The 71800-nt window shown below is 46.1% G+C and overlaps 1 protein-coding gene across 5 annotated transcripts; it reads right to left on the bottom strand.

Moving 5' to 3' along the window:
• Positions 1-40834: 40834 nt before the first annotated feature.
• LOC117005063 (E3 SUMO-protein ligase PIAS2-like) lies at positions 40835-58332 on the bottom strand. 5 transcript variants are annotated; one of them, XM_033076295.1, is made up of 9 exons: positions 57956-58332; positions 57201-57306; positions 56545-56618; positions 55559-55719; positions 54004-54137; positions 51534-51705; positions 46324-46463; positions 44490-44527; positions 40835-42701 (listed from the first exon to the last, which is right to left on the bottom strand). In XM_033076295.1, exons 1-9 carry the CDS (start codon positions 57962-57964, stop codon positions 42597-42599), a joined length of 939 nt encoding a protein of 312 aa, XP_032932186.1. In that variant the 5' UTR covers positions 57965-58332; the 3' UTR covers positions 40835-42596. The 5 variants fall into 5 exon arrangements, with proteins under 5 accessions (XP_032932186.1, XP_032932187.1, XP_032932190.1 ...); XM_033076296.1 differs by having other exon boundaries at positions 58181-58332; XM_033076299.1 differs by lacking the exon at positions 57956-58332 and adding an exon at positions 57724-57794.
• Between the last annotated feature and the right edge of the window lie 13468 nt (positions 58333-71800).

The raw sequence follows: 71800 nt of genomic DNA, 5'->3' as shown, positions 1-71800 counted from the left end.
CTTTTTTTGTTTAAAAGAAGAGAGAAGGGTATTAGGTTGTTAAAAGGAAAACAAACATTTTAAAACATGTTAAAAGTCTCTGAGTCTGCCGGAAGGTTGTCTTCTATGTCAGTTCTCTCTCCTCTCCGGCGGCGTCTTCTTTTCGAAGCAACTGCGACTTGCTTCTCTTCCTCTTCAGCTGGAGCTGGTTGTTTGGGGACAAAAGGCTTCACCCATTTCTGGGGAATCCACCGAGGGCCTGAGGGAGTGGATACGCACGCATAACCACGTCCCCAGGTAACAAGCTCATAGGGACCTTTGGTTTCCCAGGTTTCTGGATCCCTAATCAAAACAGGTGGATGCTCAGACAGCTTAAACTGTTTGCCACTGTTAAAATGACGAACCACAGGAGGATTCATGTTTTCAAATGAACAGTTCAAGAAATTGATAGTGAACAGGGCTTTACACAGCTTCTGCTGTGGAGACATCCACACAGTTGAATTGCTCTGTCTAGCCAGAACATGCTTGAGTGTCTGATGTGCACGCTCAATCACAGCTTGGCCTGTGGGGGAGTGGGGGATGCCGGTCTTATGTTCCACTCCCCACTGCTGGACAAATTCCAGGAACTCCCTGGACACATACGCTGGGCCATTATCTGTTTTGATTTCCTTAGGGATCCCCAATACTGAAAAAGCTTGCACTAGGTGTTTGTTGGCATGCACAGCTCTTTCTCCTGCGTGGGCAGAGGCATAAACCGCACCTGAATATGTGTCAATGCTTACATGAACATATTTGAGGCGACCAAAACTGGGAATGTGTGTGATGTCTGTCTGCCACACCTCACAGCTGCCAAGGCCTCGGGGGTTAACCCCTGCACCGAGCGATGGCATGGCCTGGAGCTGGCAGCTGGGACAGGTGGCCACAATGGTTCGAGCCTGACTCCGTGTTAGCTTGAACTGACGGATCAGACCTGGCACATTCTGATGGTATTGCTGGTGGCTCAGCTTTGCCTGTTGGAAGATGTCTGGGAGGCGTGCTTGTTCTGCTGGGGTGGCAAGGGAGTCTGCCTGACGATTCCCTTCTGCGATCTCACCTGGCAAATCGGTGTGTGACCTCACATGCATCACATAGAACAGATGTTCTCTATGAGAAATTAGATAGATTAGTTTTGACAACAACCTGAAAAGCTGCTCATTGTCAACCTCTTTGAGCACTGCCTGCTCCGCCCTGGACACTACTCCCGCTACATAAGCTGAGTCTGTTACCAAGTTGATTGGCTCTGAGAACTTCTCAAAAGCTCTTACCACTGCAGCCAGTTCAGTTACCTGAGGCGAACCCTCCACAAACTCAACATCAGCTTCCCAATGCTGAGTCTGAGGATTTCTCCAAGTCATCACCGACTTGTGGGAAGCCCCAGAAGCGTCTGTGAACACTGTGAGAGCTTTGAGTGGTCTCCGACTCCTCTTCTCTCGAGGAATGAGGTGGAATTCCTCATTGAACAGCTTGTGAGACGGGGCATGGACTGATATTTGTCCACTGTAGCTGTCCAGAGACAACTGGAGACTGGCATTGCTCTGGAGCAAGTGCTCGAACATCTCCTTTGTCAGCCTCTCAGGAGAGTTCCTTCCCTCCTCAGTGAGTTTGACTGGAAGGTGGATACATGTAAAGTCACAACCTGACAGCTCATACAGTCTCATCCTTGCCTTACGAATCAGCTGAGCTATGAGTTCTTGTGGCTTTGTGATGGTTTTGGATCTTTGGTGGGAGAGGAAGACCCACTCTATGATTAAGAGTGAATCTCTCTGCCCCTCGATCCACTGGAATATCAAACCGTGTAAGTGTGGTATTTTTCCCAGAATTATGAATTTGAAAGGCAGTTCATGCTTGTAGCGATGAGCCTGCCTCTCTGCTAGAGCTTTCTGTACCTTTTCAATTGCAGTTTTTGCCTCTGGGGTCAGTTCCCTGGGAGAAATCAGCTCTCTCTCCCCCTTCAATAAATTGAAAAGGGGCTCTAGGTCTTCATTAGTGAGGCCTAGCCAGGGCCTAACCCAATTCAAAGACCCACACAAGGAATGGAGATCTGCTAAGGTCTTTGGGTTACAATTAATGTCCAATTTCTGAGGAACAATGGTCCTTGCAGTGATTTCCAGGCCCAGGTACTTCCAAGGTGGCATCCTTTGGACTTTCTCCTCCTGCAATTGAAATCCAGCAGAGGTTAAAACCTTAACCACTAGGTCAAGCGTGTGTTGGAGTATAGAGTCATCGGGGGCACACACAAGCAAGTCATCTACATAATGTAGGATGATAGCTTCCTTTCTCTGAGCACGCACTGGAGACAGCAATGAGGCCACATACCACTGGCATATGAAAGGACTACACTTCATCCCTTGAGGGAGCACTTTCCAGTGGTAGCGCTTCATTGGGGCTTCTCTGTTGATGGTAGGAACAGAGAAGGCAAACCGTGGAGCATCTGCTGGGTGTAAAGGGATTTGAAAGAAACAGTCCTTAATATCTAAAACTGCCAATTTCCAGTTTTGAGGGAGCATCGTTGGAGAGGGCATCCCTGGTTGAAGTGATCCCATGTCTGCTATAATTTTGTTTATTTCCCGGAGATCATGTAACAATCTCCATTTGTCCTTCCCTGGTTTCTTAATTACAAATACCGGGGAATTCCAAGGACTTGTAGTTTCTTCTATGTGTCCTTTTGCCAATTGCTCTGCTACAAGCTCCTCCAGCGCCTGAAGTTTTTCTTTACTCATCCACCACTGAGCTGTCCAGATTGGAGAATCATCTAACCATGTCAATTTGTGGGCAGGGCGCTCCTCAGTGGCCGCCTTTAAAAATCCTGAGGACTTTTGGGGATTAACATTTTCATTCCCCACTGAGACATGGTATCTCTTCCCCACAGGGAGCACTTATTGTCTGTAACAAACGGACGGACACTAGCTATTTTTCCATCCGGCCCCTCAATTTGCACGATGCTTTTTGATATTTTTGCCAATTTGATTCCTCCTATACCTTGGATTTTTCCTGCCACGGGTTGTAATTCCCATTGTGACGGTCACATCCTTTCGGGTATGATCGTCACATCTGCCCCTGTGTCCAGCACCCCCTCTATATGGAGATGGTCTGAACCATGGGTCAGATTGCATGCCAGAGAGGGTTTTTCCTCACCCACCACCTCTGCCCAATAGACTTCAGGTGATTTTCCTTCTGCTGTGATTTCCTTTGGAACAGGGATGGCCTGGGCGAGGATTTGCCCCTCGTTCAGGTAATAAGGTGGTTGTGAGCAGCGTGCTAAGAGAACGAAACCTGAGACATTTTCCTTCTTGGATAATGGAAGTAACTCCATCTCCAAGGGTGTGTGTGCTGTGTCCCCCATAATTAAATACTCACAGCGCAGTTCGAAATGCAACAATGTCAGGTCCAGTGAAGTGCTAGACAGCTCCACTGTAATTGCTGTCCACTCTGTTGACATAAAACAAACACCTTAATGGTCTTAAGATTGAGACGACCAAAAGGCGTCCAACCCTTGCTAATTGAATTTTTAACATTACTGTTATCGTGAATCCCCACACCATTTGTCCCGTCTTCCCCCTTAGCTTTAAAGAGAGAGGTTTTTTCCCATGTGGAACCCGCAGTATTTATATCTTTGCGCGTGATGATATTTATGGCGGGTACGCGCTGTACACCTAGTTTTTTTGTTTGTTGGTCTTCTTCTGTTTCTGGCTGTGTGGGCAGTCCCTTGCATAGTGTCCTGTTTTCTTGCACTGGAAGCAGGTGATGTGCTGCAGCTGCTGTGGTGGTACCGGTTGCTTCCTTGGTCCTGGTGTCATAGCTGCTGCAGATCTTGATTGTGCTGGTCCTGGATTTCTCTCTGGTGCACTGAACAGTTCTGCTTTTCTGGTGCAGGCTTCTATCATCTGTGCTAAGCTAGGTGGTGGGTCGAGGGGAAGACTAAGTATGACCCTGCGACATGATTCATTAGCGTTTTTCTGAGCCATCTCCTTTAATAGCTCTGCCTGCACCTTTGGGTCCGAGACTTGTCTCTCCACCTGTGTACGGAGGCGATCAAGAAACTGCAAGAAACTTTCTGAAGGAAACTGTTTAATATTAACATAACTACCTGTAACTTCAGCAGTAGGTAATTGATGGAAAGCTTTTTCTGCTGCTAGAGAGATCTTATCCAAAACAAACCTAGTTAATAAGCGTGCCTGTTTCTCAGGGCATTAAAATTCTCCTTCACCTATAAGATGTTCCTGTGTAATATCATTATTATCCTCATCTTTTGCACTTTCTGGGCTTTGTTGTAGTTCTTGCAAAAGCCCTCTTAAAGATCTTTTCCAAATACTTTCCCATAAATCAAATTCAGAAGGGGATAAAAAACATCTGAATAAATCCTTAATATCATTTGGTACCATCTCATTAGAACTAAATGTTGCTCTTAAAAATCCTTTAAACATTTCACTGTGTCTACCAAATTCTCTTTGAACCTTACAAATTTCCTTTTTATCTTGGTATGTCAGTGGTTGATATGTTCTCCTGCCATTTCTCCTACCCATATAAATGACAGGAGCCACAGATGGAATCTGAGTTTCCAGATCGAGGGTTTTAGGGATAGGCACTACCCCTTCCTCTTCTCTGGGCTGTGTTATCTGTTGGTTATGTGCCTCTACAGAGACAGTGTCCTGAGGAATGGGTGGAGCCGAGGGCCTTATCTCAGAGGGAGGTCTTGTAAAACCTGTAAAACCAGTATTCCCACACCCACCCCCACCCCCATCTGTGCTAGCCTGATAGCTTGGGGGAAATAATTGCAAAACCTGAATAGAGTGAGAATTGCCCTGAAAACCCAGGGGCCAGGATGGATTTGGGGAGGGGTTTGAGGGTGTTAGCAGGGGAGAAGGAGTATTATGGGAAGCAGAAGAGTTGAATGCCATGTGGCTGGAGCCATGTTGGGGTCTGCTTTCAGCCTCAGTAGTAAAAGACACGTGGCTTTCAGTCTGAGTTAAAGAGACAGAGGAGTCAGATTTCTTAGGTGAAGAGGAAATAACACATGTAGAGCGACAGATACAAGAACTGGTTGCCTCTGAAGCAGTTTGCTGTGACTGGCTGTTATTTTCTGTTTGAAGTAAAAGTTTTCTAATTTGCAAAAATATTGGGATGAACATTAAGGCTTTTTTATCTCCATTTTCGACTTTTAAAGTTAATAAATCTCCAATTTCATTCCAAAATAAAACCGAATTAATATCTTCCAAATTAAGATCAGATCTTTCTACAGACAACCACTTAACAAAGCGTTCTAGTTTTCTGTTAGTAATATGCACATTTGCAATCTTTAAAAGTTCTCTAATTTGTGAAGCCACGCTCTTTTTCAAATTAGAATGCTGGGAGCCCATATTTCCACAGCAAGTTACTCTAATATCTCACTACAATGCACAGTTAAAACACAGTAAGAGAAGGCTGCTAGCTGCTGGCAAAGCTGGCACCTCCCCCACAAAGACTGTCTGGCTGCAGCAAAAACGGCGCCTCTCTTTGAAATCAGCTGTCTGGCATGATACTGTACACACGGCAGAAACTGTTTCAAGGCGGCCTTGCTACCCCCACCAGTGTCTCCGGCTGCATACAGCTCCAAAACCCCCAGGGCAGATGCTGTGCAGCCCAGCTCCCGGTACCTCGATGTTACAGAGAGAGCACCTCAAAATCCCCCTCCCCACGGAGGAAAATTTATACTTACCAATCTCTGCGAAGCGCCAAGGAGCTGAAAAACTGTACTTTGTAATCTGTTCCGAAATCTGCTCACCCTTGGGCTGGATGAGTTGTAGATTCCCCCCCTGTAAACTAGACCTGCTAGAAAGCAAGTTTCGCCCACAGGGCAGTTGACTTCCCGTCGGCTTCCTAACCCTTCAAGGGTCACAGACACTCACGTGGGTTTTAGTTTAAAAAGCACCACGGACCGGGCGCCACCTGAAACAGCACTCTGGGGGCCTGGTCCTGTACCTCAAATATCCTGCAGAGCTGGCCTGGGATGCTGTTTCATGTAGAACAGATGAGATATTAGAGACTCTTATCCCAGGGTTGATATCCTGTTTTATTCTTAGGCTTCCATGTGGTCAGAGCGGGAGATGAGGATAAAGAGGAAGTTTCAAACGTGGGCACAGGTTTTTCTATGGGTCAGGAAAGGGGAGGGGTCAGCCTTGACTTCAGGCCAATCCCATCGCAGGGGTCAGTCCATTGGTCTTGCAGGGGTTATAGGGTTAAAGGGATGTACCATTCTTAAAACAGTAGGGTATTGGGTTACAACAAGTATTTTGCCTTTGAGTGGGAACAGGAGAAAGGAGGGAAAATGATAAAACAACAATTAAGATGGACAGTACGCCCACAGGGATATACTGAGTCACCGGTTTTGTTTGGGCAAGTTTTGCAGAAAATATTAAGAAAGTTTACTCCACCCTCAGGAGTTAAGTTGTTGCGGTATGTGGATGATTTGCTCTTATCAGGGTGTTATAGATAATAAATGAATCAAGTCGAATTAAAAAGATTTAAGAAGTACAGTAATTTCACGACTATATGGCGCACCCTTTTGACTAAAATTTTCCCTTGAACCTGGAAGTGCGCCTTATAGTCCGGTGCGCCTTATCTGATGTACAAAGTTGCGAAATTTGCCAAACCAGAAGTGTGAGCTGTGAGCCGTGGGAGGAGCCGGCAGTGCCACGGCAGCCGGCTGGAGGTGGGCCCAGGGGCCCACGGCACCGCCCCTGCCGGGTGAAGGCAGACCAGGGGGCCCACGGCACCGCCCCTCCCAGGTCCAGGCAGTCCCGGGGGCCCATGGTTGCCGGGTGAAGGTGGGTCCGGGGGCCCGCGGCACCCCCCTTCCCGGGTCCAGGCAGTCCCGGGGGCCCATGGCCTCCGGGTGAAGGCGGGCCCGGTGGCTCACAGTACCGCCCCTGCCGGGTGGAGGCGGGCCCGGGGGCCAATGGCTGCCGGGTTGAGGCAGGGCCTCGGCCAGCAACCGCGCAGGGGGAGTTGGGGGCGGAGCCTCGCTGCAAAAAAAAAGTGCACCTTATAGTCCGGTGCACCTTATCTGATCTACAAAGTTGCGAATTTTGCCGACTCCCAGGGGGTGTACCTTATAGTCCGGTGCGCCTTATGGTTGTGAAATTACTGTAATTTTTATTTTTGTGACCAAAAATACGGTCCTCAGAAGCCACAATCAAAAAGGACAGCGCCTAGCCCGGGATTGGTGCTGGGTGAACACACACGCTGATCCGACCTCTATCGCATCGGATCCCCCTGTGGTCACAAATGCCGTCCTGGGAAGTCCGTTTTTATACAGTTTTTCTGACCTGGGGCTAAAGTCCTCTTTTCCTGTTGTGGATTCCCATATTCATGTAGTGTCCTTTCTCTGAAGTGAACTGGACAAAACAGTTTCTGGGCAGCGATGAATTTTGATGTGTGCAGATTTTGGTTTAAGGGAAATGGGTATTGAAATGTACAGTAGTTTCACAAATACAAGTCGCACGGATTATAAGCCGCACTTCCGGTGCCTCGACAACGTTGCTGTCTTTGTCAATTGATAAGCCGCACCCCGAATATTAGCCGCACTTTCGTTCGTCGCGAGAATCCGTGCGCAGCTTTCACAAATTGGCCAATTAGTAACAGGATCGCGGCATAGCGGGCTTTACTGGCTCGGGGCGGGGCCAGGAAGGCTCGGCCCGCTCATGGTTGCCGACGGGGCCGGGTAGCCCAGCTCAGCGCCACGGCTCGGCGGGGCTGGCCGGGTGGTGCTGCCGCCGCCGCCGGGCTCGCTGGCCCCCCTCTCCCGTCAGCACCGCCCCGCTGCTGCGTTCCCTAGCCCTGCCGGCGGGCTGCCGCCGCCGCCGCCCGGCTCGCCGGCCGCGCCGCGCCGCGTTCCCTAGCCCTGCCGGCGGGCTGCCGCCGCCCGGCTCGCCGGTCGCGCCGCGCCGCGTTCCCTAGCCCTGCCCGCCGCCGCCCGGCTCGCCGGCCGCGCCGCGTTCCCTAGCCCTGCCGACGGGCTGCCGCCGCCCGGCTCGCCGGCCGCGCCGCGCCGCGTTCCCTAGCCCTGCCGGCGGGCTGCCGCCGCCCGGCTCGCCGGTCGCGCCGCGCCGCGTTCCCTAGCCCTGCCCGCCGCCGCCCGGCTCGCCGGCCGCGCCGCGTTCCCTAGCCCTGCCGACGGGCTGCCGCCGCCCGGCTCGCCGGCCGCGCCGCGCCGCGTTCCCTAGCCCTGCCCGCCGCCGCCCGGCTCGCCGGCCACGCCGCGCCGCGTTCCCTAGCCCTGCCGGCGGGCTGCCGCCGCCCGGCTCGCCGGCCGCGCCGCGCCGCGTTCCCTAGCCCTGCCCGCCGCCGCCCGGCTCGCCGGCCGCGCCGTGCCGCGTTCCCTAGCCCTGCCGGCGGGCTGCCGCCGTCGCCGCCCGGCTCGCCGGCCGCGCCGCGCCGCGTTCCCTAGCCCTGCCCGCCGCCGCCCGGCTCGCCGACCGCACCGCGCCGCGTTCCCTAGCCCTGCCGGCGGGCTGCCGCCGCCCGGCTCGCCGGCCGCGCCGCGCCGCGTTCCCTAACCCTGCCGGCGGGCTGCCGCCGCCCGACTCGCCGACCGCGCCGCGCCGCATTCCCTAGCCCTGCCGGCGGGCTGCCACCGCCGCCGCCCGGCTCGCCGGCCGCGCCCTCCCGTCTGCACCGCCGCCGCGTTTCCTCGCCCTGGCCGGCACTGCAGGCCCCCGCACCGCCGGGCTCCCCCATGCTGCTGGCCCCGATTCTGCTGGGCTTCCCCCGCTGCCAGGCAGCCCCACCCGCCGGCCTTCCTGCTTCTACCATGCTCCCCTGCACTGCTAGCCCCAGTTCTCCCAGGCTCCCCCGCCCTACTGACCCGGCTCTGCCGCCCCCCTGCCCCGCCCTGCTGGCTCAGGCTCTGCCGCCCGCCCCCCACACTGCTGGCCCCGCCTCTGCCAGGCTTTCCCACCTCTGCCGGGGCCGGCCGGGCTCCAGCTTGGCTTGGGGCTGCCGCGGGCTCTCACTTCCGTGTTGGCAGCTTTTAGAATTTTGTTAATAGATTAGCCGCCCCGGAATATTAGCCGCACTTCCGGGTTTCCACCAAAATTTTGGTCAAATTGGTGCGGCTTGTATTCGTGAAATTACTGTAGGTTTTCCTGAGGACCCTGGTTTTCTTGATTGATGGTGATTATCGACTACTCATGACCAGGGAGTTTCCTGGACTGCCTCATAAGAGTCACCTCCCTTGGGGCTGATTCTATTAACTTGCTAATTGCGGCTTTTGTCAGTGGCTGCAGCGCTGGAATTCTATGAAGCAACCTTTCCTCCTCGCTGCGGCTCAGTGTTCTTAAAGTTACTTTATTAGTTTATTTCTGCAAACATGATTTGTCTTTCATAAAACACGAATTACATTATAACATATATCACAAGGGGAACAGAAGAAGGTAGTTGAAGATGCTACTGTAAAGCTGCTTAATTTTCTTGCAAAAAAGGGACCCAAAGTGTCCAAAAAGAAAGCGCAGTTAGTAGAAAGGAAGGTCAAATATTTGGGACACATTCTGACTGAAGGGTTACGGTGTATTGATCCAGAAAGAATACAAGGGATTTTAGAAGTACCATTACCCCAGACTAAAAAGGAGTTACGGCAGTTTTTAGGGTTGGTGGGTGTTAAAGTTTAACATCAGATGAAAGCTTTCTTAACTGAGAGAACCTCTGAGTGGATGACAAGTGCTCGATTATTACAGTATGAATCTTGTTTAATGAAGCAGGAGGATTTAGAATTTAAAAGTGGGGAAAATTTTAATTCGGCCTCCTGTTTGAATGACCCTGAAGAAAAGGGGGGGCAGGAAGAAACCCATAACTGTGTTCAGGTTATAGATCTACAAAGCGGGCTAGGAAAGATTTACGAGATACTCCCTGGGCTGAGGGAGAGAATGTGTTCATTGATGGGTCTTCAAGAGTGGTAGAAGGGAAACAATTTACAGGATACTCTATCGTGAATCGAAGGCAATTAAAGGAAGGGGCGAGGTTACCGCCCACCTGGTCAGCTCAGACAGCAGAGCTGTATGCCCTTGTGAGGGCCTGTGAATTATATCGGGACAAGATAGTGAATGCTTTTACTGATTCTAAATACAGTAAATTCATGAATACAAGCCGCACTGAGTATAAGCCGCATCTCTGGGTGTTGGCAAATATTTCGTTCTTTGTCCATAAATAAGCCGCACCTGAATATAAGCCGCTCTGTGGTTCGCAGCGAGGACCCGTGTGCAACAAAGTTACCAAATACTAACAGAACCGCGACATGACGGGGGGTTTACTGGCTCAACTAAGGTTGTGCAGGCTCGGCCCGCTAGGGGCTGCTGACGGGGTCAGGTGGCCCAGCTCAGTGGTGCCGCTCAGGGCTGGCCGCTGCCTCTGGGTTCGCTCGCCTCGGCCCCGTTCGCACCGCGGCGCCGGTCGGGCACGGAGAGTGCGCCCCGCTCACGCCGCGGTGCCGGCTGGGCACGGAGCAACCCCTGCTCCCGCCACGGCAGCGGAGGGCGGGGGCAGAGCCTCCCCTTCCCCAAGCTGCGGCAATGGCGACGCGGGCCCCCCCCCTCCTCCCCGAGTCGCGGCAATGGCGGCGCGGGCCCCCCCCACTCCTCCCCGAGCCGCGGCAATGATGGTGCGAGGCCCCCGCCGGGTCCCCGAGCTGCGGCAATGGCGGCGCAGACTCTCCCCCTCCTCCCCGAGCCGCGGCAATGGCGGCACGGGGTCCCCCCATCTCTCCCCTGGGCTGCGGCAGAGGAGGGAAGAAGAGAGCTCTCCCGCCTCTCTCCCCGCCCCCCGTGCTGCCTGCAGGGAGCCAGGGCAACAGAGTAACACTTTGTAACAATCACGAAATGCTGGCTTTTACTGGCAGGTGCTTGACTCGGCACCCTGGCTGGCACGTCTGGGGTTGTAAATGTCAGAAAATTATTCACATATTAGCTGCCCCCGAGTATTAGCCGCACTTCCGAGTTTCCACCAAAATTTTTTTTCAAATTGCTGCGGCTTGTATTCGTGAAATTACTGTACGCATATGGGGTGATATATGCATTTGGGAAACTATGGGAAGAAAGAGGTTTATTAACCTGCAGGGGAAAGATGTTAGCTCATGAGAACTTAATTTCTCGCCTATTGGAGGTGGTGAATTTACCAAGAAGGGTGGCAATAATCCACATTAAGGGGCACCAGGCAGGGTGCTCGGAGGAGGCAATAGGAAACTGACTGACTGATGAAGAAGCTCGGAAAACTGCATTGTTGCCAGAAATCTCTAAGATCCTTCCCTTGCTCCCAGTAACTGCAGCTCTGCCAGAGAAGCTGTCTTTTTCACCAGAGGAACTTGAGATAATTAAAAATAGTGGGGCAGACGAAAGAGGAAATAATTAGTTTACATGGGATCCTAAGCAATGGATACCAAAAGCTCTGGCCTTATAACTGATAAAACAATTTCATTAAGGGAGTCATTGGGGCTCCCAAGGAATAGCAGAAACCTTCCTCAAAATGTATGCTGCTGCGGGTCCTTTTAGTCTGGCAAAGTAAGCTATTGAGGGTTGTTTGATTTGTGCTAAAACCAATAACAAGGTTACAAAGAAACTTGCCAGGGTAGGGAGGCCTTAGGCTGTATGTCCCTTCCAAATGTTATAGATAATAAACAAATTAAGCTGAATTAAAATAGTAAAACAACAATTTTTATTTTTGTGACCGAAAATACGGTCCTGGGAAACCACAATCAAAAAGGACAGCGCCTAGCCCGGGATCGGTGCTGGGTGAACACAGACGCTGATCCGACCTCTATCGCATCAGATCCCCCTGCGTTCACAAATGCCATCCTGGGAAGTCCGTTTTTATACAGTTTTTCTGGCCTGGGGCAAAAGTCCCTTTGTTTCTGCCATGGATTGTCATATTCATGTAGTTTCCTTTTTCCACCATGAACTGGAAAAAAACAGTTTCAGCGCAGCGGATGAATTTTGAAGTGTGCAGATTTTGGTTTAGTGGGTATTGAAATGTAGGTTTTCCTGAGGACCCTGGTTATATTGATCGGTGGCAATTATCAAGTCCTCACGGCCAGGGAGTTTCCTGGACTGTTCCATAACGAGTTACCTCCGTTGGGGCTGGTTCTATTAACTTGCTAATTGCTGCTTTGTTAGCATCAGCAGCGCTGGAATTTGGTGAAGCAAACTTTCTTCTCTCTGGGGCTCAACGTATCTAAAGTTTCTTTATTAAATTTCTTTATTTCTGCAAACATTATTTATCTTTCACAAAACACGAATTATTTTATAACATATCACACAGAGATGCCAAGTGGATTTTTACTGAAATGCCCCAAGTGACAAGATTTAAATATCTTCTGGTAATAATATGTCAGTTAAGAGGTTGGCCGGAAGCATTTCCAACTGTTTCAGCAACTACAGTATCAGTTATTAAAGTATTTTTGGAACAAATAATTCCAAGATATGGGATTGTGGAAGAAATAGACTCAGATAGGAGAACTCATTTTGCAGGAAAAATTCTTCAAGGAGTTATGACTGCTTTAGGAATACAGTGGAACCTCCATATCCCTGGAACCACCAGAGTTCAGGTCAGGTTGAAAAGATGAATGGAAAAATAAAGAAACACCTTCTAAAGCTGATGATAGAAACTAAGATGCCATGGGTACGGCTCCTGCCCCTGGCTTTGGCAAGAATAAGGGCCAGACCCAGGGGAGATATTCAGTTATCTCCCTTTGAATTGATGTTTGGAATTCCTTACCCTTGTAATTCTCAGCCTAGTGGGGGGATAGAAATAAGTGATGTATATTTGAAACAATGTGTGGCTCGGATACTGTCTCTTGTAAAATCTCTTTGACAGGAAGCTCATCTGGCACAGACTCTGCCATTGGACTTTGCTGTTCACAACATCCAGCCAGGAGACAGGACCCTAGTTAAGGAGTGGAAAGAAGCACCACTGGGGGTGAAGTGACATGGACCTTTCCAGGTGTTTCTGACCACAGAAACAACCGTCAAGACAGCTGAAAATGAGTGGACCCATCACACTCGGGTCAAGGTCTCTGCAGCCCCAGAGATTTGGACATCTCAGTTGGAGGAGAAGGATGGGAAACCACAACTGACACTCCGCTGGAGTGGACTGGAGCAGTAGCCAGTGTGTTGACATTGGGGGAAGCCTCATGTGACTACCCACAGACTGCCTGCTGAAATAGTCTGTGTGAGCATCCCTCCTCTCGGATCTCCAGTCATTGGGGGCCAACCCTTGCTGTCATTGTTTTCTTTATCTTAAACTCTTTCTGTGCCTTCACTTGCCATAGGTGGTGCGAAAGACAATGTGAAAGTGAAAATTAAGTTAGGAGATTAGATGACAAGATTAGAATGCTTCTCTTAATAATCTTACCTTTATATTGTCAGTTAGGTTGGGGCCAAGAAGGGGAAAATAACTTTTTAACCTTAGGAGAAGAAGTAGCAAAAACCTTTAACCTTAGCAATTCTTAGGTCTGTGGAGGGCCAGGGGGATCTGAAAACTGGCCATGGGTGGCCAGCCCAGTCGAACCTAAATGATGAGTTAGCACCCTGAGTGAGGTCCGTAATAGAACAGGATTTTGAGATGAAGAAGGAAGTCCATGGCGGCTTCATTCTTCTGAAAGAGGCACTTATTGTCTAAATAGAACAGGAAGCACATACGTGGGAAAAAGTGTTTGCGACTGGACTTTATCTTTGGGTTTAGATTGTTGGACCTCCGACTGCCCTCCTTATGATTGTTCCAGCTATCAAGGGAGATGGAACCAAATGCATGTTAAGCTCACTAATGATAGCTGGGTAAAGTGTTCCTACCATAATTACCAGAAGGATTTTGAAGGCTGTAAAGCAGTGGGGAATGATACGTTTTTTACCACATATTTTTAAGCTGCCCCCTAGATAATTCCACAAGTAGGACACATGTTGTCTGTGACTATCAGTGGAAGTGGCAACACCAGAATGGAACTCTAACCCTTTTTAGTCGATTCTGGTCCAAATTTAAAAAAACATCTGGGGTGTAACTGCAGCTGGAAACCTCATGTGGGAGCATGGAAATGCAAATACTGTGATTCTCATGGCGGGGCAACTATTGTTGGCGGACCACTAGACCCAGGAAGCAAGCTGTATTTTGACCCTCAAATTAATCATGAAAATGTGAAAGGTTCATTTGCCAACGGGACCTGGGCTTTAAAGGGACATTACTGGATTTGTGGCCAACATGCCTATCGCAGGTTACCCCCAAACTGGTCAAGGATATGTTATGTGGACCATTGTTCTTTCTGCTACTACAAGTTCAGGGAAATCACTTAGGAATGAAGGTATATGATGATCTAATTAGAGAAAAGCGGTCAATTGATGTGTGCCTGGCTGGAGGGTACGCCCAAAAGTGGGATGATGATGAATGACCACATGAATTAATCATACAACACTATGGACCAGCCACTTGGAATCCTAATGAATTAATATTAGGTGCCCGAGAGCCCATTTATAATTTAAATTGGATAATTGGGTTACAATCTGTCTTTGAAATAGTAAGCAACCAGACAGCTACAGCTCTTGACCTTCTTGCTGACCAATCTACTCAGATGAGAAATGCAATATTTCTACACTGGATGGTATTAGACAATTTATTAGCAGAAGAAGAGGGAGTGTGTGGCAAATTTAATGACTCAAACTGCTGTTTGCAAATAGATCACAATGGAAAGGTAGTGAAAGAAATAGCAAAAGGAATAAGAAAGTTAGCTCATGTACCAGTCCAAACATGGAAAGGATGGGAATGGGACATGTTTTCATGGCTACCTGGTGGACTGTGGGTTAAACAACTGCTTTTCTTCCTCTTATGTGCTGTAGCAACTCTAATCTTTTTACCATGCATGATCCCTTGTTTAGTACAACTTATTCAACATGTGATCAAAGGGAGGCAGGTAATAACCATGCCTACTGATCTGGAGATGGCTACAAAAGGACAGAAATTGATGTCGTTGCAAATAATTGCAAAACCAAAAAGGACCCAGGAACAAGAAATTAAGTCAATGATAGCTAAAGTTTGTAAAGACAAAAAATAATAAAAGGAGGGATTGAGAGGAATATTGGATTTGTCTTTACAAACAAACTGTGGGTCTGCTGGTAGATAAGACTAGCACTGAGAGATAGAAGAAACAATGGGATTGATTGCACATATATAGTAATTTCACGACTATAAGGCGCACCCTTTTGACTAAAATTTTGGCCCGAACCCGGAAGTGCGCCCTATAGTCCAGTGTGCCTTATATAGTGTACAAAGTTCAGAAATTTGCCAACCTGGAAGTGTGAACCGCGAGCTGCGGGGGGAGCCGGCAGGGCCATGACTGCCAGGTGGAGGCGGGGCCGCGGGGCTGCGGCTGCCGGGTGGAGGTGGGACTGTGGCTTCCGGGTGGAGGCAGGGCTGTGCGGTCGTGGCTGCCAGGTGCAGGTGGGCCCGGGGGCCCGTGGCCGCCGGGTGCAGGCGAGCCCGGGGGCCCGGGGCCCCCTGGTTGCTGGGTGCAGGTAGGCCCAGGGCCCAGTGGTTGCTGGGTACAGTGGGGCCCAGGGGCCAATGGCTGTCAGGTTGAGGCAGGGTCTCGGCCAGCAACCGTGTGGGGGGAGCTGGGGGCGGATCCTTGCTGCAAAAAAAAAAGTGCACCTTATAGTCCGATACGCCTTATATATCGGCAAATGTTTGGAAATTTGCCGACACCTGGAAGTGCACCTTATGATCCAGTGCGCCTTATGGTCATGAAATTACTGTACATATACATACTAGCAAAGAACCGTTATTCCTTTTCTCATCTTTGCCTGAAAGCCCCTTAATTTCAAAATTATAACAATTCGGACGGAAGGGGGGGGTCATATTTTCCATTCCAAGGGAGGATCCTGCCTTCCTTCGCAGACACTTTTCTTTCAAACCAAGACAACTATCAGTGGTACATCCTTCTTCCCAAGCTTTTTTAACTTCCCCCTAGCTCAGAGGTCATTTAAACATGTCAAACCCTAAACCTTAACATGGCAATTCTACCAAGAAGTAGTTTGTCTTTCTAACACCTGGACATCACTTAAAGCTGGCTAGTTGCTCCCTGTTTCATGGATTAAATTTCCTTCCTTGTTGATTTGACTTGAAAGCGCAAACATTAAAAACATTTTTTCTTAAACAAATTTTGCATATTCCATATCTTGCAACAGTACTAGACTGGGATGTTTTTTGTGATGTCCCTTACCTGGGCCCCAGCACACCTCCATTGGTTGGGTCTGGTTGTCATATTGGCCCCTCCATTCCTTTTACAAGAGTCACCAATGACTACTTCTCTTCTTTTTTTTCTTAACTGAGGTGGTCATGATGTGAGGGGTGGGCTGCCTTGCCCTAGGCGACCCCTTCCAACCTGGATGGACCTTCATCCACATTCACATATCCCTGGTCCCCAAGTTGCAGACCATCATACCTGTTGTATACGGGCATCTGGGAAGGTGAGGTAGGTTGGGAGGAGATTCATCTGCTATCCCAAGCAGAAACCTCTTTCAATTCCCCTCCATTTCTAAGGTCCCTCCTTCTGCCTGATGCTGAGAGGGTAGGGAAACCATTGCTTCTTGTGATGTGGAGAGCAGGTGCATTTGCCTAAGGGATGGTGGAGTGCAAGTCCACCAGTCAATCTTTTCCTCAGTCCCTAACACTTAGTTTTTCCACTTTGTCTTTCAGCTCCACCACCAGGCTGAATAGATTTTCCACCTGGTCACACCTCGCATAGCTGTTCTCCCTGCTGCCATCTGAGAGCAGTGCCAGGCTCTAGCAGTCTCCGCAGTCTGAGACCTGGACCCCTCCCATATTTTCATGGGAACTCTGTCTGGGATGCCATATCCTTTGCAGTGCATTCAGAGGAAGCAACTTTTATCTGAGTGGACACCATTCCTGACTTTTCTTGACAAAGGCGATGACCACCAACTGAACTGCTTCAGCTGCAGCACGTCTGCACCCTTCCTGCTCGCCCTGCCTGCGCCAACTGATGTGCCACACTCTGTTCACCGCACTCCCTAGGGGCCCTTCATGAGAGTGGGGGCAGTCACCATCCTTGCTGGCCTCACCTATGCTGAGTCAGCTACTCAAGGGCAAGCTGCCAGCTTCTTGTGTGTCTCGACACTCTCCTACCATTCCTCTGACACTAGAAATTTGCCCTGCTCATCATGACCTGTTCTGCTACAGGACAAACCTGCACCAGAGTTGTTCATCATAAAGGAAACCACAGTTGCTAAAGGTACAGGCTTTCACTGGACTTAACATTTTGTTTTCTGTTCCTTTCCTAACAGGTACTAGAACTTGATTTCTCACTTTGACTGCTTCTGAACTAACACTTCTGTACTGCTTACCATAACCCAAAGATCTCAAGTCAATTGGGTCACTTCCTGAGACATATGAAACATACTTTTCCCCATATGCTTTTCTATCTAAATTGACTATTGTCTGCCTTTTTATTGCCAATTAACTTACATACATGAGGTCTTTCTGCAGTCCTTTAGAACTGACTTCATTTTTACCTGCTTGAAAGAATTATCTGAAAAGTAACAGTTTCTTAACTGCCATTAGGAAGTATTTTTAGGGTTTTATCTATGCAGAAACTCACAATAAGCCACTTTTTATTTTTTCCTGTAACTGGCTCATTTCTTTTTAATTTTTTTCCTTCCCACCAGGTTTTACTGATGATGACACCTAACACGGGCGGTCAGACTTTTCTGTGGTGTCTTTGATCACTGGCAGATTTTGCCTACAGAGCTTCATGATGCAAATTCTTAACCTTAGTAAGTCCACAGAGAGAGAATGAAGGAGCACCACCATAGAATGCGCTGGAAGACCCTTGAGGAAGGAATTCAACAACTGAGAGAAGTGGCAGTATTGGAGGTACTCTTTGGGAGGGGCGGACAGCATGTCAATGACCCTGACAAGGTCAGGTGCACAGGGCAGATGTTGCGGAATCTGACAAACCTAAAGCCATCTCAATATACCACCTTCATTGCAAAGATTAATGCCGATAACAACCAAGAGACAGTGGGTTCTGTTGCTAAAATACAGTAATTTCACGAATACAAGCCGCACCAATTTGACCAAAATTTTGGTGGAAACCCGGAAGTGCGGCTAATATTCCGGGGCGGCTAATCTATTAACAAAATTCTAAAAGCTGCCAACACGGAAGTGAGAGCCCGCGGCAGCCCCAAGCCAAGCTGGAGCCCGGCCGGCCCCGGCAGAGGTGGGAAAGCCTGGCAGAGGCGGGGCCAGCAGTGTCGGGGGCGGGCGGCAGAGCCTGAGCCAGCAGGGCGGAGGAGCCCGGGAGAACTGGGGCTAGCAGTGCAGGGGAGCATGGCAGAAGCAGGAAGGCCGGCGGGTGGGGCTGCCTGGCAGCGGGGGAAGCCCAGCATAATCGGGGCCAGCAGCGTGGGGGAGCCCGGCGGTGCGGGGGCCTGCAGTGCCGGCCAGGGCGAGGAAACGCGGCGGCGGTGCAGACGGGAGGGGGCGGCCGGCGAGCGTGGTGGCGGCGGCGGCAGCCCTGCCGGCGGGGCGAGCGAAAGCGCCGCCGCGAGCCGCGAACCGCGAGCCGCGAAAGCGCCGCCGCGAGCCGCGAACCGCGAGCCGCGAAAGCGCCGCCGCGAGCCGCGAACCGCGAGCCGCGAACCGCGAGCCGCGAGCCGCGAGCCGCGAACCGCGAGCCGCGAACCGCGAGCCGCGAACCGCGAGCCGCGAACCGCGAGCCGCGAAAGCGCCGCCGCGAACCGCGAACCGCGAGCCGCGAAAGCGCCGCTCGCGAAAGCGCCGCCGCGAGCCGCGAAAGCGCCGCCGCGAACCGCGAGCCGCGAACCGCGAGCCGCGAACCGCGAGCCGCGAGCCGCGAACCGCGAGCCGCGAACCGCGAGCCGCGAACCGCGAGCCGCGAACCGCGAGCCGCGAAAGCGCCGCCGCGAGCCGCGAACCGCGAGCCGCGAAAGCGCCGCCGCGAGCCGCGAAAGCGCCGCGGGTCGGGCGCGGCGCGGGGCGGGCGCGGCGCTCGCGAGGCGCGGCGCGGGGCGAGCGAAAGCGGCAGCGGGGCGGACGGCGAGCCCGGCGGCGGCGGCGGCAGCCCTGCCAGCCGGGCGAGCGAACGCGGCAGCGGGGCGGTGCTGACGGGAGAGGGGGGCCAGCGAGCCCGGCGGCGGCGGCAGCACCACCCGGCCAGCCCCGCCGAGCCGTGGCGCTGAGCTGGGCCACCCGGCCCCGTCGGCAACCATGAGCGGGCCGAGCCTGCCTGGCCCCGCCCCGAGCCAGTAAAGCCCGCTATGCCGCGATCCTCTTACTAATTGGCCAATTTGTGAAAGCTGCGCACAGATTCTCGCGACGAACGAAAGTGCGGCTAATATTCGGGGTGCGGCTTATCTATTGACAAAGACAGCAACATTGTCGAGGCACCGGGGGTGCGGCTTATAATCCGTGCGGCTTGTATTCGTGAAACTACTGTACTCAGAAATTTTGAGAGTATGATCAATGGCCCAATACAGGCTCATGTCTCTGCTGTGGTTAAGAAACTCAAAGAGGAGTTCAAGGAGGAGATGAGGGAGATAAGGGAAGAGGTGAGGAAGATCAATGCAGCACCAGAGCAAGTCACAGGCCCCAAAGTTAGAGCCCAATGCCCCCAGCTAGAGAGAGAAGGTACAGTAATTTCATGACTATAAGGCACACACTTTTGACTAAAATTTTGACCCAAACCGGGAAGTGCGCCTTATAGTCTGGTGTGCCTTATATAATGTACAAATTTCGGAAATTTACCAACACAGAAGTGTGAGCCGCGAGCCGTGGGGGGACCTGGCATGGTCGTGGCAGCGGGGTGAAGGCGGCGCTGTGGTGCCGTGGCTACCGGGTGGAGGCAGGGCTGCGGTGCTGCGGCAACTGGGTGAAGGCGAGTCCGTGGGGCCGCTATGCCTCAGTAGCCGGGTACAGGCGGGCCCGAGGGCCCTATGGCTGCTGGGTGGAGGCAGGCACTGGGGTCCGCGATGCCCCTCCTACCGGGTACAGGCAGGCCTGGGACCCCACGGCTACCGGGTGGAGGCGAGGCCTCGGCCAGCAACCGCGTGTGGGGAGCTGGGGGCGGATCCTCGCTGCAAAAAAAAAGTGCGCACTATAGTCCAGTGCGCCTTATGGTTGTGAAATTACTGTACACCCCGTGAGCTGACCTGTGGTTCTTTTTGTGTGACCATGGGGAAGACATGGGAAAATGGGATGGGAAACACATTTCTGTCCTGGCAGCACAGGTGCGTCAACTCAGGGAGGGAAGCACTAACCAAGGCAGGTCTACTAAAGTGAAGGTAGCCTCAACCTCCCATAATCAAGGTGCAGGGTATTACAGAAGGGAGGATAATCTGTCAGACCCTCTTGAAAGAACATCAACTATGTATGCCCAGGAAGGAAATAATAACCAGAGCTAGAGGGGACCTGCCTCTAGCCAGGGAGAGGCATGGGAAAATCAGATCTTTTGGATGGTGTGGAGTCTATGGCCTGGCACATCAGAGCCACAAAAACAAAGGGTGTTAGTTGATACTGGCTCATATTGTACCCTGATACCATCGGACATGTAGGGGAAGAACCTGTTTCCATTCTTGGGGTGACAGGGGGATCGCAGGAATTTACTTTGCTGGAGGCTGAGGTGAGCCTGACGGGGAAGGGGTGGCAGAAAAATCCAGTTGAGACTGGCCCAGAGGCTCCATGTATTCTAGGCATAGACTTCCTCCGGAACGGCTATTACAAAGACCCAAAGGGATACAGGTGGGCTTTTGGAATAGCTCCTGTAGTGGTAGAGGGCATTAAGCAGTTGAACACTTTGCCTGAACTGTCAGAAAACCATCTGCAGTGGGACTCCTGAAGGTGGAAGAGTAACAAGTGCCTACTGACACCTTGACAGTTCACTGCTGGCAGTACCAGACGAATTGAGATGCTGTGATCCCCATGCACAAGATGATCTGTGAGTTGGAGAGCAAAGAGGTGGTCAGCAAAATCCAATCACCCTTCAACAGCCCCATCTGGCCTGTGTGCAAGTCTGATGGGGAATGGAGATTAACTGTGGACTATCGTGCCGTGAATGAAGTGACTCCACTGCTGAGCGCTGCCGTGAATGACATACTGGAACTCCAGTATGAACTGGAGTCCAAGGCAGCAAGGTGGTATGCCACCATTGACATTGTCAAAGCATTTTTCTCCATTCCTCTAGCAACAGAGTGCAGGTCTCAGTTTGCTTTCACCTGGAGGGGCGTGCAGTACACCTGGAATCATCTGCCCCAGGGGTGGAAACACAGCCCCACCATCTGCCATGGACTGATCCAGGCTGCACTGGAAAAGGGTGAAGCTCCAGAACACCTGCAATACATCGATGATATCATTGTGTGGGGGAACACGGCAGTGGAGGTATTTGAGAAAGGAGAGAAGATCATCCAGATTTTGCAGGGAGCTGACTTCGCCATCAAGAAAAGCAAAGTCAAAGGACCTGCCCGAGAGACCCAGCTCCTGGGAGTAAAGCAGCAAGATGAATGCTGTCAGATTCACACTGAGGTCATCAATAAGATCACCACAATGTCTCCAGTAACCAGCAAGACGGAAACACAAGCTTTTCTAGGTGCCATAAGCTTTTGGAGAATGCACATTCCTGAGTACAGTCAGATTGTGAGCCCTCTCTACCTGGTCACCCACAAGAAGAAGGATTTCCACTGGGGTGCTGAGCAGCAGCAAGCCTTTGCCCAGATCAAGCAGGAGATCACTCATGCAGTAGCCCTTGGCCCAGTCAGGATGGGACCAGAGGTAAAGAATGTGCTTTATCCTGCAGCTGGGAATCATGGCCTGCCCTGGAGCCTTTGGCAAAAGGTGTCTGGTAAAGCTCAAGGCTGAGCCCTGGGATTCTGGAGTCAAAGCTACAGAGGGTCCGAAGTCAACTACACTCCAACAGACAAAGAGATCTTGGCTACCTATGAAGGAGTTCCAGCTGTCTCAGAGGTGACTGGCACAGAAACACAACTCCTCCTGGCAGCCCGACTACCAGTGCTGGGGTGGATGCTCACAGGAAAGGTTCCCTCTACCGACTACGTCACCGACGCCACATGGAGCAAGTGGATTGCCCTCATCACGCAACGCGCCCGCATTGGAAACCCAAATCGCCCTGGGATTTTGGAGATAATTACGAACTGTTTGGAAGGTGAAGATTATGGTCTCACCGACGACAAGGAGCAAGAACAAGTGACCCGGACTGAAGAAGCCCCACCGTATAACCATCTGCCAGCAGATGAAACATGCTATGTTCTTTTCACCGACAGCTCCTGCCACATCGTGGGGATGAACTGGAAGTGGAAAGCAGCCGTATGGAGTCCCACACGACACGTTGCACAAGCTACCGAAGGAGAAGGTGGATCAAGTCAACTTGCTGAACTCAAAGCTGTTCAGCTGGCCTTGGACATTGCTGAGAGAGAGAAGTGGCCAAAGCTCTACCTTTATACTGACTCATGGATGGTAACCAATGCTCTGTGGGGTTGGCTGGAAAGGTGGAAAAAGACAAACTGGCAACATAGGGGAAAACCAATCTGGGTTGCTGATGAGTTTAAAACATTGCCACGCAGGTAGAGAAGCTACCTGTGAAAGTCCATCCTGTGGATGCCCATGTCTCAGAGTCGGGCTAATGAAGAGGAACGACACAACAAGCAGGTAGATCAGGCCTCAAAGATAGAGGTGTCACGGCTAGACGTAGATTGGCAACAAAAGCGAGAATTGTTCCTGTCTCAATGGACCCATGATGCCTCAGGTCATCAGGGCAGACACACCACCTATAAGTGGGCATGAGACCAAGAGGTAGATCTAACCACGGACAGTATTTCTCATGTTATCCATGACTGTGAGACGTGCGCAGCCATCAAGCAAGCCAAGAGGGTAAAGCCTCTCTGGTATGGTGGACGTTGGTCTAAATATAAATACAGGGAGGCCTGACAGACTGACTACATCACACTGCCTCAAGCCCGCCAAGGCAAGCGCTACGTGCTAACCGTGGTGGAAGCCACCACCAGATGGTTGAACACCTACCCTGTGCCTCATGCCACTGCTCGGAACACCATCCTGGGCCTTGAGAAACAGGTCCTTTAGCAGCATGGTACCCCTGAGAGAATTGGGACAGATAACAGGACTCATTTCAAGAATGGCCTTATCAACACCTGGACCAGAGAACATGGCATTGAATGGATATATCATATCCTTTACCATCCAGCAGCTGCCGGGAAAGTTGAACGGTGCAACAGGTTACTTAAGACCATGCTGAAAGCACTTGGAGTGGTAACCTTCAAGAATTAGGAAACGAACTTAGCAAAGGCCACCTGGATTGTCAACACCTGAGGGTCCATCAATCGAGCTGGTCCCACCCAGTCTGAACCCTTGTACACAGTGGATAGAGATAAAGTCCCTGTGGTACGCATGAAAGTTATTTTAGGAAAGACTGTTTGGATTAGTCCCACCTTGGGCAAAGACAAACCCATCCATGGGATTGTCTTTGCTCAAGGACCTGGTTACACTTGGTGGGTACTGCAGAAAGATGGTGAAACCCATTGTGTACCGCAGGGAAACCTACGTAATCTTAAGTGAGAACTGTGTGTAAGGTTTCATTATGCAGATGGTAATAGAATAAGGGGTGGACAATGTCTTGGGTTACAATACAGGGTGTGATAAAAGGTATTTATTCTATCACCATCTGTTGAGGGTGGGGGCAGTGATCCTTATTTCCATGGGAGATATTAATCTAATGGACCATCCGTTAAAACCAGGGAGGGCATTGTTCTTTATCTTTTCACAACCCATCCTTCCTCCAAGGAGGTATCTTCTGCTAATGGCCCATTGAGTCCCACTGTATGACTGATAAAATTACATCATCCCATTGGGAGATGCTCCAGACAGGGGAAAGAGCCAAGCCTTTCCTACCAAGATAAAAACTGAGATTTTGGGATTCCAAGTGAGCCCTTTTTCCACTGGACTTCAGAGGAAAACCAGACTTTTTCCACATCGTCACTGGACCTTCGGAGGGAAACTGCAGCCTTCTACAGGACCACTGCTTCAACTGAACCACATCTGTCACTGCAAGAGGACTGCACCATGCCTGACGGGGTGTCAGGTTATATTCTGACTTTTGTCAGTGTTTGGGGTTTCGTTCTTTGGAGTAGTGTATTTCTATTTTAATTTTCCTAGTAAAGAACTGTTATTCTTAATTCCCATATCTTCACCTGAGAGCCCCTTAATTTCAAGAATTTGGAGGGAGGGGGTTTACATTCTCCATTTCAAAGAGAAACTCCTGCCTTTCTGAGCAGACACCTGTCCTTGAAACCAGGACACTTCTGTTTCAGGTTGTGATGCACTGCCAAGTTTTGTCCCAATACTGTTTCCTCATAAAATCAGGGAAGAAATTGAAAGTTTTTAGAATGTCACACAGAATATACAGTGTTAAGATATTGTGATGATGTCATGATCACCTACTAAGAAAAAGAAATAAAAATTACATGCTAATTTGACTTGTGTGGTTGGCATTGCCTGTGTCTTTCTTGTCTGTGGTCACCCTCACCTGTGTCAAAAATCCACATTAAAAAAATCACTTGCCTAGGACTAATGGTGTGCTTTAGTTTTCCTAAATTCCATGGTTTGACACTGGCCCAATGCCAGGCACTCACAAGAGTATCTTGCTCACCCTCCCCTGCCACAGTTGGGCAGAGGAGGGAAAAGGAAAAAAATAATTAATGAACACTTCATGAGTGAGATGAGGACTGGGAGAAACACTTCAAGGGCAAAACAGGATCAACTTAAGTTGCAAAGTGAATTTTATTGCTAACAAAATCAGAGGAGGATATTGAGAAGCAAAATAAGCCTTTAAAACACCTTTCCCCCCCTGTCAAGATCTGATTACTAAGGTTCTGAGAAATGCCTCTGCCTGAATTAAGGTGCAAATGAGACCATACGCCAGAGACGATAGTAAGGGTTTTATTTAATAGTAAATATGAGAGAGAGAGAAAGAGAAAGAAAGAAAGAAAGAAAGAAAGAAAGAAAGAAAGAGAAAGAAAGAAAGAAAGAAAGAAAGAAAAAGAAAGAAAGAAAGAAAGAAAGAGAAAGAAAGAAAGAAAGAAAGAAAGAAAGAAAGAAAGAAAGAAAGAAAGAAAGAAAGAAAGAAAGAAAGAAAGAAAGAAAAAGAAAGAAAAATAGAAAATAAGTGGGGGGGACAGAAAGGGATTGACAGAGACAGAATAAGGACAATATCACCAATCTTTGGATCCCAATCATGCTCTGTTGATCCTCTCCAGTTGGTCTTCTTTGTGGTGAAGGCCCTCCCGAAAAGCATAGAATTCAATAGGTTAATATGTGCTCAGTTCAGGTGGGAAAATCCAGGTACCTCTCTGGTGGGGGGGAGTTTGACATCATCTCTTCCAACAGACTGGGTTTGTTGCATCATATGCAGTCCTGTGGTGCAAGGCTTCAGGAATAACTCTAGGGGGCACTTTGGTGGCCTTTGATGGATTAAGGCACCCCCTCAGCTGCCTCTGATGTCAATGTCCCGTGGATGTGGCTGTCAGGAAAATTAAGCCACAAACATAAGAGGTTTATGTCTGAAAAGGAGACAGAGGAATCCTTTTACTTTATTCAAATAAAGGGAGAGGCCAAGGGGCATTCCCCTGGGATCTCTCAATTTTTTTGACCATGCAGCACCTTTTTATCCTAATTTCCCAGCCGCATTTCCCTCTCTCTTTCCCCACTGGCTGAGGTACTTTAGAGGTACAGATTTTCCAGAATGACTGATACCCAAGGTTCCCCTCTAATGTATAACCCTCCCTTTGAATTTTTAATTATTATGGTATGGCAGTACAAGCTGGCTTGTACTGAGTCATATACGGAAAAGACACTATGGTGGAAAACAACCCACCGGGGAAAAATCTAGAAAAAGATAGGGGGTGGTCAGAAGGATTTCTGCCTGGCTGCAGAAGCCAAAACTGGTCAAGAGGAGGCTGGACAGCTGAACTTTAAACCAATCGGAGTGCTTGCAGAGAAACAGTTTGGAGGCTATAAAAGGAGTTGTTTAAAACAATAAAGGGCTTTTGTTGCAAGGATCACAGAGTGCCTGTATCTCTCTCAGGGGCTCAGGCACCGAAAGCAACAAGTGGTGACCAGCCGACGTGATTTTGACAAAAGCCAGTCCTGGGAAAAGCAGGGGGAAACTAGCCTTCAAGCTAGGGAAACTGCCCAAAAAAAAAAGAGGCAGGGAGAATAGCCTTGAGGTAGGGAAAAAAACGCCCAAAGAGAGGCAGAGAAAACAGCTGGCCTGGGAGCCAGGATCTGTCCAAGAGACAGGAGAGAGAAAAAACTGGCAAAAAGCCAGATCGTCCTGGAGACAAAAGAAGCTGGTAGGGAGCCAGGAGAGTCTGGAGAGAAATAAGGAAAGATTGGCCGGAGCCAGGAAAATACCAGAAAATTTTGGCCGGAGTTAGGAAAAACAGTTGAAATATGGGAGGAGCACATTCCACAGAATCTACTCCAATAATCCAGTTATGGAAGTTATTTCTAGAAGAATGAGAAATAGATTATTCGGAGGAATCATTTTATGATTTAATATTATGGACAAAAAGTAAGGGAGAGGAATTGACAGCTGAGATAGCATTAGATATGGACTATTGGATGAAAAAAGGGCAAGAGATAATACAAGAAGTTTTAAAAAATAATTCTAAAGTAGCAAAAGCACGAAAACTGATGCGCGGAAAAGCACTCTATAACTCACAGAGATAAATTATAAGAGTAGGTATGTATTTATTCAGCACTGGGTGCATGGGGGATAACTCCTTCAAAAACATGCACACCTTTGGCGACCTGCGCCTCGCCTTTTATTCTCTACAAACTAGGAATATACAATTCGCCTAATACATATTCATTGCTTATCCCTGCTTCATATGGAAATTAGTTTCACGCCTCTTTGTGACTGCGCATTATTCCTTTTTGGGTCGCTCTGGTGGTCTTTGGGGGTCTTCAGATGAAGTAAATAGTCTTCCTCTCAGTTTGAACTTTTCACCTTGTATTCTTGCGCATGCTCTTTTTTTAGTCCTTTGGTCATTTTCCGGACTTCGGTATCAGTGTCCTTTTCCCAGGGACCCCCTCATCTTGTGGGTCTTTGTTCTTCTATTTTAATCTGCCAACTTCATCCTGCATCTTGGCTGCTCTTCCTGTTTTGCAAGCACCATAAATTATAGCTGACACTATAGTTTTGTCAGTCCTCTTTTCAATCAAAATCTTTCTAAATATTTAATTCTTAATTCTGATTTTCTCTATTTCAGTCCCCCCTTTTCTGGAAAATTAGTAAATTCTTTTACAGTAAATTCACGAATACAAGCCGCACTGAGTATAAGCCACATCTCTGGGTATTGGCAAATATTTCGTTCTTTGTCCATAAATAAGCCGCACCCAAATATAAGCCGCTCTGTGGTTCGCAGCGAGGACCCGCGTGCAACAAATTTACCAAATACTAACAGAACCGCGGCATGGTGGGGGGTTTACTGACTCAACTAAGGTTGTGCAGGCTCGGCCCGCTAGGGGCTGCTGACGGGGCCAGGTGGCCCAGACCGGCGCTGCCACTCGGGGTTGGCCGCCGCCTCTGGGCTCGCTCGCCCCGGCCCCGCTCACGCCGCGGCGCCGGCCGGGCACGGAGAGAGCGCCTCGGTCACGGCGCGGCGCCGGCCGGGCACGGAGCACCCCCTGCTCTTGCCATGGTGGCGGAGGGCGGGGGCAGAGCCCCCCCCTCCTCCCTGAGCTGTGGCAATGGCAGCGCGGGGCTCCCGTCAGCTCCCTGGGCCGCGGCAATGGCGGCGCGGGCTCCCCCCTCCTCCCTGGGCCGCGGCAGAGGAGGGAAGAAGAGAGCTCTCCTGCCTCTCTCCCCGCCCCCCGTGCTGCCTGCAGGGAGCCAGGGCAACAGAGTAACGCTGCAACAATCGCGGAATGCCGGCTTTTACTGGCAGGTGCTTGGCTCGGCGCCCTGGCTGGCACGTCTGGGGTTGTAAATGTCAGAAAATTATTCACATATTAGCCGCCCCCGAGTATTAGCCACACTTCCGGGTTTCCACCAAAATTTTTGTCAAATTGCTGTGGCTTGTATTCGTGAAATTACTGTACTTAATATCGATACTTGTCTCTTTTCTAGTCTAACTTCACGGTTTGCCTCTCTCGGTATGTATCCCTCATTACATTACCATATACTGTCACTAGGGAAGTCAGTGCCACTATCCGCTTTAACATTCTCCAGTTCCAAACAAGTATTCCAATAGACAGCACCAGACTTACACCTACTAATATCAGCATGACAATGATAGGGTGGTAAAGCGTGTTCAGAATCCCAGTTGCAGTTGGTGACCATCTAAAGAGTGCATCCCACCAGTGATGAGTTGCATCCTGTTTTACTCTTTGTAACACTTTGCTTATCTCTTTTATATCATGGTAGACATTAACCAGAGTCTTTTGCCCATTTTCCTGAATCTTTTTCAGGATTTCTGTCAGGTCTTGGTGTTTCATTAGCTGCCTTACTAATGTAAGATTCATTCCAATGGGTGTAGGTGATAATCTATGATATATTGTCTAGTTAGATCTTATCAACTGGTGGGATGTAACTGGTGCCACATATGAAAAGTCACATCTAACTATTTTAACAAAATTACAAATACAAAGGTTAGAATGGTTCTTAGTGGAAAAGATTACATTATCATCTATTTCTACAGAAGCACAAGCAGTTCTTAAACATACACAGCCTAAATCAATATATACAAGCACAGTCTCCTGACTAGTATCTGGATGAATCTTAAAGTGGCAAATACTTTGCTCAGTATCCAGACATATATCTTGTGCATCAATTGTGTTACTCTCACAGATAAACTCTAGTTGTTTCCTTGTAGCACAAGATTCTAAATTTACAGTTTGCCATTTCCTATTCATCATCTGGGCCCATGCTCTGTGCTTCAAGGGATAGAGCACTGCCCTCTCATGATTTAATCCTAATGCAATAATAGGGTGGATAGTGTAAATCATGGCATTACGTATAGTAAGCACAAAAGCAGTAGCCATTTCAGTGATAGGGTCATAAGTAAAATTTACCAGAGTCCACCAGGATTGAAGTTTTCTTTCTAAATTGTTTGCATTGTCCCAGACAATTTTCCTAATTTCAATTGGAAAAGTACCTTCACTTCCTTCCCTTATTACTAAAGCAACTGTTGATTGCATCCATAATTGTGCCTGTATGCAACTGAGAGCCAATGACACATTGTTTTGGGCCATATTAAGTGCCTTTATTATTAACTCATGGTCTTGGTCTGCAACTTTTTCCTACCTTGGTAATGCTTTAGAGATCTGCCATTGGCTAGTTCCTAGTGCTAATAAAGAGGATCGTCGGGGCTGATCTAGCTTTCTCAGATCACTTGTTGCAGTGGTTAACTTATTCATTAATATTTCTGAATCTATTTCGTTTAAAAGTCCCAATCCTGTTCCTAATATTCCAGTTAAATCTCTTTGCATTCTGCCCCTAAAGTGTACTCACTTTTGTAACCATGTTGCTCAGCCTTCAAAGGATGTTTTTAGGAAAGAGGAGCAGGCTGGCTGAATTTCAGAGATGTTAGTTTGCATTAGCAATTCAACACGTTTGAGAGACCACTCTGGGTTAAATAGCAGTTGTTGTTGGCCCGTATTCTTTATTACATAGGGGCCAACTTCATAAATTTTGGGTTCAATTTTAGGTAGGGTGGTTTGGGCTTGGATTACAGTCGATTCAGTTATTGCAACAGTTGTAACATTTATTTTAAATTTGAATGTAAGCCCAATAGAATCATGATACCAAAGGCAAACCACATACACAGTTTGTACTAATGTAAAATTACACCAACAATCTAATTTACTTGGATGACTACAGACTTCTGGGTAGCTGTTTGTAGGAGAAGTTGAAACAGTAATTTGTTTTGCTTTCTTATGTTTAGTCCCATTAACCATCCGACATCTTACTCTGATTACTTCTCTTATAGTCCCTTGAAGGGACCACAGCCCTTGATTTTGCCATTCATGCCTTTCATATACCTGGTTTCCATGCACAACCACAGTTGATAGGTTTAAATCTTTTATAAATCTTTTATATCAGAATGCTTTCCCATGGATCCAGTATACTGAATGAAAGCTTGAGACTAAGGCCACTCAGCTTCATTCTGACTAGAGGCACTTTCCAATTCTTGGATCACACTTATGATTACAAGCAAAACAAATAAAACAATTCTATTGATAAAATATCTGCAAGCTAAATTACTGAATGCTTCCGATCGCAATGTATTCATTTTGCTCGAGTAAGTTTTAATTTCAGTTCATTGTCACCCAATGTTACTTTCCAAGGGGTTTCTGGAGCCTTTTTCACTCGAGAGTGGTGAATCCAGGCACTCTGTTCCTTGATCTTAACTGCAGTGAAGGTGGTGAAGAGCACCTGGAATGGTCTTTCTCACTGTGGTTCCAAAGTTTTTTCTGTAAGAGACTTAACATATACATAATCTCCAGGTTGTATGTCATGCACTGGTCCATCCAGCCCTCTGCCCTGAGTTCCAGCCACATGTTTCTCAATTTTTCTGAGTTGCTTACTTAAGGTTATCATATAGTCAGTTAACCTTTCTTCCCCCACTTGGGTAGACAATCCCTTTTGCACTCTATATGGTCTCCCATAAAGCATTTCAAAGGGACTTAGTTTTTCTTTGGCTCTAGGCTTGGTTTGGATCCGCAGCAATGCCAGTGGGAGAGACTGAGGCCAGGGTAAATTAGTTTCTTGTCCTAATCTCACAATTTGTTGCTTAATTAAATGATTCATTTTTTCAACTTGGCCACTTGACTGGGGATGATATGGAGTATGGAGCTCCCAGTCTATGCCCAAGTAACGACTGATTTGTTGTACTATTCTTGAAATAAAGTGTGGCCCTCTATCTGAAGATATTGTGGCTGGAACTCCAAAGCATGGGATTATCTCTTGTAACAATACTTTGGTTACCTCTCGGGCTTTGGCAGTTCTGGTGGGGAAAGCCTCTGGCCACTCTGAAAAGGTATCTGTTAACACTAGCAAATATCGATACCCCCCCTTTTCTTGGGAGTTCTGAAAAGTCAATTTGCCACTGTTGTCCAGGCCCATGGCTTTTTCTAATTTGACCAAGTTTTGGTTTGGGGATATTCTTGGGTTTGGTTTGGAGGCAAATGTCGCACTGCCGGGTTACCTGAACTACAGTAGAGTATAAACCTCTGGCAGCAATCTTTTCAATTAGATAATTATACAGGGCATCTACTCCCCAGTGTGTTTTCTGGTGCTCTTTCCTTACTAATGACTATAACAGGTGAGAAGGGATGACTATTGTCCCTTCTGCAGTAACAGCCCATCTCCCTTGGTTATAGGTTCTTCCTTGATCTTCAATTAGTTCTCTATCCTTTTTGGTATATACTGGTTTACTTTCAAGGGAGACCTGTCCATCTGGAATTAAAGCTCCTTCAATTGTCACTTCACCTCTTGCTGCTTCTTTTGCCTCTCTGTCCGCCAGTTCGTTTCCTTCCTCTAATTTTGAGCTCACCTTCTGGTGTGCTTTAATGTGCATAATTGCTACCTGCTCAGGTAGCTGAACTGCTTCCAGTAGTTGCAGTATTTCCTGTGCATGTTTGATATTTTTTCCTTGTGAGTTTAACAGTCCCCTCTCTTTCCAGATGGCTCCATGTGCATGTACAACTCCAAATGCATATCTTGAGTCTGTATAAATGTTTATTTTCTTTCCCTTTGCAATCTCTAGGGCACGGGTTAAAGCAATTATTTCAGCCTTTTGTGTAGAGGTACCTGTTGGCAAGGGTCTAGACTCTATTACCTCTTTGCAGGTGGTAACTGCATACCCAGCATGTTGCTTTCCACTGACGACGTAGCTGCTTCCATTAGTGAACCAGGTTTCTGTGTCATTCAAAGGAGTGTCCTTCAGATCTGGACGGCTAGAATAGGTGGCTTCGATGGTCTCCAGGCAGTCGTGGTGTACTGGATCCCCTTTATTTCCACTAAGAAAAGAAGTTGGGTTGATAATGTTAGTCACAATTATCTCTACATCATCTTGTTCTACCATGATGGCTTGGTATTTCAGGAACTTTTGTGGGGAGAGCTAGTGTCCACTCTTCACTTCCAGGACCACAGACACTGTGTGAGACACTAACAGTAATTTTCTGGCCCAAGGTGAATTTGCGTGCTTCTTGAATATTCAGCACCATTGTTGCAATGGCTCTGAGGCATCCTGGCCATCCCTTGGCTGTTGCATCCAGTTGCTTAGAGAAGTAAGCAACCGCTCTCTGGTATGGACTTAGACCCTGGGTCAGTATCCTTAGGGCAATTCCCTGTTTCTCATGGGAAAACAGAAAGAATGGTTTACTCACATCTGGGAGTCTGAGAGCCGGAACTGACATTAGAGCCTTTTTCAGCTGGTGAAAGGTCCGCGTAGCCTCTTTTGTCCACTGGAGTTCTCTGTTCCCATTCGTAATGAGCACATACAGAAGTTTTACAAGTAACCCATAGCTGTGTATTCACAGCCTACACCATCTTGTCATTCCTAAGAACGTTCGCAGTTCCTTTACTGTTTGAGGTTTCGGGACTTGGCAGATCACTTCCTTGCGATCTTGCCCTAGAGTCCGTTGTCCCACACTAATTTCATAACCCAGATAGATTACCTTTTGCTTCACTACCTGGGTCTTTTTCTTTGATACCCTGTATCTTTGAAGTCCTAGAAAGTTTAGGAGGCTTACCGTCTAGGCTGCACATGCCTCTTTCGTCTGGGTGGCTATGAGGATATCATCCACATACTGCAATAACTTTCCTTCTTCTGGGGGAGCCTCCCAGGATTCCAGATCTTTGGCAAGTTGTTCCCCAAACAGGGTAGGAGAGTTTTTAAATCCCTGAGGCAACACCGTCCATGTGAGTTGGGATTTGCGTCCACTTTTAGGGTTTTTTCATTCAAATGCAAAGATTTTTTGGCTGTCCTCATGGAGAGGGAGGCAAAAGAAGGCATCTTTCAAGTCTAGAACAGTAAACCAAGTTAGCTCTGGTGTTAGGCACGTTAGCAAAGTGTATGGATTTGCTACCACGGAATAGAGATCTTCAGTGATTTTGTTAACAGCCCTTAGATCCTGTACTATCCGATATGACTCATCAGGTTTTTGAACGGGTAAGATGGGAGTATTAAACTCAGATTGACATTCTTTTAACAACCCTAATTGTAAAAAGTTTTCAACTATTGGGCTAATTCCTTCCCTGTCCTCCCTTTTCAAGGGGTACTGTTTAATTCTAACTGGTTGTTTTCCTTCCTTTAATTTAATTACTATAGGAGGTGCATTTTTCGCCTTCCCTGGCACATTAGAAGCCCACACTCCAGGGAACACTTGATTAATTATTTCTTCACTAATTTCTTTCTCTATTTGAACGGCTGTTAACATTAAACTTAATGCCTCTATGTACTGTTCATCATTTACCTCCAGAATAACCTCCCCATTTTTAAATTTAATAGTTACTTGTAATTGTTCAAACAGGTCTCTCCCCAAAAGATGTTTTGGGGACCTGGGGAGGTATAGAAATTTATGAATACCTCATTGCTTTCCAAGTCTATATTTTAATGGTTTACAAAAATATGCTTTTTCAGGTTGGCCAGTTGCTCCTATTACTGTAGCATAATCTTCTTCCACAGGTGTCAAAGTTTTATTTAAAGCTGATTATGTTGCCCCTGTGTCAACCAGAAATTCCATCTCTTTCTCTTTTTCCCCCAGCTTCAATTTTATAACCAGTGGATCTCCTGGGGTGCGATCTACCGGTCCTCCTCTGTCTTCATTCACATGTGCAATTATTTTTCCCTTTTCCTGAGGGCTACCACGTCTTCGTTCTGGGCACTTATTTTTCCAGTGGTCATATTTCTTACAGATTGCACACTGGTCTCTGCCCAGCCAGGATGGGCCTTGTCTAGGTGGTCCCCGTCCATGTCTTCCTCTCTCCCTCTCACTGCAGGATGACCATGGAAAACCAGATAGATAATGATGATGCCAGGAATCACGCATTGTTGCAATTAGTAAGAGATAATGCAAAAAAATTATAAACACATTGCCCAAAGAAAATCCATCCTTAGAAGAAATGATAAATGAATGTGCTAAAGTTGGGAAAGCATCACATAACATGGATTTGTTAGCTGATTCTCTTGCAGCTGCAGTAAGGCTAAGGGTGCAGTGCTTCAATTGTAGACAGCAAGGGCACATGAAGGCAAACTGTCCCAATAAATCAACCTCACAGAAGAAAGTTCAAGGACAGGGTAATGTTAATTCACTCTGTGATCGATGTGGAAAACCTGGATATGAGACTAAGGTATGCAGATCCAAATATCATATTAATGGTCAACTTCTTAAGGAATAGTTAAATCAGAAGATGTGCACAATGAAAGAGTATACGAATGCAGAAGAGCTTCCTCCACCCCTAGCACAAGCCTTTGTGACCAGCTCACAGTAAGGACGAGGAGATCAACAAGCTTGGATATCTACACCTCAGCTACAGGAAAACATCATAATTCTATGTGGATCAGTTTAGTAAAAGATATTTCATTATCAAATTAAAATTGCACAGTTTTCTAAAATACTTGCCTCTTAACACTTTTTTTAAATTTAATAAAGGTTTGGTTTTAAAAATATAATAGAAAAAATATTTTGCCTAGTCTAATATTTCAGCTCTGGCCAGGTTGGAGTATTAGCTAAGCAAAATAAATGTTTACCATCAAAAACTTCTCAGTCTATTTCAATTGTGACCAGAGTGAAATTTGACTGACAAAGGGAGAAAATTATAAAATCCAGATATTTCTGAGTTAAAATTGAAAACAAGTAATTTTGACTAGTTGATTTAGCCTTGCAAAAGCTAAAATCTTTTCTTTGGGATAAACATGAAGATTCTTATCTGGAGAAGATTGCCCTAATTTATCATTTAAAGGAAAACTCTTCAACAATATTAAACACTAAAATTGGATTGCAAAATATCAACAACTATAATTCACAACAAATTAAGGTAATTCAAAAGTGCATGTTTTTCTCTGTTCTAATTTCTAAAAACAAAGAAAGGGGGAGAAAGGAGAATTGGAAACATTTGTATTCTTAAATGAAACAGTTTTAAGTTAAATGGTCTATTGTTTAAATAAAACAAAAAAAGGGGAGTAAGGAATGAAAGAAAGATAGATGCATCTTCTTATTTAAAATGGTTTTAAGTTAAATAGTCTTTTGTTTTTAAAATGCTAATGGTTTTGAACTGAGTGGTTCATGTTTAATGCTGAATTGTAATGTTATAATTACTAAGTAATTGAGCCTGTAATATGAATAACAGAAAATAGTACCTATCTCAAAATTGCTGATAACTGACACTAAAACTTCAGTGAATTAGCATGTCAGTCATCAAAAAGAGGATATATCTTTCACAGTTGCTTGTGAAGATAACAAGAAGAGACATCGAAACTTAGACGGTACCCCTGGTTTCTCAGAACAAGAAAAGCTGGGATGTATAAAATCCACAAAGAGCACAAGAACAGATCCCGGTTCACCGGTCACGAAACCGAGTTTATCTCCTACTTCAGAGTTAAAGGACATTGAAATAACAGAGTTGTTTGTTTACAAAATATTTTCCTGTTTACAAATTTTTTTGCTAAGTTGAAATTTTGTACAGTTCTAAAGTTAAATGTTCTAATTTATAATTCTATTGTTAAAAAGACCAAATCTCTCCTGAACATAAGCACTGCAACCTCAGGTATATGGAATCCATCACCATTAAGAAAGCCAAATTTAGTAAAATTGAAGAAAGGCCCATTAAAATTGAATTTATGCTGTTAGTGTCATCTTGCATGCAAAAGAATCCTTGCAGGTAAGATAAGAAAAAACAAGCTGCATATTTGAATTTTCTAATTTTTTTTCAAATTACAATACTTTCACAATTATAAGTCGCACCATTTTGACTAAAATTTTGATCCCAACCCAGAAATGCGGCTTGCACTCAAGAGCGGTCAATATATGAAAAAAGTTCTGAAATTTCCCAACCCGGAAGTGCAAGTCGAGGTGCCCAGTCGAGCACCGGTCAGTAAAGCCAGGGATTTCACGATTGTTACTAAGTGGTTACTCTGTTGCGCGGCGGGTGGAGGCGGGCTCTGTGTTGGAAGGGTGAGGGGGAGGCGGGGGAGCTCCCTCCTGCCGGCCCCGTGGCCCAGGGGGGAGGCGGAGGGCTCCATACCTGTCTGTTGCCGCTGCGGGTGCGGGCAGGCTCCGTCCCCGCCTGCCACCGCGGGGCAGCGCCGGGCCAGGGCGAGCGAGCCCAGCAGCGGCGGCAGCAGCGGCTGGCCCCTAGTGGCCTTGCTGAGTGGCAGCACCGAGCTGGGCCACTTGGCCTCATCGGCAACCCTGAGCGGGCCAAGCCCGCCCGACCCCGAGCCAAGCCAGTAAACCCCACGATCCCGTGATTCTGTTATTAATTGGCAACTTTGTTGCACGCGGGTCCTCACTGCGAACGACAGTGCGGCTTATAGGTGTGGCTTATATATGGACAAAGACCTAAAGGTTACCAACACTCGGAGGTGCAGCTTATAATCAGGTGCGGCTTGTAATCGTGAAATTACTGTAATAAAAAAGAAACGGGGAATTATGGCAGTACAAACTGGCTTGTACTGAGTCATATATGGAAAAGACACTATGGTGGAAAACAACCCACCGGGGAAAAATCTAGAAAAAGATAGGGGGTGGTCAGAAGGATTTCTGCCTGGTTGCAGAAGCCAAAATTGGTCAAGAGGAGGTTGGATAGCTGAACTTTAAACCAATTGGAGTGCTTGCAGAGAAACAGTTAGGAGGTTATAAAAGGAGTTGTTTAAAACAATAAAGGGTTTTTGTTGCAAGAATCACAGAGTGCCTGTGTCTCTCTCAGGGGCTCAGGCACCGAAAGCAACATTATGGAATTCATGGTTTTTCCCCATTGTTTCTTTCATCTTTCAATATCCAATTTCATTTATCAGCAAACGTACAGTTTGTTTGTAAAGGCAAATATCTTAGTTTTTTTCCATTCATCAATCAGTGGAATCTTTCCCATTGTTTCTTTTATCTACCAGCAGACCCACAGCTTGTTTGTAAAGACAAATCTGTCATTCTTCTCATGGCTTTACGAGGGTTGGGGGCTCCATAGCCAGTCTGTATAAGGGAGGATGGGTTCACTGCCCCTGAGCACAAGTTACAACAAACAGAGACTTCCTCCCCCTACTTTGGTTGGGGAGGAAATCTGTGCAAACCTGCTTCCAGCAAAGGGGTCTGTGTGCTATGGCCTACCCCACCCTGAAGCAATCCAAAGGTGATTCTCAGCACAGCTGCAGGGTTTGGCTCGCATTCTTTTCCTTGTTTACCTGTTTGTTTCAGGTGATTGAAGAATGGGTATTCCCTTTATCTAATCTCAGCAGTTGACTTTCACTCCAAAGTTCCAGCCAGGTATCTTCAGGGAGGCTTCTTTAGTTTTAACTTCTTTATACTGTTTTTGTTATAATGAGCAAAACTTTATATCAATGTTTGAGACATGAACTATTTCAGTCTCCAACATCCCCCCGGCCCTTTCCTCCTTCCCACCAACAGAGCAAGGAGACAGGGCATGGGAATTTTGGTCAGTTCATCACCAAAATTTTCTTCCACTGCTCTGGGAGAGGAGTCCTTCCCCTGTGAGACCATGGGGTCCCTCCCACAGAAGACATTTCTCCATGAACTTCTCTGGCATGGGTCTGCTCTCACAAACAGCAACCATACTGCACCTGCTGCAATGTGAACTTCCAAAACTGCTGCTACGTGGGTCTCTCTTTCCACGGGGTGCAGTCCTCCAAGGACAGGTTGCTTCAGCCTGGAAGCAGGGGCCCTCTCTCTCCACTGGATCTCCCACTGGATCACGGCCTCCTCCAGGGATCCACCTGCTCCAGCATGGGCTCTTCCCCCGTGGGCTGTGGGTGGATCTTTGCATCCCCTATGGATCCCCATGTGCTGCAGGAGGACAGCCTGCTTCACCATGGTCATCACCATAGCCTGCAGAGGAATCTTGGCTCCGGCACCTGGAGCACCTCCTCCCCCTCCTTCTTCACTGACCTTGGTGTCGCCATGTTGTTTCTCTCACATGTTCTCACCTCCTCCTCTTCTCTGACTAGAAACAAAACTCATGACTTTTGTTTTGATTTTCTTCTTAAATATGTAATCACAGAGGCATTACCAATCTTTCTCACTAACCCAGTTTTGGCCAGTAGTATGCCCATCTTCAGAGCCATCAGCCATTGGCTCTGCCAGACATGGTGGGAAGCGTCCAGCAGTTTCTCACAGGAGCCATGTTTGTGGCCCCCTGCTACCAAAAACCAGGCCGTGCCAAACCAATACACTAATCTACAACTGTCTTTTAACCTAGGAAGTAACTCCCTTTGTTACTCTTGTAGGAATTCTTGTTGAACTGTCAGGTCTTGTCCCCTCAGCCAAAAGATATGTTCTTTAATTTCCAAACTTGAACAATATGTCCTCTTGAAGACTGATAGTGAAAAGCTTGCAGTTCTAAGTAAGCTTTCTAGCATCCAGCACCTAGATTTAAATGCAGATACAAAAAATCACTGATAACATTGGAAATGTCAGAATTATTGCTGCTGGAAAGGTGCAGAACCTCTGGGTGATGGTGTGATGTCATTGGGCAGCAAAGTCCTGCCCATATGGCTCACTATTGTTTCAGACAGCTTTATCTGACCTGGAAGTATGAAAATCAGAAGTCAGATCAGGCTAATGGCCTTCAGGAAAGTATAGCCTTTCTGCCACCAGTATTCTAGCAGCTAGCTCACTTCCAGAAAATGCATAAAAAGACATAGAAAATGGATGGGTGGGGAAAAAAAAGGGCCAGCTCTTACAGCATGGCTTTCATTGCACGCAGGTTATCTGTGCCATAGAGGGACTTGTATTAGTCTCAGAAGCTTTACTTTCCTTCTGCAGTCAGTTTGAAGGTATCTGATGTAGTCCACTCAAAGCAGTAACCAGATACTTCCATAGAAGAAACAAAGAGGTATGAAGTCACCTAACTTTTTCTTCAAGTTTTTTCTCATGTTAGAGGTTATCGGATCGACAGTCTGATGCATTTTAGAACTCATTGAAAGAAAAATAGATCAAAAACTCATCTACCTACAATGGACAGGTTTGCTTAGAGCAGAGCTAGAGTGGTTGCAAATCCAAATCCCCTTTCCACCCACCCCTGCTTTAAGTAAACTCTGTTTTCTTGTGAAAGAAAGCATATGGAATGGGTAATATGACTACACTGCAGCACTCTAATCCCTTGATACAAATCATCCACAAACACAGGCGATTTAAAGGATTTGTAGGTTACACAAGCCTAATAATTACCTACTGTGTGTACATCAGCATTGCAGGAAAACTGCATCATTTACCTAAAATTGCCTCACACCCCAGCCTATGACAATTTATCTCTATTGGGCAAGGCTCAAACATTGCTGTCATGGGTCCAGAAGCTTTAAAGCTAAATGCAGTTGTAAAACTCCTGCCTACAACAGCTGGGGAACACAACTGCACCTTAGCCCTGATGAATAACTACTAAACAGGGTACAATATTTAACAAAATACCAGTCGTATTTCATAATACTGTAAGTGGTTTAGAGTACATCCTAAAAAATGGTACTCACCTTTACTTTTCTGATGTACAGTAATTTCACAATTATGAGTTGCATCATTTTGACTAAAATTTTGGTCCAAACCCAAAGTGTGGCTCATAATCAGGTGCGGTTTATATATGGACAAAGAACAAGAAGTTGCTGTTTTAGTTTGGAGGACAGGTGTCTGCTGAGAAAGGCAGGAGCCTCTCTTTGAAATGGAGAATGTAAACCCCCTCCCTCAAATTATTATAATTTTGAAATCAAGCGGCTCTCAGGCAAAGATATGGGAATTAGGAATAACAGTTCTTTTCTAGGGAAATTAAAATAGAAATACAGTACTACAAAGAACAAACTCCAAGCCCTGACAAAGTCAGAATACAACCTGACACCCCGTCAGGCAGGGTGTTGGTAGCAGGCCCATTAAATGGTGGCTGCATCCTCCTGCAGTGACAGATATGATTCAGTTGAAGCAGTGTTACTGCAGAAGGTGCAGTTTCCCTCCAGAGGTACAGTGGTGATGTGGAGAAATCCGGTTTTCCTCTGGAGTCCAGTGGAGAAAGGGGCTCAGTGTCCCCAAACCTCTGTTTTTATCTTGGTAAGAAATGTTGGGCTCTTCCCCCTGGTTGGAGCAACTTCCAATGGGATGATGTAATTTTATCAGTCACACAGTGGGACTCAATGGGCCATTAGCAGAAAATGACTCACTGGAGGAAGGATGGGTTGTGAAAAGATAAAGAACAATGCCCTGCCTAGTTTCAATGAATGGTCCATTAGCAGAATATCTGCTGTTGAGATAAGGATCACTGCCCCCACCCTCAATAGATGGTGATAGAATAGATACCTTTTATCACACCCTGTATTGTAACGTGCGACTTATAATCAGGTGCGGCTTATATATGGACAAAGAATGAAAAGTTGCTGGCACGCGGAAGTGCGGCTTATACTCAGTGCGGCTTATAATCGTGAAATTACTGTACATGTGAGATGTTTACATCACCTCAGCCAGTTCAACAGTTAGCGGAGTCACACTTGAGTTTGACATAGAGTACAAATAGCATCTTCAGCAACATATACTGGTTTTAAATGCTTTATTCAGAATGATTCAGGAACCTCTCTTCACACTCTATTTACAGGTCAAGTCACCATGCAATTGTAATGCAAAAAGCACTGATCCTCTGGGAGCATTAGGAAAAAACTCCATGAGTCACATGGCTTTATTGGAAATAAATCATGCTAAAAACTGATCCTTAACAGGTACAAAAAATCCAACAGCTAAAGAAAGGAGAAGAAAAATTGGATGCAATACTATGATCAATGTATGAATTGAAGACTGCTGTGAAAGATCATACAAAAAAAGGCAATGAGGAATAGTAATGCACCATTAAAGGTGGGAGTACAGGGCAGACAAAAGTTACAAAACATCCTGCTTCAATATTTTTTGTTCAAATACTGTAACAGTAATGGAAGGCAAAAAGCAACAGAGATCTGACTAAAGAAATAAGATGAAAAAAGTGAAAGCTGGTTATCAGGGAACAATCTTAAATACAGTTACTCAGTATATCCATAACACTTGGAAAAGCTGCTCTGTCAGCATGCATAGACAATACCATTATTCCAGCTCTCTGAAAATGACTTTATTTTCCTGCTCTTTAACCTCTTCCACATAGAGTACTGTTGAGATTACCCCCAGAAACACTGTGGAAACACTGTGCAGTTACAGGTTCTACCGTCTAAAAAGTCAAGCCTCCTCCAAAGCAAGTCAGAGTGCAGTACACCCACATAAAATACAGCAGTTACTGAAGTGACAGAAACCAGAAGTGTGAAATCCTCTTAAGTAATCCTGCACTGGAGAAAGCAATTTCTTTCTTATCTTCTTACAGCTGCCATAGAAAGCACACACTTCACTTGATCATCTCGCAATTTCAAAGAGGACTTAATAATATGAATTTGAATTTAAAGGCTTTTTTTTCCTATCACCTCTTAAATTTCCAACCAGAAATTCAACTACATTCAACTGTGCATACTTTGGAGTTTTTGGTAGTGGGGATGTGTCCTAATTCCGACATGACAGCACAGAGACTGTGTAACACAGGGTTTGCATAGATAGTCTGTCCCTGCCCCAGTCCAAAGAACAATAAGAAGTCATCACATCTTAGGATTTTGTTGCATTTGTGAAAAACATGAAATTAGGGGAAAAAAAACAAACCAAACAATCCCATTTACTTTGGCTTCCCCTATGTCCCCAGGTAAGGGGAGATGGGGAACAAGAGACACAACACAAGTCATGGCTATTTCAAAGCTTCATGGTCTTAAATGAAGTTTATTACAGGTCCCCATGAAAATATTAAAAATTCACCAGTGCATACACTTCTGCACCTTTGTCCAGGTTGTTGTTATTCTAGAGTGGTTAAGTACCCTTTTTATTAAAAAAGTTTTTTGGTTTTTTTTTTACACTACTGCTGTGTTTTACAACAAAATTAAAAAACATTTGTGGTATCCATCCAGCAACAAAGTTTTCCCAGAACAAACCAAAAGCATAAATGCATGTTATGAAGGGGCCTTACCCATGCCAGCTGTTTAATGAGCAAGAAAAAGAAAATAAATCTATCACTTCTGTTTGGTGTTGATGAATTTACTCCATTTTCCAGAAGGCAAATCCTTTCAATAAATATCTGAATAACTTCCAAGATGATTAATTTCCAGAGATACAAGCAGCAGCTCTGTGCAATCTCTCTGGGAGTCCTGTGTTGCCCCTGGTTTCAGTCCAGTGAGATGATGTCAGGAGCACTGCCTTTGCTTCTGGTTATCACTCCTGTCTTGCTCCTGCTGGAGGAGCTAACGTGTGCTGGTTTCGTGGTGGCTGGTTGATGTGATGATGCTGCCAGGTACGCTGCTTGTTAAGGTTGAGGTGAGACTATCCAAAAACATAGGAGGACAGTACTGGTTGAAACAATGAAGAATGAAGATATTAATTGCCCAAGGGAAATGTATGCTCTGAAGAGTGACAAGCACAAAACATTTTACTATCAGAACCTTGTTAATACATGCATAGCAAAAACCAGAGTTCTGCAAACCAGCAAGTAATCAAGCAAAGATGAGCCGAGTCCTTCTCCCTCATCCTCCCCTTTTTGTTTTTCTTATTAATAGTTAGCTTGAACATTTATTAGTGCATTAAGAAACACTATCATGTCCACAAAAAAACCCACCCACAAAAACCCTTAACATTTGAAGAATGTTCACTGCCTATAGGTACGGGGCCCAACTGTCTATTTCAGGCTCCTTTCATCATGAAAGGCAGAAAGATGCTTTCTGCTCTTTCAATGAAGGTTAGAATAATTTCATCCCCACAAATGGCAGCAGCTCTACTAATCAACATTTTTATAGTATACACCTGCAACAATATAAGCAGGTATCTAAACATTTTAGTAGTGATAAATGAACCCTGATCAAGTCTGATAAGGAAAAATTCTTAAGTTGATTTAAATTTCCTGAACTGAAAGACAAGCCATTTCAGAGTTGAACATTCTAAGCATTTAGAAACAAAACAAGGTTGCCAGATGTCAAAGAAGATAAGACACTTACTACCCTGTGGATTCGAATCTTGGGCATATGTTTGAAACTGAGTCTGAGCTGTTTGAACTGTCCAAAATGGACAGTTCATAGCAGCATACCTGCTTGCAGTCTTCCGCATGAACAAACATCTGTTATTACTGCTTTTGGCAGTTCAGATCTCAAAGGCAGGCACAGAGTATTGCAAGATGCAGTAAGTGGAAAGAAAAGGAGGAAGTTCATCCTTCATTTTTAAGACAACAGAAAGTCAACTCTAAGAGACCTACTACTGTTTTATTCTAGTGACAGAGGTGAAAAAGAGTCTGCTTCAGATCCTCTTGTCTTAGGGAGTTGATATTCCCCCAATTTTCAAGGTTGTAGTCTGTCTGCATAAGAATCTAGTTACAGTAAAAACTGTTCTCCCTAATGGTGTAAAGTTTAAATTTCCAGGGAAGGAAAAACATCACCTGGTTCTTTTTGACCTACAAAATTTCCATCTAATCCAAAGCCAATGGAGTTGAAGTGTTGCATGGAAGACTTTATTATAAAAGTATTCAGTCATGTGCCCTTCAAATTAATGGAGATATTTTCTTTAGAACCTAATCTCCTACTAATATAAAAAAGAAGAGAAATAACAATCAGTAAGGTATATTTACAGAGTTTAATCTGGCCTACAGATAGACAGCATGAACTAAGAGCATGAAGTACATGATCATAGAATCCCAGAATGGTTTGGGTTGGGAGGGACCATCAAGACCACCTAATTCCAAACGCCTGCCATGGGCAGGGACACTTTCCACTAGACCAGGTTGCTCAAATCCCCATCCAACCTGGCCCTGAACACTTCCAGGGATGGGGCATCCAAAGTTTCTTTAGGCAACCTATCCCAGTGCCTCACCACCCTGAGTGTATTTAAGTTAGTGCTGTGCTAGTATCTGCATGGCCTAGAAAGGCAAACTACAAATAAAGACTGAGTTTCCATGTCTGGATTTATCATAGTAAGGTTAAACTGAATCCTCCCTTAATGCATTTTCATTATCAGCTCTTGTTGGGAAAATGGATTTTCCTGTTCTGTGGTTAGGTCTAAGCAAGTGTTCTGCATAAATGTGATAGCTATGTGAGTAGTATGCCACAAAAAACAGACTTGAAAATTAACCCCACAGCAGTTCAGAAACATACCTGTGAATCAACTGGGATTAGTGAAAGAAAATTCAGTCCTAGAAAGAAGAATAATAAATTGATGAGTCTTTTTTTTATGCATACACAACAAATTTAAGGAACTTTTTTTGTGGTCACAGAACAGATTTTGCAATTGTTACACAGTTTCTAAATGGAATATACTACTGTGGCACCACTCTCAATGACTACCTCAGGCAGCAGCAAATATAGTTATCTAGTACATGTGTCTCTTTTTAAGAATAAGGATGACATAATGATGCATTATTCACTGGATATTGCTGGGTGGTTCAATGTGGTTGCTTAGATAGAGTTTGCCATTTGGAGCTGTTGGTTCATAATGCAAGTTTCACTGCATATTGTACCTGACTTGGCCAAACTGGGACATAAAGAGTGTCATCACATTTAAGATGCTGGAATGAAGTAAAGTCACAACATGCTCAAGTCCAAAACCAAGCAGCAGATCTCTTCCTCCACCCATGGGTAGTCAATAAGAAAACATTTCTAATATCATCCCCATTTTGTGTCTAGACAAATAAAAGGAACAAATAAGAGGAAACTACAAGTAGTTCAAGGTATATCCTCTAAGATCAGTGACAACTGGTATCCATCTTGTACACCAGTAATGTGTAAGCATTTAGGGGAAGACGTTTAAAATTATGAAACCAATGAGAAATTGTGGTCTTTTTTTTGTTTTGTTGTTAAATATTTGCCTTGTGTTTGCTATGTCAACAGAAAAAATGGCAAACTTCTTCCCTCCCTCTCCTCTCACCTCTAAATCTGTTCCGGCCAGTGACATCTCCCCTTTCTCCATTAGAAAAAAAATTTGGATTATATTTAAGCTTAACTACTTTTACAGAATTGACAGTTTCTTTTGGTCTTGCACATTCTAGAACTTCAGTCAGTAGAGATAGACAACAGTTCTAGATTTCTGTTCTCTGAGCTTACTCTCTTATCTAATTTGGGAAGACAACCAATTCCTTAACAAGGGAGAAGTGGAAGGAGGGAGCAGTAAGGGAAACAAAATGGACAGAGAAACAAGGGAAATTATACCCATTTCACTGCCAAACTGGTGCTGAAAGAAGAGGAAAAAAACCAGGTGATGTTTCAGGGCAGAAATGAATACAGGCAATGAAAGGAGAAGAGGGGAAGTACAGGAGGGCAATGTGACACCTGTCACCACAAGTCACCATTTCCTAGGCTCTGGGTTTGTTACAGCCAGCAAAGAGAACCCCCAGAGTCCCTATATACAGTGTTTTTTTCAAGGAGCCAGGATAGAAAACAATCAGTATCCCCACCTTTTGTCTGATATTTAGTAGCAGTGTTGAAGAATACATCATAGGCATTTAGGGTATGTCTAGGTAAAGAAAGTTAATAGATGTCAGCTTACAGATTGTAGCTCACCTTAACACCTTTTTCATAGTCTAGACAAAGCACCACTACAATCAGTTAGCAGAATATCTACATCTAGGGTTTGAATGAGTCAATGCCATCACACATATATTAATTTAAAGAAGTAGCTACTCTCCCTCGCATCTACAACACATAACCATCGGATGTTTGCACAAAGTCTAACTGAACGTAGCAAGAAGTGTTTCTGGTTGCCATTCTGAAGTGCCAGTTTGCATCCCAAAAGCAATGTTTGTCACATCACTGTTGCGAAATGCAATCTGAAACTGGAAAAAAAGTCTGTACTGGGCTTGTCTAGACACCACATCAGTGCAATACTGCATATAGTCTTGTTCCATTAAAAAAAGTTGATCAATTCTCCAATTTTTACCCACCCCACAAGTTAATAATGCTGTCAAAATACACATGAAAAATAACCACCACCTACCTGACAAGTCTGATGAAATACTGGATATTGGTGGATGATGGAATAGTACTGGGTAGTCTGTTAATGAAGGTGGAATAGCAGTGGCATTGACCATTGTCATGCTCGGCACTCTGACAGTAGGTGGCTGATACACAAGAACCCTGTTTCAAATAGCATGGGAAATTACAGACAACCTGGTTGTTAGTTACAGAAGAGAAATTATGCACCACTGTGCACTCTCATTCACAGGGTCACTATGTTATAATACAACTATAGCGTGGTTACTCACTGTACAGTATTCCAACTCTAATTTCCTCTTTCATAACAGTCTTCATAATAACATGACCCTATCTTGTCTCTCAACAGCAGCTGTGACATAAGAGCAAGTTGGCATTAAAACAAAGTACAGTTCTAGAGTCATTTATAACAGTCTACCATTCAGAAAAAGTAATGTAGTAAGTAATCCATCTGTGGAGTACCCTGGAAGGGATGTGCAGGTAGCCAGAGCCAGAAGGAGAGTGCTTATTTCAATTTCTCTACATAACTGTTCCTCAGTGCCAACCTGTCATGCCAAGGGCGCAACTGACCATTATTCAGCCCCTGAATGACAGATTACACATATGGGATTTAAATATAAAAACCTATCTTTACTCACAGCCTGAGTCAAAGCTAAGTTCAGCTCTCCAAGAGCATGCAACTAGTTAAAACCCTTCTGCATCCTCACCTGCTGCCCAATTACAGTAATTTCACGATTATAAGCCGCACCGGATTATAAACCGCACTTTCACAAAGTTGCCAATTAGTAACAGAATCGCTGGATCGTGGGGTTTACTGGCTTGGCTCGGGGTCGGGCAGCTTCGACTCGCCCTGCCGCACTTCCTGGTTGGCAAATTTCGTAACTTTGTTCATATATTGGTCACTCTGGAGTATAAGACGCACTTCTGGGTTCGGACCAAAATTTTAGTCAAAATGGTGCGGTTTATAATTGTGAAATTACTGCACTTCAGGGCACTGTTAACGATGACACCACAGGCATTCAGGTACCAGTCATATGCATAAAATATTTCATAAACTCCAAGTCAGATGGAAACATCCGGAATCCTGTTCCCAGCTTCTCTGCATTGCTTCCTCCAGCCCACCAGCCATAAGTGTTATAGACTCATGTCTTCCTCCCCAGACTGCTGCCTTGCTACTTCTGAATTCAAAAGCTTGGATTTCAGACCCTTCCTTCTCAAGCATCTCATACTTCAGTCCACATTGTTTTTGCCTATAAGAAGACACCCCACAGTTTTGCCAAATCTAGCATTCAGGCAACATTGTTTACAGGAGATAAGCTATTCCCCAAAAGCTTGGCTTTGACTTGGATTTGAAGAAAGAAAAAATGCCATATCCATACCCAAACAGCAAAGAAAATACACTGCTCACAGAGAGACAAGAAAACTCAGTCCCTCAACAATTATGGTTGCACATAGCCATCTCAAAGAAGCACAGGAGCACGGAAGCAAGTCTTGGTGCCTTCTTAAACTTCATTAAGAGATGTATTTGTAGTTATTTTTTCTTATAAAAATAAAAAAATGTTTTTTGCAGAGGGACTCCTCTATATTCCTCATGAAAAGCAATGGAATTTCAGTATCGCTGCTGAAAATGTTTGACGATGACCAACTATTTGCTCACCAAAAATCACACATTCCTGTCAACTAGAGACACAGTACACCCGCTCATTACTTCAAGAGTTGGCAAAACAGAAGGGGTTTGTTTGCATTACTATTATTTTAGTACAAGACATTAGCCACTACAGACAGATACACCTCATGCAACACTAACAAGTCATTACTAAAACCTGATGCTTGGAATCACCTCATGGAGCAGTGGGGACTGGTGAGTCTAACCAGTGCTCCTCACTCCCTGCAAGTCTCCTGTTCCCTATGGGCCATGAGCAAGAATGTTATGAAAGCCACAAACAGTACCTGCAGCCAAAGTGTGCAGACTGGGACAGAGAGGTGACACAGCAGTAAAGAACTTGGTTATGCCTGCCACTGATGTCAGGCATGAAAACAAAGATGAAGCAGTTGCAGTAATTTCACGATTATAAGACACACTGAGTATAAGCCGCACTTCTGGGTGCCAGCAACTTTTCATTCTTTGTCCATATATAAGCCGCACCTGATTATAAGCCACACGTTACAATACAGAGTGTGATAAAAGGTATCTATTCTATCACCATCTGTTGAGGGTGGGGGCAGTGATCCTTATCTCAACAGCAGATATTTTGCTAATAGGCCATCCATTGAATCAGGCAGGCCATTGTTCTTTATCTTTTCACAACCCATCCTTCCTCCAGCGAGTCATTTTCTGCTAATGGTCCATTGAGTCCATCTGTGAGACTGATAAAATTACATCATCCCATTGGAAGTTGCTCCAGCCAGGGGGAAGAGCCCAACATTTCTTACCAAGATAAAAACAGAGGTTTTGGGACACTAAGGTAGTCCCTTTCTCCACTGGACTCCAGAGGAAAACCGGATTTCTCCACATCACCGCTGGACCTCCAGAGGGAAACTGCACCTTCTACAGAACCACTGCTTCAACTGAATCACATCTGTCACTGCAAGAGGACTGCAGCCACCATTTAATGGGACTGCTACCAACACCCTGCCTGACAGGGTGTCAGGTTGTATTCTGACTTTGTCAGGGCTTGGGGTTTGTTTCTTTGTAGTACTGTATTTCTATTTTAATTTCCCTAGAAAAGAACTGTTATTCCTAATTCCCATATCTTTGCCTGAGAGCCGCTTGATTTCAAAATTATAATAATTTGGAGAGAGGGGGTTTACATTCTCCATTTCAAAGATAAGTTCCTGCCTTTCTCAGCAGATACCTGTCCTCCAAACTAAAACAGCAACTTTTTGTTCTTTGTCCGTATATAAGCCGCACCTGATTATAAGCCGCACTTCGGATTCAGACCAAAATTTTAGTCAAAATGTTGCGGTTTATAATCGTGTAATTACTGTACTTAGGAAGTCATTGGTTGTGCTAACCAAGTTTCAGGACTGACAGCTAACCATGGCAAACAACAGTGCCCAAGACATTCCAGAGTGTAATAGTGGAGGAAAAGCTTGTCTTGATTCAAAACAGCAAAGTGCCTCCCTTCCAAGGCTGACAAGATGGATGAAAAATGCAACACAGTCTCATTTCCTGGGCAACAGAGTATATTAGATAAAGGGCATAAAAGTGAGAAAAAAGCCTTAAGATGACACTACAGTAATTTCATGATTACAAGCCGCACTGACTATAAGCCGCATGTCCGGGTGTTGGCAAACATTTCATTCTTTGTCCATACACAAGCCGCATCCAATTATAAGCCGCTCTGTCGTTCGCAGCGAGGACTCGCGTGCAACAAAGTTGCCAAATAGTAACAGAATCGCAGGATTGGGGGGGGGTTTACTGGTTCGGTTTGGGTCGTGAGGGTTCGGTGCTGTCGCTCGGCGGGGCCGCACGGGGTCGGCCGCTGCCGCCGCTGGGCTCGCTCACCCTGGCCCGGCGCTGCGCCACGGTGGCAGCGGGGCATGGAGCGCGCCGGTACCCGCAGCGGCGGCAGGCAGGGATGGAGCCCGCTGGCACCTGCGGTGGCAGGAGGGGAAGGAGCCCCCCCGCTCCCTCCGCAGGTGGGGACGGGAGCCTGCCTGCTCCTGCGGCGGCGATGGCAGGCGAGGACGGGAGCCCCCCACCTTCCCCCCGGGTCACGGGGATTACAGTACAGAGCCCCCTGCCTCTCCCCGGGCCGTGGGGCCAGCAGGAGGGAGCCCTCCGCCTTCCCCCCGGGCCGCAGTGATGGCAGCATGGGGTCCCCCGTCTCTCTCCTGAGCTGTGCTGCCTGAAGGAGGGAGTCTCCCCCCTTCCCCCGCCTTCCCCCCTGTAAGAGTCGGTCTGAAGATTGCCTGATCTGCCTCACAATCATCGTCAGAGACTGAGACCCTGAGACCCCCACCACTCACTTTGGGCAGGAGTTGCTGGGCCTGGCTAGGGTGGATGCTTGCCCAGGACTGTGTTCGGGTATGTGCTGGACTGTCACGGTACAATGGACTCGGGCAGGTACGGGGCTAGAACAGTTGTACTTTCTGCACCTGATTCTTGAAGCCATGGTCCTCTGAACACAATAGTCCATAAATCTCCCACCTTTTGGCCAGCAGCCCCTCGCCTTGAAAATGACTATAAAATTATCACTCTCAGAAGAGACCTTGGAGACTTCCTTCTCCCCACAGACGGAAGACATCGCCGGATGACCCGAGGACGTCCCATCTGTTGGTAGCTATTCCCCCTCCTCTCTCCTTCTCCCTTCTCTTTCTCTGTCTCTTTGTCTCTCTTCTCTCTGTTTCTCTGTCTCTCTGCCTCTCTTTCTCTCTGTTTCTCCTCTGTCTCTTTCTCTGTTTCTGTCTCTAATTCTCTCTTACTCTCTCTCTCTCTCTCTCTCCCTACTTCATCATCTTTTCCCTCTCCTCCTTACCATTACCCCAAAAAACTGAATTGTTGACCCTCAATAAATTGCTTTGCTGCTTGTTGCTGAACAATACCTTAGTCTCTTGCTGTTGTCCTTTGCACCCCGCGGTCAAACGAACCATCACGAGCCCCGCTCAGGTTGTGCGGACCGTGACACCCCTCCCCGCGCTGTCGGCACTGAGCCGGCTCCAGCCGCCGTGAAACAGAGTAACCAATTTGTAACAATTGCACAATGCTGGATTTTACTGGCAGTTGCTCGATTCGGCACCTCGGTTTGCACTTCCGGTGTTGGAAATGTCAGAAAATTATTCACATATTAGCCGCCCCGAGTGTAAGTCGCATTTCCGGGGTGGGAGCAAAATTTTAGTCAAAACGGTGCAGCTTGTAATCGTGAAATTACTGTAACTTAACAAGAATGCATAAAGCTCCTCTACTTGGCATAATCTACTTTCTCAGGAGAATCTTGTCAATTATCTTAATCAACTTCCTTTTCTATGGAGAAATGTCCCTGCAAACACAGCAACAGTGAGCACAAGTCTTTTGTGATATGTAAAACTATTTAATAGTGTTTTGCCTGTACAAAGGTACTGTATCAATACAACCTTCTGCAAGGAGAGGCCTAGAAAGTTTCCTCTGGAAGTGTGGAGCTGGATCCTGAAGAGAGATTACAAATCAATTTCTCTACATATCAGTTCATCTGAGACATTACAGAATTACAACTAACTTTAAAATTGACAAACCCTTTGGTTGAGCTTCCTTGTGTTTCAGACACAAATATGTACTTCCTTTTGGCAGGATGATCTTCCTCTTCATCAGAAGAGCTTTCTATTGTCAAGTCAATAACATCAACTTTCTTCTTGTTTACCTCATTGGTCACTGTCACAGAACAGGATTTCCTAAAAACACTGGAACCTGAAGAAGATAATAGAACATCAGTTTTCTAAATGCTCTTGACATCAGCAGTTTCTATCTGCAACAGAACCAGATTATCTTCCTGGCCACTACAGAGAATGCTAAGGTCAGGAACTGTTTTATAAGTATTCTGTGTGTCGAACTTTGCTTTGATTTCTTCTTAAATATGTTATCACAGAGGTATTACCACCATTTCTAATTGGCCCAGGCTTGGTCAGCAGCATGTCCATCTTTGGAGCCATCAGGGATTGGCTCTGCTGTACATGGTGGAAGCTTCTAGCAGCTTCTCCCAAAGACCATCTCTGGTCTTCCACTACAAAAAAAACAGGCCATGCAAAACCAATACATTCCACCCCTCATCTCTGTGAATCACATATTTAAGAATAAATCAAAACAAAGTTTGTAGTGTAGTTATAATTGCAGCCAGAGAAGGGCAGGAGTGAGGGAAAACAACTGTGCAGACACCAAGGTCAGTGAAGAAGGAGGGGGAGGAGGTGCTCTAGGCGCTGGAGCTGAAATTCCTCTGCAGGTCGTGGTGCTGACCATGGTGAAATAGGCTGTCCCCTTGCAGCCCACGGAGGTCCATGGGGGATGCAGAGATCCATCTGCAGCCCATGGAGGAGCCCTATGCCAGAGTGGGTGGATGCCTGGAGGAGGTTGTGATCCAGTGGGAGACCTGATGGAGAGAAGGGTGTCGCTTCCAGGTTGGAGCAGCCTGTCCTTGGAGGACTGCACCCCGTGGAAGAGTGATTGTTGAGGGGTTGGTTCTTTTTTCCCCTTTTCTCTTTGTGGAATTTTTCCCATTGTGATGCTAAGAACTTGTTGGCTACACCCCAGCACAGATGGGGTGGAAGAGGGGAAGGCAGGTAAAGGAGGTGGGGATAGCTGCCCTCTCTCTCTCACTCGCTTGGCTCGGAAGAGAACAGTCGCTGGAGAAACCCCGCTCTGCCACACTGACACCAGGAGCTGCCTTTATTGGCTGGGGGACCCCACAACCCCCTGCCCAGATGCCGTCCCACCTCCTCCTCCATGCATCCTGTTGGAGCACTGGGACCAACACTCCGAGGATCCATGAGCTAAGTCTCTCCTCCGCCCTTCCAATTCGGGACATAGCCGCCATCACCCCCAGTGCCCCTCCAGCCACGTGTGAACACCTCACCTCCCCCTGCTACCGGGAGCTGGCCGGCACTGCCTGCCACCTAGGACGGTAGCTGGACCACAGGGGAGAGGTGTCCACAACCGAAGGAACTGTTACTGGGGTCCTGTTCTGTTTGTTGTTAATTTCCCAGCTGTTGTTGTTTTGTTTGCCTTGTTATATTTGCCTTGTTATATATATATATATATATACACCAGTAAAGAACTGTTATTCCTATCCCCATATCTCTGCCTGAGAGCCCCTGATTCCAAAATTATAATAATTTAGAGGGAGGGGGGTCTGCACTCTCCATCTCAGGGAGGAGCTCCGGCCTTTCTTGGCAAATACTTGTCTTTCAAACCAGGACAGTGACCCACACTGCAGCAGTTTCAAGAGGACCGTTGCCCATGGGATGAACTCACGTTGTAGCAGTTCACATAGAACTATTGCTCGTGAGATGGACTCATGTCAGAGAAGTTCACAGAGATCTGTCTCCCATGGGAGGGACCCCACAGTGGAGCAGGGAAACAACTCCTCTCCCTGAACAGCAGGAGAAGCCTAGGGTGATGAACTGACCATAACCCCTGTTCCCTGCCTCCTTGCGTTGCTGAGGTAGGAAGTAGAGCTGGGAAGGAGGGAGGGGTGGGGGGAAGGTATTTTTAAGGGCTTGTTTTACTTCTCATTATCCTGCTCTGATTTTGTTAGCAATAAATTCACCTTATATCTCTAAGTTGAGCCTATTTTACCCCGATGCTATTTACTGAGCGATCTCTCCAGGTCCTTATCTCAACTCAGGAACCATTTGGTAAATTTTCTCTCCTCTGTCCAGCTGCAGCAGGGAAGTGAGAGGCTTTCATGGGTGCCTGGCATTCGGTCAGTGTCAACACTGTGTCATGTTGAGAATATTAAAACACAAGTTTTAGTCTTCACTTATCAATTTAAGGACCTAAAACAAGAACAACCTTTCGCTTTCTTAACTGCTATTATAAAGAACAAAGACAAAGCCCAAAAATGCATAGAGACACGTCCCTTTTTTCCCGTTTATATGACAAGAAGGTTAGAAGTATTAAGCCCTCCAGAAAACAAACACCAACATTCACACGTTATCCAAGCTACATCCAAGTATCCAAGTTGGTTTGCAATCAGTACCCATATGAACATACTTTCTATTTTGGTGCACTGTGGACTTGAGACTTTCATAGTTTCTTTCTTTGGCCTCATGGGGCACCAGAACCCATCTTCTTGGAATTTGATCTCATCCACATCTGAACATTCATTAAGAATTTCCATAAAGAGCCTGAAAAAGAGGGTTGAGTAGTTTCATTTTTGATTCCAAGTGAAATTATAATTCTAACTGAAAAGGAGACAGTGGAAAAGCTAATTATGATCACCTTCCACCCATTGCATGTGCTCTCTCCCTAGTTCCTCTTACCTGAAAGCCTGTAATTATAGCCTTTGTAGACATTGACAACTAAAAGAATATCCCAACCTACCCATATTCCACTCCAACATTACTGCAATGCATAGATTTCAATACAGAAGCAGAAATAATCATACTTTGAACCAAGTTTGACACTTTTTTATGAGTTAAAAAGTAAATTTTAAAGTTAATAGCCTCAGAGATAAGGTCACATAAAAGGGAGATATCCTTTAATATCAGACTTGGATTTTTTCAAAGGAAATACAGTAATTTCACGACTATAAGGCGCACCCTTTTGACTAAAATTTTGGTCCGAACCCGGAAGTGCGCCTTATAGTCCGGTGCACCTTATATAATGTACAAAGTTGCGAAATTTGCCAACCCGGAAGTGCAAGCCCACAACAGCCCTGAGTCGAGCTGATCCCACCCAACGGTGGCGGGGCAGCACTGGGTCAGGGTGAGCCTGGCGGTGGCCCGGGCACAAGGGGGAAAGGCAGCACCAGCCGCAGTCCAGGCGAAGGGGGGAAGAAGCCGGCGCCGGCCGCAGCCTGGGCGCGGGGGGAAGAAGCTAGTGCCAGCCACAGCCCGGCACGAGCCACGCAGGGAGGGAGGGAGGGAGTTGCCGCTGGCTCCGGTTCGACACGAGCCGCGTCGGGAGGGAGGGAGCTGGCTCCAGCCCGGCACAAGCCACGCCGGGAGAGAGGGAGCCACCTCCAGCCCTGGTCTGGTCCGAGCCACGCGAGGAGGGAGGGAGCCGCTGGCCCCAAACCGCCGCGAGCCACGGCCTCCCTGAGCTGCACCTCGCCAGCCGGCACCAGGGGCGGGCGGGAGTGCTCAGGCCTGTGGCACAGGGAGGGCGCCTGGGGCTGTGTTTAAAGGTTACGCCAATCTTTGAAAAACGTTTGCAAATTGAGCACCTGCCAGTAATTCATTACTTCATTACGCGTGGCGCAGTTCCTCACTGAAAAAAAAAAGTGTGCCTTATAGTCTGGTGCACCTTATATAATGTACAAAGTTGCGAAATTTTCCGACTCCTAGAGGTGCGCCTTATAATCCGGTGGGCCTTATAGTCGTGAAATTACTGTATACTGAGGCTCACGAGTGATGATGCAGTTGGGAGATAAACTTATGCAGTTCATTACATGGTAAGAGAAACTAACAGTCAGTTCCTCTCAGTTTAAAGTATTTTAACAAAGAAAATAATATGAAATGGCTAAAATTCAAGTCACAAAAGCAGCTATTGAGTAAATAATGAAAAATGCTAAGTGATTGTGTAATCTGCAAACCCAGTCTCTTACCCATCTAATATTAGGCTCTCATAAGTTGCCTTTTTGTCACAGACAGGGCAGATCCAGGTAGGCTTCTTTTCATTCATTTGAAGATAAAGAGCAGCATCAAAACACTGCAGGTGTGTGCAAGTAACAGCCCGGCATGGGATTGTCAGTCTCATTTTTCCCAGCTGCAGAAGATGCATTTAGAGAGAGTCAGGACAGAAAATACTGAAGTAGCCTGGATAGCTAACAACTGTCTCTTTTCACTATAGAGGATGCCCAGGGCTAAGGGCGCTGCAAGCAAATCCACCCTACTTACAGTACACTTAAAGGAACAATAAAGTCATCCTCAAAATCTCCACTGAGTTGTCAGAAATATTTCTAATGGACCTGCATCAACATTATTTCCAGGATTTTTGTACTGAAATACCTGCATTTATAATTTTCTTTTAACCAAATATTTAAAGGCTTTTTCTGAGGTCCAGTTACATATTAGACTCATTTTAATGTTTAACTGAACAGATCAGTCACAAACACAAAGCCAGTTTCTACCTGGGAAGAGAAACCCCAAGGTAGTGTTGCCTTGTTACACAGTGATCAATTTTTCTTGTTCGTTATAGTAGCTGACAGTATAAGCAATACCACCAAGATGAGTAGATCTAAAGTTTTATTTGCCATTGTATCCTTTAATTATTCTGTCACCCTGCTCAATTAGTCTCAATACTTCAATATGAGACTACTCCTTTCAAAGACCTCACTATACACACACAAGTAGCAATTTGATTCTGACTGCGCTACATCTGAGGCATTCACATTTCCAAACAACAGTTGGGTGAATGCTGCTACAATCAGGTGCTTGTAGATGAACCCTTCTCCCCACTATTTTATATTATTGAATCAGTATATAACAAAAGCCAGTGAAGTTTCTAAAGTGGGTCTTTTTAAAAGCAGCCCAACTCTGCACTAAAGATAAAAATAGAAATCTGAATCTGGTAATTTCCAGATGTACTTACAGGACACATCAGAGATACCCACAGACTGGTTGTGGCAATCTCACTATCAGGATCTGCAGTTAGTTTTTCTTTAACTATTAAAATAAGTTAAAGTTATACACAGATGTCATTATTTTGAATGCTAATCTTGATTCACTGGTACATGTCCTTTATTTCCAGCTAAGAAAATTAAGTATCCAGGAAACTAGTTCATAGCAATACCAAATAACAATGGTTTCATTATTTATAAGCAACTGGCAAACACTGTGCATCACAACATTGTTTGATGTGCAGCAGATGCACTAACAGCCACGATGGTTAGTATGGCAAACTCAACCTAATATGAAAAGAGAGAAAATAATTATCAGTGAGCGAGGTACAATCAGCATCACATGCAAGTGAAGAAAATTCAGAAGATCTACCTGTACCTCACAGCTCACCACAGTAATTAGCGTTCATGGTATTCCCATAAGAACATTTCAGATGGTGTGGTCCTTACCAGCACAGGGACCCTCACTGAAAAAGTGTGATGCCTCAGCAATAGCAAAGGGAACCTTTGATACTCTGGGCATGGACTTTCTTCTCAAAATTATACATATTCTTAAAGTATTACAAATTCTAGTTTTAAAGAGCCACCAACCACCCTCAAAAAGTATAGACAAGCAAATTAGACTTACTTAGTGCTCTGGAATGATCGAGGTTTCTGATACCTTTCATTTTTAACCTCTGCAAAAGCATAGCTGAAGTGAGTTGGCGAACCAGATACACAGACATGGAGTAATTCTACAAAAAAAGTGATTGAAGATTAAATGTTGATTTTATACAGTACTTCCACTATGTCAACAGATTACTATTTACATCAGTAGCATCCAGAAAAAAAAAACACACGCAATTTTTGCTTAATAGTTATGAAAAGCAAACAGACAACTTCATTACTGTGAGTCCAATACTCTGCCAGAATTCTCCTGCCAATCAAATCCAATTGTCCTACTCCAGTTATGACTTAACTAAGAATGTTGGAGGTTAGGATTTTTCCTTTTTGTTTTCTTTCTCTTAGGGAATTTTCTCCCATTTTGTTGCTAAGAAACAATAACGACAGATACTTAAGAGAGACAAAAGAAGTAACCACGGAGAAAGAGGAGGAGTGCAGCTGGCTTTATTATCGTAGCTGAGGGGTTTCTCCTGGAGATGTAGAGAGACCTCGAGATTTAGGCTGGGGGAAAGGGGGTTGGGCGCAGCTCCTCAGTCTCTCTCGCTATCGGCTTGGGAGGAGAACAGTCCAGCTGCCTTGGGGGAAGGGGGGAGGGGGGAATTCGCTGCTGCCGCCGGAGCCCAGCCCTGCCGTGGGTGAGCCTTTGCTTGTGAGAGCAGCTATTGAACTGGTATCTTATTAACACCCTACCTCACAAAAAAAAAAAAAAAAAAAAAGTACCTTCTCCATCTGCTCGTGTGCCTCAGAGGAAACCCCGGGACCCCGAACTCCTTCTCCCTCTGAGGGGTCCTCTCCCTGCTGTGTTCAGGAGCTGGACTGCCGCTGCCCAGTCTCCGCTGTCTCTGCTACTGCCCTGAAGTTTTTGCTACAATGTAGCCACGCACCCTCTACCTGCCGGGATCAGCTCCTGCTACAGCTACGGGGTTTATGATACATCTTGTTTACCACTCCAAGATTTTGCTCATCCTTGCCGTTCCAGCTTGCTGCTTCTGAGGTTCCCTGCTACAGCTCCTTTCGCTACCCAGAGGGGCACCAGGATCGGCTGCCCCTGGGGTTTTGTAAAGAAAACCCCTTTTCCATCCCTTCCGCCGGCTGCGCCCGCCATTAGCCACATGCAGCGAGACGATCGAACTCGCACCACAGCGCCCCCTGCAGCCGCAGGGGAATAATCGCACCTGCCCTGCCCAGCCGGGGAGCCACCAGCGCCCCTGCCGGCCGTGACCATAGCTACACAAAAGGGGAAAGTGCCTGACAGCCGAGAAGGCTGTTACTGGGTTTTCTGGTTGTGTTTGTTGTTACTGCCGTTGTTGTTGTTTGTTTGCCTTGTTATACATTCTAGTAAAGAACTTTTACTCCTTTTCCATATCTTTGCCTGAAAACGCTTTAATTTCAAAGTTATAATAATTCGGAGGGAAGGAGATCATAATCTCAATTCCAAGGGAGGTTCCCACCTTTCTTGGCAGACACCTGTCTATCAAATCAAGACAGAAAAATAATTCCACTACCAAGAGACAATCTAGGCTCTGTTCTTGGAAAGATGATTTACATAGTGGCACATCTCATACTGTTGTAACCCAATACCCTACTGTTTTGGGGATGGTATGTCCCTTTAGCCCTGTGACCCCTGCAGGACCAGTGGACTGGCCCCTGCGGTGGGATTGGCCAGAGGCCAAGGCTGACCCCTCCCCTTTCCTGACCCAGAGAAAAACCCTGAGCCCACGTGTGGGCTCTCTCTTTATCCCCATCTCTCGCTCTGACCACATGGAAGCCTAAGAATAAAGCAGAATACCAACCCTGGGAGATAGAGCCTCTAATGTCCTTCTGTTCTACATGAAACAGCATCCAAGGCCAGCTCTGCAAGGTATTTGGGGAGCAGGGCCAGGCCCTAGGGTGCAGTTTCAGTTAGCGCCCCGAACGTGGTGCTTTTTAAATTAAAACCCACGTGAGAGGCTGTGACCCTTAGAAGGGTTAAAAAGCCGACGGGAAGTCAACTGCCCTGTGGGCGAAACTTGCTTTCTAGCAGGTCTAGCTTAAGGGGACGAAACCGGTAAACCTTCCAGCCCAAGGGAGGTCGGTTTTCAGGAACAGATTACAAAGTACAGTTCTTCAGCTCCTCGGTACTTCGCACAGAGTGGTAAGTATAAATTTTCCTCCGTGGGGAGGGGGATTTTGAGGTGCTTTCACTGTAAAATCGAGGTACGGGGGCTGGGCTGCACAGCGTCCTCCCTGGGGGTTTGGAGCTGTGAACAGCCGGAGACACTGGTGGGGGTAGCAAGGCCGCCTTGAAACAGTTTCTGCCGTGTGTACAGTATCACGCCAGACAGCTGATTTCAAAGAGAGGCGCCGTTTTTGCTGCAGCCTGTGATTCTCTGTGGGGGGAGGTGCCAGTTAGCCGGCAACTAGCAGTCTTCTCTTACTGTGTTTTAACTGTGCTTTGTAGTGAGATATTAGAGTAACTTGCTGTGGAAATATGGGTACACAGCAATCTACTTTGCAACAGAGCGTGGCTTCACAAATTAGAGAACTTTTAAAGATTGCAAATGTGAATATTACTAACAGAAAACTAGAACGCTTTGCTAGGTGGCTGTCTGTAGAGAGATCTGATCTTAATTTGGCAGATATGAATTCGGTTTTCTTTTGGAATGAAATTGGAGATTTATTAACTTTAAAAGTTGAAAATGGAGATAAAAAAGCCTTAATGTTCATCCCTATATTTTTGCAAATTAGAAAACTGTTACTTCAAACAGAAAATAACAGGCAGCCACAGCAAACTGCTTCAGAGTCAACCAGTTCTTGTATCTGTCCCTCTGCATGTGTTATCCCCTCTTCACCTAAGAAATCTGACTCCTCTGTCTCTCTAACTCATGCTGACAGCCACGTGTCTTTTACTACTGAGGCTGAAAGCAGACCCCAAAATGGCTCCAGCCACATGGCATTAAACTCTTCTTCTTCCCATAATACTCCTTCTCCCTTGATAACACCCTTAAACCCCTCCCCAAACTCATCCTGGCCCCTGAGTATTCAGGGCAATTCTCACTCTATTCAGGTTTTGCCATCCCCTCCCCCAAGCTATCAGGCTAGCACAGATGGGGGTGGGGGTGGGGGTGGGAAAACTGGTTCTACAGGTTTTACACAACCTCCTTCTGAGATAAAGGCCTGGGCCTCGGCACCGCCCATCGCTCAGGACACTGTCCCGGTGGAGGCACATTATCAACAGTTAACACAGCCCAGAATACAGCCCATCCCAAAAACCCTCGATCTAGAAACTCAGATACCGTCTGTGGCTCCTGTCAGTTATATGGGTAAGAGAAATGGCAGGAGAACATATCAGCCACTACCATACCAAGATAAAAAGGAAATTTGTAAGGTTCAAAGAGAATTTGGTAGACACAGTGAAATGTTTAAAGGATTTTTAAGAGCAACATTTAGTTCTAATGAGATGGTACCTAATGATATTAAGGATTTATTCAGATGTTTACTTTCAGCTTCGGAATTTGATTTATGGGAAAGTATTTGGAAAAGATCTTTAAGAGTGCTTTTGCAGGAACTACAACAAAGCCCAGAAAGTGCAAAAGATAAGGATAATAATGATATTACACAGGAACACCTAACAGGAGAGGGACAATTTGAAAACCCTGATAAACAGGCACGTTTATTAACTAAATTTGTTTTGGATAAGATCTCTCTAGCAGCAGAAAAAGCTTTCCATCAGTTACCTACTGCTGAAGTTACAAGTAGTTATGTTAATATTAAACAGTTTCCTTCAGAAAGTTTCTTGCAGTTTCTGGATCGCCTCCGTGCACAGGTGGAGAGACAAGTCTCGGACCCAAAGGTGCAGGCAGAGCTACTAAAGGAGATGGCTCAGAAAAACGCTAATGAATCATGTCGCAGGGTCATACTTAGTCTTCCCCTCGACCCACCACCTAGCTTAGCACAGATGATAGAAGCCTGCACCAGAAAAGCAGAACTGTTCAGTGCACCAGAGAGGAATCCAGGACCAGCATAATCAAGGTCTGCAGCAGCTATGACACCAGGACCAAGGAAGCAACCGGTACCACCACAGCAGCTGCAGCACATCACCTGCTTCCAGTGCAAGAAAACAGGACACTATGCAAGGGACTGCCCACACAGCCAGAAACAGAAGAAGACCAACAAACAAAAAAACTAGGTGTACAGCGCGTGCCCGCCATAAATACCATAACGCGCAAAGATATAAATACAGCTGGTTCCACATGGGAAAAAACCTCTCTCTTTAAAACTAAGGGGGAGGACGGGACAAATGGTGTGGGGATTAATGATAGCATTAATGTTAAATATTCAATTGGCAAGGGTTGGACGCCTTATGGTCGTCTCAATCTTAAGACCACTAAAGGTGTTTGTTTTATGTCAACAGAGTGGACAGCAATTACAGTGGATCTGTCTAGCACTTCACTGGACCTGACGCTGTTGCATTTGGAACTGCGCTGTGAGTATTTAGTTATGGGGGACACAGCACACACACCCTTGGAGATGGAATTACTTCCATTATCCAAGAAGGAAAATGTCTCAGGTTTCGTTCTCTTAGCACGCTGCTCACAACCACCTTATTACCTGAACGAGGGGCAAATCCTCGCCCAGGCCATTCCTGTTCCAAAGGAAATCACAGCAGAAGGAAAATCACCTGAAGTCTATTGGGCAGAGGTGGTGGGTGAGAAAAAACCCTCTGTGGCATGCAATCTGACCCATGGTTCAGACCATCTCCATGTGGAGGGGGTACTGGACACAGGGGCAGATGTGACGATCATACCCGAAAGGATGTGGCCGTCACAATGGGAATTGCAACCCGTGGCAGGCAAAATCCAAGGTATAGGGGGAATCAAATTGGCAAAAATATCAAAAAGCATCGTGCAAATTGAGGGGCCGGATGGAAAAATAGCTAGTGTCCGTCCGTTTGTTACAGACTATAAGTGCCCCCTGTGGGGAAGAGATACCATGTCTCAGTGGGGAATGAAAATGGTAATTCCCAAAAGTTCTCAGGATTTTTAAAGGCGGCCACTGAGGAGCGCCCTGCCCACAAATTGACATGGTTAGATGATTCTCCAATCTGGACAGCTCAGTGGTCGATGAGTAAAGAAAAACTTAAGGCGCTGGAGGAGCTTGTAGCAGAGCAATTGGCAAAAGGACACATAGAAGAAACTACAAGTCCTTGGAATTCCCCGGTATTTGTAATTAAGAAACCAGGGAAGGACAAATGGAGATTGTTACATGATCTCTGGGAAATAAACAAAATTATAGCAGACATGGGATCACTTCAACCAGGGATGCCCTCTCCAACGATGCTCCCTCAAAATTGGAAATTGGCAGTTTTAGATATTAAGGACTGTTTCTTTCAAATCCCTTTACACCCAGCAGATGCTCCACGGTTTGCCTTCTCTGTTCCCACTATCAACAGAGAAGCCCCAATGAAGCGCTACCACTGGAAGGTGCTCCCTCAAGGGATGAAGTGTAGTCCTTTCATATGCCAGTGGTATGTGGCCTCATTGCTGTCTCCAGTGCGTGCTCAGAGAAAGCAAGCCATCATCCTACATTATGTAGATGACTTGCTTGTGTGTGCCCCCGATGACTCTATACTCCAACACACGCTTGACCTAGTGGTTAAGGTTTTAACCTCTGCTGGATTTCAATTGCAGGAGGATAAAGTCCAAAGGATGCCACCTTGGAAGTACCTGGGCCTGGAAATCACTGCAAGGACCATTGTTCCTCAGAAATTGGACATTAATTGTAACCCAAAGACCTTAGCAGATCTCCATTCCTTGTGTGGGTCTTTGAATTGGGTTAGGCCCTGGTTAGGCCTCACTAATGAGGACCTAGAGCCCCTTTTCAATTTATTGAAGGGGGAGAGAGAGCTGATTTCTCCCAGGGAACTGACCCCAGAGGCAAAAACTGCAATCGAAAAGGTACAGAAAGCTCTAGCAGAGAGGCAGGCTCATCGCTACAAGCCTGAACTGCCTTTCAAATTCATAATTCTGGGAAAAATACCACACTTACACGGTTTGATATTCCAATGGATCGAGGGGCAGAGAGATTCGCTCTTAATCATAGAGTGGGTCTTCCTCTCCCACCAAAGATCCAAAACCATCACAAAGCCACAAGAACTCATAGCTCAGCTGATTCGTAAGGCAAGGATGAGACTGTATGAGCTGGCAGGTTGTGACTTCACATGTATTCACCTTCCAGTCAAACTCTCCGAGGAGGGAAGGAGCTCTCCTGAGAGGCTGACAAAAGAGATGTTCGAGCACTTGCTCCAGAGCAATGCCAGTCTCCAGTTGTCTCTGGACAGCTACAGTGGACAAATATCAGTCCATGCCCCGTCTCACAAGCTGTTCAATGAGGAATTCCACCTCATTCCTCGAGAGAAGAGGAGTCGGAGACCACTCAAAGCTCTCACAGTGTTCACAGACGCTTCTGGGGCTTCCCACAAGTCGGTGATGACTTGGAGAAATCCTCAGACTCAGCATTGGGAAGCTGATGTTGAGTTTGTGGAGGGTTCGCCTCAGGTAACTGAACTGGCTGCAGTGGTAAGAGCTTTTGAGAAGTTCTCAGAGCCAATCAACTTGGTAACAGACTCGGCTTATGTAGCGGGAGTAGTGTCCAGGGCGGAGCAGGCAGTGCTCAAAGAGGTTGACAATGAGCAGCTTTTCAGGTTGCTGTCAAAACTAATCTATCTGATTTCTCATAGAGAACATCCATTCTATGTGATGCATGTGAGGTCACACAGCGATTTGCCAGGTGAGATCGCAGAAGGGAATCGTCAGGCAGACTCCCTTGCCACCCCAGCAGAACAAGCACGCCTCCCAGACATCTTCCAACAGGCAAAGCTGAGCCACCAGCAGTACCATCAGAATGTGCCAGGTCTGATCTGTCAGTTCAAGCTGACACGGAGTCAGGCTCGAGCCATTGTGGCCACCTGTCCCAGCTGCCAGCTCCAGGCCATGCCATCGCTAGGTGCAGGGGTTAACGCCCGAGGCCTTGGCAGCTGTGAGGTGTGGCAGACAGACATCACACACATTCCCAGTTTTGGTCGCCTCAAATATGTTCATGTAAGCATTGACACATATTCAGGTGCGGTTTATGCCTCTGCCCATGCAGGAGAAAGAGCTGTGCATGCCAAACAACACCTAGTGCAAGCTTTTTCAGTATTGGGGATCCCTAAGGAAATCAAAACAGATAATGGCCCAGCGTATGTGTCCAAGGCGTTCCTGGAATTTGTCCAGCAGTGGGGAGTGGAACATAAGACAGGCATCCCCCACTCCCCCACAGGCCAAGCTGTGATTGAGCGTGCACATCAGACGCTCAAGCAGGTTCTGGCTAGACAGAGCAATTCAACTGTGTGGATGTCTCCACAGCAGAAGCTGTGCAAAGCCCTGTTCACTATCAATTTCTTGAACTGTTCATTTGAAAACATGAATCCTCCTGTGGTTCGTCATTTTAACAGTGGCAAACACTTCAAGCTGTCTGAGCATCCACCAGTTTTGATTAGGGATCCAGAAACCTGGGAAACCAAAGGTCCCTATGAGCTTGTTACCTGGGGACGTGGTTATGCGTGCGTATCCACTCCCTCAGGCCCTCGGTGGATTCCCCAGAAATGGGTGAAGCCTTATGTCCCCAAACAACCAACTCCAGCTGAGGAGGAAGAGAAGCAAGTCGCAGTTGCTTCGAAAAGAAGACGCCGCCGGAGAGGAGAGAGAACTGACACAGAAGATGACCTTCCGGCAGACTCAGAGACTTTTAACATGTTTTAAAATGTTTGTTTTCCTTTTAACAACCTAATACCCTTCTCTCTTCTTTTAAACAAAAAAAGGGTGAGATGTTGTAACCCAATACCCTACTGTTTTGGGGATGGTATGTCCCTTTAGCCCTGTGACCCCTGCAGGACCAGTGGACTGGCCCCTGCGGTGGGATTGGCCAGAGGCCAAGGCTGACCCCTCCCCTTTCCTGACCCAGAGAAAAACCCTGAGCCCACGTGTGGGCTCTCTCTTTATCCCCATCTCTCGCTCTGACCACATGGAAGCCTAAGAATAAAGCAGAATACCAACCCTGGGAGATAGAGCCTCTAATGTCCTTCTGTTCTACATGAAACAGCATCCAAGGCCAGCTCTGCAAGGTATTTGGGGAGCAGGGCCAGGCCCTAGGGTGCAGTTTCATCATACATCTCATGTCTTTAGGAACTTCTCATGTTTGTCTAAATCCTTCCCTCTTTCCAGTATCAATCTGTTAGTGGGGAGCTCGGGGACAATCACAAAACAAAAGATGATAGTCTTTCAAGTGCAAACAGAACACCTTCTAAAGGCACACGGCTGCACCAATTTCTTTGTACCTTTGTACTTTTTCTTTAGCTTGCTATGCACTTTTAAGCCAAGCTTTGTCATACTGTGTCCACTCCTTTGAGTTTGGCCCTATTCCATAGCATTTACTACTCTTCCCTAATTCACACCACCTGCCAGATGCTTTTGTTCAGCATTCACTCTCTTCAAGGTCACTAATGAAGAGAAAATTCTGCAAGTCCTAGCAGTTCTTGCCTAGATGAGCAGATAAAGTGATCTAAATGCATGAGACACCACTAAGAAAAATTAGTTTTGGTTTGGGTGTGGGTTTTTTTTTTTTCCTTAAAGAATGTCATTACCTACAGAAAGAATTTTCTAGGCTCAAGTCTGACCACCTCTGAGGGGTTAATGCTTCCTTTGCTCAGCAGCCCTCCACTATCAGTCAAGTCCATGCCAATAAGCCCTTAGTATATGAGCCTGCTGACATTCCAGACTGACCCCCAAGGTCTCAACTTTGAGGATGTATAGTGATAGATACTACATGAGTTCTGGCACAAACATTAAAGCAAAAATCTTGTTCTACATCTCAGGGAAAGAGGGAATGCTGGTACAACCTCAAAGTCATTTGCTTCCATGAGAATATCTTTTGGCAGATAGAGGGGAGGAAGAAAGCCGAGGTCAACAGGAGAGGCCAAGACCATACACAGCACTGTAGTAATTTTAAGATTCTTGTATTTTCTGATTGGGAAGAAACAGCCTAGATCTTTCTCTCCAGCTCTGTTTTAGAAAAAAACCAAAAAAACCAAAAAAACACTGCTGTCAGCATTGCCCTTCATTCTTTTTCTGAACATTAGCTTTCTCTCCAATTTCTTTTACAAGTTTTAATTAGTGTAAAAAAGCTTTTACTGGAGTCTCGCTTTGAAATGTGGTGTCTCTAGTCCAGATTTTGATTCTGAAGAAAAAAAGGTAAGCTACTTTGATAATTGAATCCAGAAGGATTTACTGTCCTGGTTCTGTCCAGGACAGGGTTAGCTTTTGCAGTAGCCAGGAGGGGGCATGGCTGGGAACTGGAGGTTATTGCCTACCACCTCATGTCATTGCCAGGGGCAGGGATTGTCTTCCAGGGAGAGGGGGTTCCTTAAGGTTGAGTAAGCCTGGTGACACAGGCATGGCAGAGGGAGCTGAGGGAGCCATCTGGTATCATCTGTTGTCAGGGGGTTTCTGTGTCAGTTGTTCCTTTTCCCATACACTCTGTCATTAGTATTGTTGCTGTTACTGTTCCTTTTCTGATCTCATTACTGTTTTTAGTAAATTGTTCTTATCTCAACCCATGATCTTTATCTTTTGTGCCTCAAATTCTTCACTCCAGCCTGCAGCAGGGGAGGGGGAGAGGAAAGCAAGAGACCTAGTGGTGCATGGTTTGGAAAGTCTCTAGGGGAGCACTAAATTGGGAAGTACCATTGCTAAACCATGACATTTACACAAATAGTCACAGAGGCATAAGTACAGTAATTTCACGAATATAAGCCGCACCATTTTGACTAAAATTTTGGTCCCAACCTGGAAGTGAGGATTATAATCAGATGTGGCCAATATATGAACAAAGTTCAGAAATTTGCCAACCCGGAAATATGAGCCCGCAGCCCCAGAGGGGCAGTGCGGGGCGGCGGCAGGCATAGCCCGGCCCTGGGGAGGTGGCGCTGAGCCGGGCCCGCCTGGTCCCGAGCCAGTAAGCCCCGCGATCCCATGATTCTGTTACTAATTGGCAACTTTGTGAAAGTTGCACACGGATCCTCGCCGCGAATGAAAGTGCGGCTTATAATCTGGTGCGGCTTATATATGGACAAAGAACGAAATGTTGCCGACACCCGGAAGTGCAGCTTATAATCAGGTGCAGCTTATAATCGTGAAATTACTGTAGTTCTTGACTTAACAATAACTTGAAGGGCTCCTGCAACCATTATTTAAACCTAAAATGAATTCAGAAATTTCCTACTGTCATTTCCTTTCTTTAAAAACATCCATAGGTGGATTTCTAAACAACCACACAGCCATTTTAAAGGCCAATTTCTTTTCAACTATGATTAGTGATTAGTTTAAAAAGTCTTCTCCAATGGACAATTCCAACAGATACCAAGAAACATGCCTTAGAATATACAGCTACACAATTTCATTTGTCACACCATCAGGCTACAAGGAAGTGAGTAGGTCTTCTTTTTGTTATTTTGTCATGTCTGAACTGTTTTGTACTATTTACACCACAAAACAAGCTTGTTATTTTTGACACGCACTTCAGGCAACTCCTAACAGCAAGCTTTCTAATGTGAATTCTATAAGGAAGTCTTTATCATCTGTATGTAAATCATATTTATGTTACTGAAAAGTACAATAGTTCTGGAGCAAATTTTATTTCCTGGCACTGATAAGTTTGGCCACCTAATGCTAAACATTTGCTGGTGTATGCATTGCCAGCAATATCAGGCAGTAGGAGAGAAGAAATGCTAGATGAGGTTATTTAGACAACTTCCCACATCCTACACAACATGCAGTTTACCTTTCCAATTTCAGAAGCCCAGGAAATGGAAATCTGGTTTGGCACCGCTGATGACAACCTAACTAGAGATGTTATATTTAAGGGGAGCCCAGGTCGCTTCTGTTCAATTCATTTTTTTGGTGGTGGAGCATATCCCTATAGGAAGAAAGGACAATTAAAGTGCTACCAAGTCTCCCTACTGCACTCTGAAACCTGCTGACACAGACTTGTAAGTTTTAAACAGATCTATGGAAAGCAGGTAAACCTAGAGGATCTCTAGGCTGGAGATCAAATCCAACACAATCTGAAAAATATGTCTTTGACAGTCTAACACTATAAGTCAACCACAATTATAAGGCATTTTTTGTTTTTAGGGGTTTTATAGAATTGCTGAAAAGATGAAAGAACACAACTTGGGTCTAGGTAAGTTCATCGAAAGAATAAAAAGTAATGTCGATACTTTGTTCCCACATACAAACACACTGAAAGAGTGGAACATCGCAAGTGACAAACACAGCAAGTCATGAAGAGTTAACTCAGCGTTTCACACCCAGAAAACACTTCAGTGATTCCATGTAAAACATAAGAGTCTTCTATGACAGCATACAGCTGGACTGTATGCATCATAAAAGGAGGAGGGGTTTGGCTATAGAGAGCATATCCCTGAAGAGAACGCAAGCAGGCAGCTATTGGTCAGTGAGCTGAGTGGTAAGCAATCATAGCCAATCAGGTTTGAACGCAGAGTCTTTTGAATAGGGTATATAAGAGCTGTGTAAGCCATTAAATTCTCTGCTGCGCACACTACGAGCATGTTTGTCTCTCCATCTCCCACCACTGCGACATTGTTCCAAGAGCTCCACATCTCCTTGGTGCCTGCTTTGCCTTGCATCAACTACACCTGGGCCAGTTAGCTACGAATTGTCATCTGTCCTCTGCCAAGGTCCCTGAAGAAGGGCTGTACACGGAATATCAGCTGTATTTAAGAGATCATAGAATCATAGAGTGGTTTGTGTTGGAAGCAACCTTAACGATCATCTAGTTTCAACCCCCTCACCATGGGCAGGGAATAATAGGCTTTGCTGATGTCTGCATGAGAGGAATGCTGGATTTGTCTTTACGCACAAACTGTAGGTCTGCTGGTAGATAAGGCTAGCACTGAGAGATAGAAGAAACAATGGGATTGGTTGCACTGATTGATGAATGGAAAAAAGACATTTGCCTTTACAAACAAACTGTAGGTTTGCTGATAAATGAAACTGGGTATTGGAAGATGAAAGAAACAAAGTGGGGGAAAACTATGAATTCTGTAAGAATTAAAAAGTAAAAGGGACGGTTATACATTAGAGGGGAATCTTAGGTATCAAGCGTTCTGGGAAGTCTGTGCCTCTCAAGTACCTCAGCCAATGGGAAAAGAGAGAGGGAAATGCGGCTGGGAAAATAGGATAAAAAGGAGACTGCGTCCTCCAAAAATTTGAGAGACCCCAGGGGAATGCCCCATGGCCTCTCCCTTTACTTGAATAAAGCAAAAGCGACTCCTATGTCTCCTTTTTGGACAGAAACCTCTAGTGTTTGTGGATTAATTTTCCTGACAATTCTGGGGGCTTGTCCAGGATATTTCCACCATCTGGTGCTGCAGGCAGCAAGCAGAGCTGAAGGCGCGCCTCACCCACTGTCAATGATCAGCTCCCCTTGGTGCCAGCTGGCATCGGGCAATCGATTGCATTCCTGAGACTGTCCAGGAGACAGATGAGTGGCCAACCAGAGGGGTCTGTGAAGAGTCCACAGGGAAGGACCACTGGAAATCTCACCAGTGAGTAAAATGGGATCTTCGGGGAGCAAATCTGGGAAGGTACCCACGAGGGTAGCACAGGTAAAACAGGGCACCCAAGGAGGGTAGCACAGGTACACCTGGGAGGGCACCCACGAGGGTAGCAAGGGTAGAACTGGGAAGGAACTCTGGCAAAAGGGATGATGATCCTAAACTATCTCTTTTAGAATCCCTGGAAGAATGTGGAGTTGGTTTACACATTCTCCCAGAGGTAATTAAGGATATAGATGCCCAAGATGGGCAATAAGGGTAGTCAAGAAGGGGTCTCAACAACAGCAGGTGGATGGATAGTGTTTGTGTGTTGGAACAGAATTGGTGAGGCTGCGGGATGCCCTGGCCCTGTGAGGGTGATAACCATGCCTGCTAGCAGCATCGATGGGGGAGGAGCTGTATTTAGACTGTGACAGGACAGGGACTGGCTCTGGTATACGGTGTGTGATAAAGAGAGAGAGAACAAGGATAAAGGAATACCCGAGAAATGCAATTATATGTAAAAAGATTAGGATTCTTTTTTAAGAATTTTCTGAGTTTTGATAGAAAATAAAAGTAATACGGGGAAGGCCGTGAAAGTTTGCTGAATGTGTGAGATGGGTTTGAAAAGCATGAGTTTCTGATTTCTCATTGTGATTGTAACTTACTGGAAGATAGTTAAAACAGTATTTTGCCTTTGAGTGGAAACAGGTGTAAGGAGGAAGGAGGGAAAATGATAAAACAATTGACATGGACAGTACTCCCTCAGGGATATGCTGAGTCACCGGTTTTGTTTGGGCAAACTTTGCAGAAAATACTAAGAGAGTTTACTCCACCCTCAGGAGTTAAGTTGTTGCAGTATGTGGATGATTTGCTCTTATCAGGGGAACAGGAAAAGGTGGTTGAAGAGGCTACTGTAAAGCTGCTTAATTTTCTTGCAAAAAAGGGACCTAAAGTGTCCGAAAAGAAAGTGCATTTAGTAGAAAGGAAGGTCAAATATTTGGGACACATTCTGACAGAACGGTTATGGTGTATTGATCCAGAAAGAATACAAGGGATTTTAGAAGTACCATTACCCCAGACTAAAAAGGAGTTACGGCAGTTTTTAGGGTTGGTGGGGTACTGCAGAGCATGGATTGAGGATTTCTCTGTTGTGGCCAAACCTTTATATAACTTTTTAACCTAAAGCAGTCCTAATGTCTTGGTATGGACACCAGAAGGGGAGCAAAGCTCTAAAAATTAAACGACAAATTGGTAAATGCAGAAGTCTTAGCTCTTCCAGACGCAGAGAAGGAGTTTCAGCTATATGTAGATGTTAAACAAGGTCATGCTAAAGGAATTTTGGTGCAAGAGCATGGGAGAACACGGAGGTCTGTTGCCTATTTTTCTAAGCTGTTAGACTCGGTGACCAGAGGCTGCAGAACTGTGCAGCCACAGCTCTGATGGTGGCTGAGGCCCAAAAGCTGACAAAGGGAGGGTATCTGATTGTTAAAGTTTCACATCAGATTAAAGCTTTGTTAACTAAGAGAGCCTCTAAGTGAATGACGAGCGCTCGATTATTACAGTATGAATCTTGTTTAATGGAGCAGGAGGATTTAGAATTTAAAAGTGGGGAAAATTTTAATCCGACCTCCTGTTTGAATGGCCCTGAAGAAAAGGGGGGACAGGATGAAAACCATGACTGCATTCAGGTTATAGATTTCCAAACCAAGGCTAGGGAAGATTTACAAGATACTACCTGGCCTGAGGGAGAAAATGTGTCCATTGATTGGTCTTCAAGAGTGATAGAAGGGAAAAGATTTACAGGATACTCTATCATGAATGGAAGGCAATTAAAGGAAGGGGGGAGGTTGTGAGAGCCTGTGAATTATACCAGGACAAGATAGTGAATGTCTTTACTGATTCTAAATATGCATATGGGGTGATACATG

The sequence above is a fragment of the Catharus ustulatus genome, chromosome W (genome assembly GCF_009819885.2).
Source record: "Catharus ustulatus isolate bCatUst1 chromosome W, bCatUst1.pri.v2, whole genome shotgun sequence".
NCBI classification, from domain to species: domain Eukaryota; kingdom Metazoa; phylum Chordata; class Aves; order Passeriformes; family Turdidae; genus Catharus; species Catharus ustulatus.
Note: the sequence above shows the minus strand (reverse complement) of the source record. Positions and strands in the feature narration are given on the sequence as shown.

Coding starts and splice junctions, on each gene's coding strand:
- LOC117005063 (XM_033076295.1), bottom strand. Junction 56,619..57,200: donor CGATCATTCCAGAGCACTAA/GTAAGTCTAATT, acceptor TTATTTTAATAG/TTAAAGAAAAACTAACTGCA. Junction 46,464..51,533: donor CAAGGAAGCTCAACCAAAGG/GTTTGTCAATTT, acceptor TATTTGAAACAG/GGTTCTTGTGTATCAGCCAC.